A 72,089-nucleotide genomic window follows, 5' to 3' on the forward strand; every position below is an offset into this window, starting at 1 on the left:
TCTGGAGGGCTTTCATCATAAATGGATGTTGAATTTTGTCAAAGGCTTTCTCTGCATCTATTGAGATAATCATATGGTTTTTATCTTTCAATTTGTTAATGTGATGTATCACATTGATTGATTTGTAAATATTGAAGAATCCTTGTTTCCCTGGTATAAAGCCCACTTGGCCATGATGTATGATCTTCTTAATATGTTGTTGAATTCTGTTTGCTAGAATTTTGTTGAGGATTTTTGCATCTATAGTCATCAGTTATATTGGCTTGTAGTTTTCTTTTTTTCTGGCATCTTTGTCTGCTTTTGGTATTAGGGTGATGGTGACCTCATAGAATGAGTTTGGATGTTTACCTTCCCCTGCAATTTTCTGGAAGAGTTTGAGTAGGATAGGTGTTAGCTCTTCTCTAGATTTTTGGTAGAATTCAGCTGTGAAGCCATCTTGTTCTGGGCTTTTGTTTGCTGGAAGTTTTCTGATTACAGTTTCAAAATCCATGCTTGTGATGGGTCTGTTAAGATTTTCTATTTCTTCCTGGTTCAGTTTTGGCATGTTGTACTTTTCTAAAAATTTGTCCATTTCTTCCACGTTGTCCATTTTATTGGCATATAGTTGCTGATAGTAGTCTCTTATGATCCCTGTATTTCTGTGTTGTCTGTTGTGATTTCTCCATTTTCATTTCTAATTTGTTGATTTGATTCTTCTCCCTTTTTTTCTTGATGAGTCTGGCTAATGGTCTATCTATTTTATTTACCTTCTCAAAGAAACAGCTTTTAGCTTTGTTGATTTTGGCTATGATCTCCTTTGTTTCTTTTGCACTTTTTTTCTGCCCTAATTTTTATGATTTATTTCCTTCTACTAACCCTGCGGTTGTTCATTTCTTCTTTGTCTAGTTCCTTTAGGTGTAGAGTTAGGTATTTATTTGATTTCTCTGCTGTTTCTTGAGGTAAGCTTATATTGCTATGAACCTTCCCCTTAGCACTGCTTTTACTGAATCCCATAGGCTTTGGGTTGTTGGTTTTCATTTTCATTCATTTCTATGTATATTTTTATTTTTTTTTTTAATTTCTTCTGTGACTTGTTGGTTATTCAGAAGTGTGTTGTTTAGCCTCCATATGTTTGTATTTTTAATAGCTTTTTTTCATGTAGTTGACATCTAATCTTACCACATTGTGATCAGAAAAAAATGCTTGGGATGATTTCAATTTTTTTGAATTTACCAAAGCTAGATTTATGACCCAGGATGTGATCTATCCTAGAGAAGTTTCCGTGTGCACTTGAGAAAAGGGTGAAATGTCCTATAGATACCAATTAGGTCTAACTGGTCCATTATATCATTTTAAGTTTGTGTTTCCTTGCTAATTTTCTGTTTAGTTGATTACTTCTCTTTTTATATCCCAAACACTAGCATGCTGTACTTCCACTCTGCCTAGTTTTACTCTCTGACCAGGCGGGTTACCTAGAGCATTCTGATCAACTTGTTTTTATACCCGTTTCACCACTGGTTCTTGTGAGTGCAAGGGAGCGAAATTTTCCACCCCAAATTATGTCTCTTTGACATGAGGATTAATTCAAGCTGATAATTTTTAAGAAGCAGAAGACTTAGAAAGGTTTCCATTTTACCTCTCCCTTAGCTGCCTAAAAAAATTAGATTCCAGTCCTGTTTCTGGAATAGAGCTATTACCAGAGGTATCTGCCAAGTATATCTGCTAAAGTAGTAGAGGAAACTCTACAGGGCCTAGAGATCAGAGTCCTCTTTGTGTCCTGTTGTCTCTATACGGCTCAGGAAACATTTACTTACTTTTCTATCTTTATTTGAATTGCCTTCTTCCCCTCTGAAGTCCCAAACCACTATCTGCAACATTTTCTTTTGTCTTTAGCCAAAGATGATATTTAAGGTAAGGTCTTTGGCCGTTTCGGCAACTTATTTAGTTTAGTTTCCTGAGTCTCTCCCATGTATACATATTATTAAATTTTTGTTTGATTTTTCTCTTGTTAATCTATCTCATGTCAATTTAATTTTTAGACCAGCCAGAAAGACGTAGAGGAAAATTTCTTCCTTTGTGACATGAGCATTTGAAATGCAAAAATCATTAACACAGGGTCTAATATTTAACATGTTTCCATAAAATGTTGATTAAATATTTTAATCTCAAAGTAGACCAAAAGAAAAGTTGTTGAGATGCATATTCAGTGATGTTTTAAGTATGCTATAATCTGATAAAACAGGTGTAAGTCCTTTAAAAATAAATAGCTAAGTCTCATTTCTCCTGCTTTCCTTAAACTATTCATCCAGCAACATAGAAAAAGAAAAATATTCATATATTGGTAATCTACAGGTATAGTTTAGTGGCTTTCTATTAAATAATAAATATTCATTTATAGCATATTTTGAGTTTCAGAGTGATTATTTTGTTCTATTTGGTGCTGTTATAATGAAGGTAATGAATTTCATTTTCATTTTTGTGCTAGAATTCCATTAAAACATTTACTAAAATTAGGTAATTTTTAAACCATGGGAACTTAATTGCATTAATTATCCTTTCTTAACCTCAACTGTTTTATAATGAAACTAAATAATGGATGCAATAATGAAGCAAAGGACAAGTTGGATTTGCATATTTTATAAACATGCTCAGGAAGTAACTGTGCTATTTTGTTTGGAATGGTAGTTAGGTTAATCATGTGTTGATGAAAGACAGAGCCCAATTTCCTTGGGGGAGGAAAGGGCAAAGAAAGGTGATTTTGAAATGATGTCCTGGGGTCCTCCTCTGCTCTCATATGGGAGAGGAGAAAATAAAGTGTTCAGAAATATTTATATTTATATGGAAATTAATTATGTAACTTGAAGCAGTATTTTCATTGCCCCCCATGTGGGACATAAATATGACTCATTTATTGAGTGAAAATCTAGACTTAGAAAATCCTTTCAAGCCTTTAGCTCATGAAATGTTCTGAGCTTGCTTCATGATATAAAGATTATTATTAAAAAAAAAAAAAAGTGGAAGAGCCTGATGCATCTTTGCTCATTAGTTCCAGAAAGGCCCACTGCTCACTAGGCTGGTAGCCATCCTGCTCCAGTTGCTAGCTTCCACCTTCCCAGGTAAGTAGAATGTTTCCTTGGCTACTCTTCCTCATTTTCCTCTTACACACACACAACCAAGACTGCGCATCCCCGACAACTGTGATGTAAGTAGCATGGTGTGCTTTTGGATCAGTATTTCTCCAAATGATATTTTATTGGATGAAGAATCTATGAATAAAGAAACACTCTAATTTTTCTAGAAATTGTATTATTTTATATGCTACAGTAGTTCAACATCATAGAGATAACAAGGCCGGGGGGTGGTGGGGGGTGGTGGAGAAAATAAGCACCTGAGCAGAACAGAGTATACTTTATGAAAATCTGGCAGAAACTTGGAATTTAAGTGGACACTACTTTGCCTGCCTCAGAGTACATCATGCAAAATGCTGGGCTGGATGAATCACAAGCAGGAATCAAGATTGCTGGAAGAACAATAATATCAGATATGCAGATAGTACCACCCTAATGGCAGAAAGCAAAGAGGAACTAAAGAGCCTCTTCACAAGGGTGAAAGAGGAGAGTGAAAAAGCTGGCTTAAAACTCTAAATTCAAAAAACTAAGATCATGGAATCTGGTCCTATCACTCTATAGCAAATAGAAGGGAAAAAGTGAAAATAGTGACCGATTTTATTTTCCTAGGCTCCAAATTCCCAACAGACATTAACTGCAGCCATGAAATTAAAAGACACTTGCTCCTTGGAAGAAAAGTTATGACAAACCTAGACAGCACATTAAAAAAGCAGAGACATCACTTTGCCTACAAAGGAACATATAGTCAAAGCTATGGCTTTTCCAGTAGTCACATATGGATATAAGAGGTGGACTAGAAAGAAGGCTGAGCATCAGAGAAATTATCCTTTTCAATTGTGGTGCTGGTGGAGACTCTTCAGTGTCCTTTGGAAAACAAGGAGATCAATCAATCCAAAAGGAAATCAATCCTGAATATTCATTGGAAGGACTGATGCTGAAGCTGAAGCTCCAATACTTTGGCCACCTGATGCAAAGACTGACTCATTGGAAAAGACCCTGATGCTGGGAAAGATTGAGGGCAGGAGGAAAAGGGGCCAACCCAGGATGAGATAGTTGAATAGCACCATCAACTCAATGAACGTGAGTTTGACCAACCTCCAGGAGATAGTGAAAGACAGAAACCTGGTGTGCTGCAGTTCATGGAGTTACAAAGAGTCAGATATGACTTAGCAACTAAACAATGACAACAGCACAATTTGTTTATCTGAGAAGAGAAACTCTACATCATACCTGTGGATGAAATGAAAAACCAAAGTCAATCTTCTATTTCTGTTTACTGAAAGTTCTGATCTTATATTTGAGGAGGGAGCAAGAAAAAAATTATTCTTTCCAAATTTCACGTGGCCTATGAAAAATATTGTCAAGTAAGATAAATAACACTTCTGAAAAATGACACTGCTGACACTCAGTTTTCTTCTGAGTAGAAATCAGAAGAAAACTTCCAGGAACTGTTTGACATAATCCATAAAGTTTAAGAGGCATGACTGCTATTAAATAAAAGGAGGTTTTTATAAATAAACAGTTGAGGCAAAACATCAAATGAATGAGATAAGGAAGAATTGCTAAAAAATAATGCTATACACAAGTTAAAATTTGTGTTGTAGCAGGAAGCATCAGTTCTAAAAAGATGTATATCAGGTAAGTGTGTTAAAAACTCAAGGGCTAACTCAGAAGAATGGGACAAAATTAAATGCAAAAGGAGATGACTGATGTAGAGGATGGAAAACATCACAAAGTCAGCAAACAAGTAGTTCTCTTAAGGGAAAGAACAGAAGAATCAGAACACAAGCAATCAGAGAAAAGCACAATCAACATTTTCTGAAAATTGAAGTCTCTTTGTGTTCTAAATATGACTGATTAAAATACACCTATTGATAAATTTCTGAACTATAAGAAAAAAAGGGAATTTATTTCTTCATTGATTAATTCAGAAAAAAGGAAGTGGTTTCCCAAAAAGTATTCAAACTAGGCTGATTCCAAACCTTTTCACCATCATATAGAATATGAGCTGAGGAAAAAACATGCAAATAATGATGAGAAGATTGTGACCCAATTTTTAAAAATCTATGAAACCTATTTTTCACGAGCTAAGGCAGAAACTCGTCCTCAGACATGACATCTGGTATATGTATGTTGAGGTACATGAAGAGGTACCCTAACCCAGAAACAGAGAATTGAAAATTGCCTATCCCCTTAAAAAAGGACTAAACAGTAAAAATCTGTTTTAAAAGGCAAGAAACTAAATCATTTTTGTATTTGGTAAAAAATACTAAATAGAATATAATAAATATTTCTGAAAATCAGTAATAAATATTCTTTCCTTCAAAAGCACCCTACTGCCTCCATGAACATCACTGCTAATCAGTCACCTGCTGAGACCTTATAAAAACTCAGATTCCTACTCAACACAGTGTTTTGAGTCTTCATTATCGATTTATTAGAATTGGACTTAAAATAAAACTATGTGACTTCACAGGATTAAAGACTTGAACTTTTCAAGCTAGAGAATATAATCCAAAGGAGATTCTTTCTTAAAAGTTTCAATAAACAAGATCATCTAAAGATAACAAATAAACTGTGAAAAAAAACTTTTAGTTAAGACTGATTTATTGTGATGTATTCTTTATTGAGACTATAGCAAAGCATCCTCATGAATATGTAACAAGACCTGCTATAAACAGGAAATTACAAGGCTGGAGTACATGGGGACAGATTGGAAGGCAATATGCAAATCTGCAAAGATTATTGATGTCTACCAGTGACTGTATAGTTTGTCTTTTAATGAAAATTTTAATAATATATAAAGGAAGAGAAGGAAATACTGAATGATTTAGGATGGACCTTTAATTTTTATAACACTAATTTAGTATTAAATTTAATGTAATACCTGGCAGACTAAATAGCATTGATGACATGTGTTCTGATTCTACTTTCAATTCAGACAACACCATCAATTCTCTATTCCATGGAGCTTCTTCCCTTAAAAATTTATTCCAATGTGCCATGTTCTACTCTAATTCAAAACAATAAGATGTGTGACCAAATCACAGATTCTCAGTGGAATATAAAGTTACTGGAACTCTCACAATTTTTGCAACATTACTTATCTTTGGGCTATCAGTACATGTTTTAAAAGAAAAAAAAAAAGAATGAAATTAGTGGACTAGAATTATGTTTAATTGAATTTCGTTCATTTAAACATATTTTTTGCCAATTCAGATGCTAGTAATCTCAGATCCAATTATCTTACATATCTGTGTACCCATAACAGTCTAATGTCAAGTAAAAGGTCTAAACAAATGAACAAAAAAACCCAACGAATTTTGTGGAAAGGTAAAAATTAGAAAAGAGGATAAGTGATTAAGTCATCCAGTGATGACCAGGAAACTGGAAGATTCACTTTTCCTTCACCGTGAAGTTGCTCAGTCGTGTCCGACTCTTTGCGACCCCATGGACTGCAGCCCACCAGGTTCCTCTGTCCATGGTATTTTCCAGGCAAGAGTACTGGAGTGGGATGCCATTTCCTTCTCCAGGGTATCTTCCCGACCCAGGGATCGAACCCAGGTCTCCTACATTGTAGCCAGATGCTTTTACCGTCTGAGCCACCTATTTACACACAATTTAACCAACCAAATCAACCTAAAATTTCTCTTTATTTGACTGTCACAGTTTTTAAACCATAACTGGGAAACTTAGTTTACACTTGGATTAGAAAAACACTAGAAGCAGATGACTAATAGATGTGACTCTGGGTGTCACTGTTTGAGCAGAATTGGTCATAATGCCATCCACTATCACGCATGTAATAAGAGACTGAAAATCAAAGAATAAACCAGTTCCCCCAGGCAACTTTAAAATAAAGACATCTCTACTCCTTGGGTCTACTTTTGTCAATAATTCTGGGAAATGAATCCTACTTTATTGTTTAAATTTCAGTTCAGTTCACTCGCTCAGTCGTGTCCAACTCTTTGCGACCCTATGGAGTATTTAAATTTACCTTTCACAATTCTGCTTGTAAATACATTTAAAGGACAATATTAATTTCCAACTCATCTCAAAACAAATGCAATCTCTTGCTGTTGTTTTTCAGTTACTTGGTCCTGTCTTTTTTGCGACTCCGAGGACTGCAGCATGCCAGGCTTCCCGGTCCTTCACCATCTCCCAGAGCTTGCTCAAAATCATGTGCATTGAGTCGGTGATGCCATCCAACCATCTCATCCTCTGTTGTCCCCTTCTCCTCCCGCCTTCAATCTTTCCCAGAATCAGGTTTTTTCCAATGAGTCAGTCTTCGCATCAGGTGGTCAAAATACTGGAGTTTTAGCTTCAGCATCAGTCCTTCCAATGAATATTCAAGGTTGATTTCCTTTAGGACTGACTGGCTTGATCATGTTACTGTCCAAGGGACTCTCAAGAGTCTTCTCCAGCATCACAATTCGAAAGCATCAATTTTTTGGTGCTCAGCCTTCTTTATGGTTCAACTCTCACATCACAATCTCTTTGTTTTAGTCAAACTGTTTTAACTTCTATTGTGTTTGAGATATTTTTCACTTTTAAGTCTGTTACAGCAATTTGATATATCTATCTAAAATACCTGGCATTCAATGCAAACAAAAAGAAAAAATTTTGTGAGGTGTTCTGCATCTGTGAGGATGTATTCTGTGCAGGTTCAAGTTCATTCTCTGGACTCAATCCTTTGTCAGCCTCTAAGCTTTGCCTTTGTCTCTGGCTTTAAAATGGGGACTTATTTCTCTGTTTTATCTTCCCCAGACTTCCAAATGTTTTCAAAGATCCAGTTGCTTTCATTTTTCTCAGTGGCACCACAATAATAATTTTTGTTCCAGTTCAGTTCAGTTCAGTCCCTCAATCATGTTCAGCTCTTGCGACCCCATGAACCACAGCACGCCAGGCCTCCCTGTCCATCACAAACTCCCGGAGCCCACCCAAACCCATGTCCATTGAGTCGGTGATGCCATGCAACCATCTCATCCTGTTATCCCTTCTCTTCCTGCCCTCAATCTTTCCCAGCATCAGGATCTTTTCAAATGAGTCAGCTCTTCACATCAGGTGGCCAAAGTATTGGAGTTTCAGCTTCAACATCAGCCCATTAAGTAAACTTAGGTTATCTTTGCTTTGTTTAAAAAAAAAAACACACACACACACAAAACTTGTGTGTGTGTTGTGTGTGTATGTGCACACAGATTTAATTGTTGCTTCCATTTCTTCAACTACTATATCAAAGAATCACAAACAGGATAGAATTTTTAAGGAAAAGCCTTTTATAAATTTATAACATTTGAAAGAGTTTCATGGATTTGCCTGTGAAAAACATGAGTACACAAGGTAATTAACATAAAGATAAAAAGAGACCCTTTCAGGAAAAAGGAGGTAGCAACTATACCAGTGAGAGTATATTTGCTATGTTTGAATACAACTTAAGTTCAGCAGAAAGTTCCTAACCAATAAAGGTAAAAAAGGAAATCCAAAAAGTAATGGGAGAAATCTTAGTAGATGGGAGAAGAAAACAAGCTAACAACTCATATTTCCCAGGAATCAAAATTCTAAGAAGAATTCATTATTGTATGAATCGTTGTGAAAATGAACACTGAGTGATAGAAAATAGCTTTATCTGAAGTACTGAAAAGTAATCAGTGAATCTTTTTTCTTTTTAACTTCTAGGCAATCATGTATTTTTGAAGATTTACCTTCTCTATTATTTAGTAAAACTAGTTAAATTATCATTGTAATAATTGAAATAATTAAGGAAATCAAATTAATTTCTCCTTGAGCTATTTTAATTGCTATCTTCAGGAATTTATTCTAATGTTTTTTAAATATTAGGGGCCTTAGGCAGTGTATCATGAAATATTTATTATGATTAAGCTATAATGACTTTGCTGCTGTTGTCTTTTACTTTTGAAAGTAAAAAAGTCATAATATGTGTAAAAAGAAAATTAAAATGGCAGATTTTATATATCAAAAAAGAAAGCCACAATATAAAGCTTAAATTATATGAGCCCCAAAGTTACTTTTTTCTTGTGTATAATTTGCAACATTTTAAAATTTCTGAGCCCCAAATTAAATAATGAAGAAGACACAATATGAAACTCATGAAAATACACTTTTCAAATAAGTAGCTGAGAAGAAATCTCATTTTACATATCAGAAATGGAGTGACAAAGTAAATTACCAAAATTTAAATTTCAGACATTATACTGCTATTTGGTCTATGTTTTGTAAAAAGAAATTATTCTACCTAAAAAGCAGAATACACCAGCATGATTTTATTTTATAGACTCAGATAGATAGTTAAAGGCTACACATTTTAAGCTGCTTTTTAAATGAATTTGGTTGACATTTTAAAATTTTGAAATACAGTCACTAAATTTAGTTTTACTGTTCTGTTTTGGTAAATACAATATTCAAAGTTATTTCTTGTACTCCATATGCTAATAAAGTTTATATAGATAGATTTTGCTTATTTCACCTAAGAGATTCAAAAGTAATTCATGAGTTCTTCAATTTATTTTGACTTACATTGAGAGGAGTCTCTATGTTTAATAATTTTTTAATGAAGTAGAATTTGATCTCAGATTCATTAAACAAACATCTCAAGACTGGGATTCTCTTGTTCCAGCATAGTGTATACCTGAGCTTTAAACTTCTCAATCACTTAAATAAAAATGTATTTCCTTGTTTTTCATCCTTCCCCAAATTACAAACATCTATCAGTGAAAATTCTAAGGTTTGGGGCTTTTTAAAATCATAATCACTGTCATAAGTGTCTGTCACAGAGCAAGCACTCGGTGTTTACTGAGCAAATGAATGAATCACCAAATACCCATCTGCTATGTTCCAAGAACTATGCTTCATATATGGCCACTTGCAAACCTCACATATACATGTTTTGTTGTACATGTAAAAGGTTTCATTGTAACCTTGCAAGTTAGGAATTATAATCCTCATTTATAAAAAGGAAAGAGGTATGTGGAGGTTAATTCAAAATGAATATCATACAAATGGCCAACCGACACATGAAATGATGCTCAATATTGCTCATTATTAGAGAAATACAAATCAAAACTACAATGAGGTACATCTTACAACAGTCAGAATGGCCATCATCAAAAATCTACAAATAATAAATGCTGCAGAGGATATGGAGAAAAGGGAACTCTGCTGTACAGTTGATGGGAATGTAAATTGATACAGCTATTATGGAGAACAGCATGATGATTTCTTAAGAAATTAGGACTAAAACTACCATATGAGCCAGCAATCCCACTACTCGGCATATCCCCTGAGAAAATCATAATTCAAAAAGACACATGTAGCCCAACGTTCATTTGCAGCACTATTTACAATTGCCAGGGTATGGAAATAACCTAGATGTCCATTGACAGATGAATGGATAAAGAGCAGTGGTACATGTTATAATGGAATATTACTCAGCCATAAAAAAGGAACAAAATTGGGCCATTTGTAGTGATGTAGATGAACCTAGAGCCTATCATATAGAGTAAAATAAGTCAGAAAATGAAAACAAATATTTTATATTAACCATGTATAGGGGATCTAGAAAAATGGTACTGATGAATGTATTTGCAGGGCAGGAATAGAGATGCAGACATAGAGAAGAGACACAGTAGGGTAAAGACAAGGTGGGAAGAATTGAGAGCACAGTACTGACATATACACACTATCATGCATAAAATAGATAGCTAGTGGGAACATGCTGTATCAGACAGGGAGTTCAGCTTGGGGCTCTGTGATGATGTAGAGGGCTAGGATGAGGGTGGGGAGTGGGTAGGAGGCTCAAGAGGAAGGGGATATATGTATACCAATTGCTGATACACATTGTTGTACAGCAGAAAAACTAACATAACATTATAAATCAGTTCTCCTCCAATTAAAAAAGAATAAAAAGAGTATCATACAACTCAGAATGAAAGAACTCTATTTTTTCGTTTCAAATTTGAACATACTTCTACTAAGCCTATCAGAGTATTAAGGTACCTATGGCAATACTGTCATTAAAATAAGAATTCTGTCAAGTTCAAGGTACAATAATCAGAGTGCTGGAGAACAGAAAGAGAAGTGGACATGGCCTCTGTTCTCAGGAGTCTCTGATCCACTGAGAAGACAGCTATGGAAACAACAAAGGATGCTGTTATGATCGAAGCAAGATGGAGTGAGTGCGGACTGTAGTACAGGCTACTGCAGAGGCAGGAGCAAAGACAAAGTAACTTCCGACGGAAGGAACACAAAGGATCCTTCATGAATCAAGAAGCAGTGGAACTAGGTCTTGAAGAGTAAGTATAATTTGGCAGGTAACAATATTTTCAGTAGAGGGAATAGCAGGAACAAAAGTGAGGAAGTAGCAAGACACTGTGGGTTTACCCCTTGCACTTGCATTCATTCATTAGTAACTTCTTGACTGCTATAAACACTGGGCATACAGCAAGTTAGACAATGTCCCTGTCTAAAAGGGCTTATATTCTCAAGGTAAACAGAATAAAATATCAGATAAACAATTAAGTGAATGAAACTTTTCAGAGTAATAAGAATTTTGAGTGAATTTAAAGTGTTTTGGACTGAGTGGTCAGGAAAAGTTTAAAGTCAAAGAAATTTAATAGCATCTGCTAAAATCAGATTCTTATATTTGACCTTGCAATCTTTCCCTACACAAGAATAGTTGGTGAAAAATATTTATTATTAACAACAGCAACAAGAGCAAAACAGGCATGATTTAAGAAGTACCAACCACTATGAAACATTATACAGCTATTTTAAAGAACAAATTAGAGCTTTCTTTTATGGGTCTCAGGGGATAACCATGATACACTGCTCGAATAAAGACTAAGTTTAAAAATATGATCAGATTGAGGGAAAAGTCATTTGATTATATCAAGTGTTGTGAAGGTACAGGAAAAAGTACTTTTAAGTACTGTTGACACAGTATAAATTGGCAAATTTTACTACAGAGAATTTGACAGTATGGCTGTAGTTCATAGGGTCACAAAGATTTAGATACCACTTAACTACTGTACAACAATCAACATTAAGAATGCTCATATGTGGTATATTTCTCCATCTATTAGTGTCCTCTTTGATTTCTTTCACCAGTGTATTATAGTTTTCTATATATGGGTCTTGAGTTTCTTTAGGTAAATGTATTCCTAAGTATTTTATTCTTTTCATTGCAAAGGTGAATGGAATTGTTTCCTTAATTTCTTTTTCTACTTTCTCATTATTAGTGTATAGGAATGCACCGGATTGCTGTGTGTTGATTTTATATCCTGCAACTTTACTATATTCATTGATTAGCTCTAGTAATTTTCTGGTGGAGTCTTTAGGGTTTTCTATATAGAGGATCATGTCATCTGCAAACAGTGAAAGTTTTACTCCTTGTTTTCCATTTGGATTCCTTTTATTTCTTTTTCTGCTCTGATTGCTGTGGCCAAAACTTCCAGAACTATGTTGAATAGCAGCGGTGAATATACCATGTTTATGTATTGGAAGAATCAATATAGTGAAAATGAGTATACTACCCAAAGCAATCTACTGATTCAATGCAATCCCTATCAAGCTACCAGCGGTATTTTTCACAGAGCTAGAACAAATAATTTCATAATTTGTATGGAAATACGAAAAACCTCGAATTGCCAAAGCAATCTTAAGAAAGAAGAATGGAACTGGAGGAATCAACCTGCCTGACTTCAGGCTCTGCTACAAAGCCACAGTCATCAAGACAGTACAGTACTGGCACAAAGACAGAAATATAGATCAATGGAACAAAATAGAAAGCCCAGAGATAAATCCACACACCTATGGACACCTCATCTTTGACAAAGGAGGCAAGAATATACAATGGAGAAAAGACAATCTCTTTAACAAGTGGTGCTGGGAAAACTGATCAACCACCTGTAAAACAATGAGACTAGAACACTTTCTAACACCATACACAGAAATAAACTCAAATGGATTAAAGATTTAAATGTAGGACCAGAAACTATAAAACTCCTAGAGGAGAACATAGGCCAAACACTCTCCGACATAAATCACAGCAGGATCCTCTATGACCCACCTCCCAGAATACTGGAAATAAAAGCAAAAATAAACAAATGGGATCTAATTAAAATTAAAAGCATCTGCACAACAAAGGAAACTATAAGCAAGGTGAAAGACAGACTTATGAATGGGAGAAAATAATAGCAAATGAAGCAACTGACAAACAACTAATCTCAAAAATATACAAGCAACTTATGCAGCTCAATTCCAGAGAAATAAACGACCAAATCAAAAAATGGGCCAAACAACTAATTAGACTTTTCTCCAAAGAAGACATAGAGATGGCTAACAAACACATGAAAAGATGCTCAACATCACTCATTATCAGAGAAATGCAAATCAAGACCACAATGAGGTACCATTTCATGCCAGTCAGAATGGGTGCGATCCAAAAGTCTACAAGCAATAAATGCTGGAGAGGGTGTGGAGAAAAGGGAACCCTCTTACACTGTTGGTGGGAATGAAAACTAGTACAGCCACTATGGAGAACAGTGCGGAGATTCCTTAAAAAACTGGAAACTGAACTGCCTTATGACCCAGCGATCCCACTGCTGGGCATACACACCAAGGAAACCAGATATGAAAGAGACACGTGTACCCCAATGTTCATCGCAGCACTGTTTATAATAGCCAGGACACGGAAGCAACCTAGATGTCCATCAGCAGATGAATGGATAAGAAAGCTGTGGTACATATACAGAATGGAGTATTACTCAGCCATTAAAAAGAATACATTTGAATCAGTTCTAATGAGGTGGATGAAACTGGAGCCAATTATACAGCGTGAAGTAAGCCAGAAAGAAAAACACCAATACAGTATACTAGCACATATATATGGAATTTAAAAAGATGATAATGATAACCCTGTATGTGAGACAGCAGAAGAGACACAGATATATAGAACAGACTTTTGGTCTCTGTGGGAGAGGAAGAGGGTGGGATGATTTGGGAGAATGGCACTGAAACATGTATACTATCATGAAAGAAATGAATTGCCAGTCTAGATTCGATACAGGATACAGGATGCTTGGGGCTGGTGCACTGGGATGACCCAGAGAGATGATATAGGGAAAGAGGTGGGAGGGGGGTTCAGGATTGGGAACTCATGTACACCCATGGCAGATTCATGTCAATATATGGCAAAACCAATACAGTATTGTAAAGTAAAATAAAATAATCAATTAATTAATTAATTAATTTAAAAAGATGCTCATATAATTTGACCAAACATTTTTTTTAAATGAAACACTCTAAAAGGTTCTTCTATATTCTGAGTTTTAAGAACATTTAATCTATGGTTTCCATTATGTTTAAACATACTTTTCAAAAAATTTAATGTATTACTATATATGCCTACTGAACAGAGCAGGAAAGATTTTTTTCTTCCTCCTGTCTATTAATCCCCATTCAACTCTACTCCAGCTCCTGAGCAACTAACTCCTCTGTTGAGATCTTTGGGAATTTTAGGCCCAGGCTGTTATTTTTCAATGAAGCATAATTACATAAGCTTTTCTACAATCTTTCCTGGTTCATTTGTTCCCTGATCTATGTCCTCTTTCAATTCATTATTGTTTTGCCAGAGCACAAGCTTAAATACTTACTTTACAGAGGATCTGCAGATTAGTATGTTTCTGAGTCTTTGCATACTTGTAAATATCTTATTTTATACTCACACTTAAATGTTAATGTGGCTGGCTATAAGATTTTATTTTCAAAATCAATTTCCCTCAGAATTTGAAATTTTGCCCCACTTGGTATTTCTCATCACATATAATGCAAATGTAATTAACATTTTTTTCTTTGTAGACACTTGGAATCTTTCTTTTTCCTTTAATCTTGGTGTTCTCAAAATTTACCATTTTACATTTAGATTCCTTCATTCATTTGATAAATCTTGTCTGAGCACCTACTATGTGCCAAGCACTTGTTTAGTCTTCTAGGCATGTGACTGTGAACACAATAGGCAAATTATGTTTCTTTTATTTAATCCACTGTAGCTTGGTGGGCCCTTTTAAATTAGCATAGTAGTACACACTGAAAATGCTTAATAAATAATTTGCTTGGTTGTTTCTTCCATTCCACCTCTCTTATTTTTAAAATTTTTATTTTCTTTGGCCACATGGCATGTGGCATCTTAGTTCCCTGACCAGGGAACAAACCCATGCCTCCTGCACTGGAAGCACTTGATCTTAACCACTGGACCACTAAGGAAGTCCCTGCATTCTCTTTTTTGTATGCTTGAAATGTTTGGAAGACAAAAATATTATGCATTTTGGACCCATTTTCCATATAACAACTTTTTGTCATTTTTAATCTGTTTTTCCTCCATGGAGGAAAACCTTGACTTGTTAACTCGTTCTTTAGCTGTGTCTATTCTGCCTTTAAACCAACTAATATTTAAATTTCTACCAAGGAATTTATATTGGCGTAGATATTATTGTTGATTCATGTTGCTGTGTTATGTCTTTTTTTATTGAAGTATAATTGATTTACAATGTTATATTAGTTTCAGGTGTATAATAAAGTGATTCTTTATATATGTCATATATATGATATACATGTTCTTTTTCAGATTATATTCTATTATAGATTACTGTAAGATATTGAATATAGCTCCCTGTGCTACACAGCAGGTCCTAATTGTTTACCTATTTTCTATATAATAGGGTGCATATGTTAATCCCAAACTCCTAATTTATTCCTCCTTCCCTTTTCCCCTTTCACGGTCATAAATTTGTTTTCTAAGTCTATAAATCTATTCGTTTTGTAAATGAGTTCATTTATATCACATTTTTTTGGATTCCACATAAAAGTGATATCATATATTTGTTTTTCTTAGTCCGACTTAAAACAATTAGTATTACAATCTCTAGATCCATCCATGTTGCTATATATGCATTATTTCATTCTTTTTGTGGCTGAATAATATCCAGTGTGTATATACTACATCTTCTTTATTCATTCAGCTGCTGATGGGCACTTAGGTTGCTTTCATGTCTTGCCTACTGTAAATGGCCAAAGCCTTTGACTGTGTGGATCACAATAAACTGTGGAAAATTCTGAAAGAGGTGGGAATACCAGACCACCTGACCTGCCTCTTGAGAAATCTGTATGCAGGTCAGGAAGCAACAGTTAGAACTGAACATGGAACAACAGACTAGTTCCAAATAGGAAAAGGAGTATGTCAAGGCTGTATATTGTCACCCTGCTTATTTAACTTCTATGCAGAGTACATCATGAGAAATGCTGGACTGGAAGAAACACAAGCTGGAATCAAGATTTCTGGGAGTAATATCAATAACCTCAGATATGCAGATGACACCACCCTTATGGCAGAAAGTGAAGAGGAACTAAAAAGCCTCTTGATGAAAGTGAAAGAGGAGAGTGAAAAAGTAGGCTTAAAGCTCATCATTCAGAAAATGAAGATCATGGCATCTGGTCCCATCACTTCAAGGGAAATAGATGGGGAAACAGGAGAAACAGTGTCAGACTTTATTTTTTGGGGCTCCAAAATCACTGCAGATGGTGACTGCAGCCATGAAATTAAAAGATGCTTACTTCTTGGAAGAAAAGTTATGACCAATCTAGATAGTATATTCCAAAGCAGAGACATTACTTTGCCGACTAAGGTTTATCTAGTCAAGGCTATGGTTTTTCCTGTGGTCATGTATGGATGTGAGAGTTGGACTGTGAAGAAGGCTGAGCACTGAAGAATTGATGCTTTTGAACTGTGGTGTTGGAGAAGACTCTTGAGAGTCCCTTGGACTGCAAGGAGATCCAACCAGTCCATTCTGAAGGAGATCAACCCTGGGATTCCTTTGGAAGGAATAATGCTAAAGCTGAAACTCCAGTACTTTGGCCACCTCATGCGAAGAGTTGACTCATTGGAAAAGACTCTGATGCTGGGAGGGATTGGGGCAGGAGAAGGGGACGACCGAGGATGATATGGCTGGATGGCATCTCATACTCAATGGACATGAGTCGTAGTAATTCCGGGAGATGGTGATGGACAGGAAGGCCTGGCGTGCTGAGATTCATGGGGTCACAAAGAGTCAGACACGACTGAGCGACTGAACTGAACTGAACTGATGAACATTGGGCAAAACTACTAGAACTACTAGATAAATGAATTCAGTAAAGTAGTAGGATATAAACTTACCATACAGAAATCTGTTGCATTTCTTTACTGTAATAAAATGCAACAGATTTCAATGAAATATCAGAAAGAGAATGTAAAAAAAAAAAAAAGTATAAAATCACATCAAAAAATAAAATACCTAGAAAAAAACCTGACCAAAGAGGTGAAAGACTTACATACTGGGAACTATTAAACATTGATAAATAATTTTGAAGATGATTTAAAGAAATGGAATGATATCTCATGCTCTTGGACTAGAAGAATTAGTATGGTTAAAATGGCCGTACTACCAAAGCAATCCACAGATTTAATGCAATCATTATCAAAATACCCATGACATTTATCATAGAACTAGAACAAATTATCCTAAAATTTATATGGAACCACAAAAGACCCAGAATTGGTAAAGTGCCCCTGAGGGAAAAGAACAAAGCTGGAAGCACAACCATTCCAGACTTCAGACAACACTACAAAGCTACAGTAATTAAAACAGTATAGTATTGGCACAAAAGCAGACATATAAATCAATGGAACAGAACAGATAGCCCAGAAATAAACCCACATATCTACATTCAGTTAATCTATGATAAAGGAGGCAAACCTATATGATGGAGAAAAGACATTCTCTTCAACAAGTGGTGTTTGGAAATGTGGACAACTACATGTAAATCAATGAAACTGGAAAACTCCCTCACACCATACATGAAAATAAACTCTTAAGTGATTTAAATATCTAAATATAAGACATGACATCATAAAATTCCAAGAAGAGAACATAGGCAAAACATTTTTGGACATATCACAGCAAAATCTTCTTAGATCTGTCTCCAAGATAAAAAATAAACAAATGGGACCTAATCAAACTTAAAAGCTTTCAGACATCAAAAGAAACCATCAACAAAATGAAAAGATGACATATGGAATGGGAGAAAATATTTGCAAAAGATGCAACTGACAAGGGGTCAATATCCAAAATAAACAAACAGCTCATACAACTCAATATCAAAAAAACAAACAACTCAATCAAAAATGGGAACATCTCAATAGACATGTCTACAAAGAAGATATACAGATGGTGAACAGGCACATGAGAAGATACACAACACTGCTCATTATCAGAGAAGTGTAAATCAAAACCACCATTAGGTATCACCTAACACTGCTCAGAATGGTTATCACCCAAAAGTCTGCAAATGATAAATGCTGGAGAGGGGTGTGGAGAAAAGGGAACCCTCCTACCTTGTTGGTGGGAATGTAAATTAGTACAGCCACTATGGAGAACAGTCATGAGGGTTCCTTAAATTGAGGGGGGGAAAAGAAAACCTAAAAATAGAGTTACTATATGATCTTATAATCCCAGCTCTGGGCATATTTCTTCAGAATAGAAGAAAATTCTTCTTTATGTAATGATACATGGACCTCAGCATTAACTCGTTCTTTAGCTGTGTCTATTCAGCCTTGAAGATAACTAATGAGATCTTAAGATTTCTACCAAAATACTTACTTTGTATAAATACTGTTGCTGATTCATGTTGTTCTGTATGAATTAAATTCATCTGCTTTCTTTTTCCCCCATATCCTGAATTACAGTTTCATAAAACAGTTAAGATTATTTTAAAATTATCAATGATTTATAATTATCAAGACATTTGTTTTTCTTCTGATAACAGTCTTAAAAAATAGATATCATCTCTTCAATATCAATTATAGTTCCTTTATTATTATTTTTTTGTCTACTCAAATAACTAAATTTTCAGGGGTAAAGTAATCATCTTCTTTGTGAATGTGGTGACTCTCTTTCATAGTGACAGACCTTCTCATGCAATTCTTTATTGTCTATTCATCTTTGTATTTCAGAGTCACTGTTTGACCTGTTCCTTTGGGTGTTTGTAGGAAAAGAACAGGGCTTGTTTTGTAGGTGGCTTTGTAGCTATTCTTCTACTCTGACCTTATGCCCCTTCCAGGGGTCATTAACCATATGAGGGACTTCCTCTGTGGCCCACCGCCTACACTGATCCCTTTATGTTGACAGCAAACTGCTACTGTCCCCGCTAGCCCCTTTACAGATAAAAGGGGGAGCTTATTGGTTTTCCTCCTCAAAAAGAAATTACCCTATTATTCATCCCAATATTCAGAAGCCTGATTTGCTTCTCATATTCATTGACTTTAGGTTCCAGCTCCCTGGGAACCACTCCCACATCTGCAGTGACATTCTCCAGCTTTCTTTTGGGATGTGCCTTTTCATCAGAATTCTTTTTCCCCTTCTTTCTTTCTGTCATGAATTATTATTATTTTATAACATAATTAAGATTTTTAAAAATACCTCCAGCTATTTTAAGAAATTTGGGAAAGCACAAGCATATGTTGAGCCAACCATCTTTATCCACCTAATTTCTTTTCAGACTCCATTTAGTTAATTGAGCAAGGAAAATATTTTCTGGGGAAAAAAAATGATTACTTTTACCTAAAATACAAAGGTCAAAAGTACTATTTTTCATGGAATAATCATATAGATGGTAAGTAAGACAGGCCAGTTTTATTTTATTTTGTTTTCTCCTATGCTCATTATTAAACTGTTACCTCTTAGCTTCAGGTCCACTCTTGTATTCTTCACTTTTTGTGATTCTGGGAGGAGCGGGGAGGTTTTGCAAACCAATTCTCTTTCGCTAGTGGGATCAGTGTTAGGTTATGACAATAGGGGGCACTAGAGAGAGAGTAGACAGGATAAAGGAAAGACACTGTCCTTCTGGGTTATTTCCTGTTCCTGTTTTGATTCCTTTTACTCTCATTGCTATCCAACAAAGAGGCACCTTTGGCTGGTTATTCTAGTAGTATAGCTGATTTCAGTAGCACTTTCCCAGCACTGGCAGGACCCACGTCACTGTGGTTTCTCGCTGGCCCCAGATGCAGCCAGCTGGTACCCCCTCCATAAAGGTTGGGCTCCAACACTTGTGCAGCACATTTGTGCCTTTCCCGAGGCTCTAACACAGCTCGGCCCCACCCTCTCAGAAGTTTGAGCCCAAGCTCTGTGTGTCCCTCAGCCAAAATTTTAATTTTTGATAATTCTTAGCTGTTCCCTTAACTTTCTCAGCTGTAGGGACAGTCTGTGAAATCTTAGTGTTTGTTTTGCCAGATGTCCAATTCCTGGATAACCATGTTTTACATTAAATTCTCCTGTTAAAATTACTTTCATCACCTAAGTAGACTCTGAATAATATACTTCCCTACCTACCACTGCTGTTTTCAAATGCTCAGTGAGCCTTCTTACTGTTAAAATAACCACTGATTTCATTACATGTGAAAAATATTGTATACTATGTGATTAATTTTGAAACACTGAAAAATACATTTAAAGGAAAATGGACATGGTCCTCTCTCTCTCATAATTTCAAAGAAATGAGTTTGAAAAGGTAAACAAAAGCATTTCCATAAAATATTTCTCTTAAGTTTTTCTGAAGCCCCAAAGCATCAAACTCTATACTATATGTCTTTGGAAATCTTTTCATCACAGTAAATAAGAGTTATTTTTCTATCCTAAACTAGGAAAATATTAATGTCAAATGGATGGTATCAATTGAAGTATAATTGTTTTTATTATATTTCTTTAACTCTTGACCTATATTATAAATTTTCTTTTAAATAGGTAGCAAAAAGAGAGCAAAAACTGATTAGATATTTAACAGGTGTATGGTCAATGGATATGAACTTGGGCAAACTCTAGGAGATGGCGAGGGACAGGGAGGCCTGGTGGGTTGCAGTCTATGGGGTGGCAAAGAGTCAGACACAACATAGCGACTGAACAACAACAACGGGTTTCTGTTTTATTTTTGTTAAAAATCAATGGATACTAACTAGCTATTAGTAGTCTGAAAGATGGTAGGTGTGAAAACAGAGAAGACTTCAATGTGGATGAGGCCTGGCTTTTATCCTGATGCCAGATCAGCAGCTCAGTCTTAGTTTTAAGAATCAAAAACCCCAGATGATGAAACAACACAACATATACAAGACCTGGACTTTTCCATAGCTGACTCACCAAGAAGTACCAAATAATACAGATTAGGGGACTAGGCCCACCTGCCTCATGAAAAGTCTGGCTTTAACAATGTGTCACACATCCTTGGCAAACATGAGTATATGGACAAAAACCTTTTCCAAGGTAATCATAAAACTAAGTAAGGGACCTTGACTGTTAGTGCTGGTACCTTAAATATATCCAACTACTGATTGGCAAGCTGGGTATGGAGAAAAAGTGTAAGGAAATGACCATAACTCTGCCAAGATGATGATCTCACCACCAGCTTGGAGCTGCCAGGCCATTTCAGAGATTTCCCTAAAGAAGGACAGCACACGGCCTGGACAGAAAGTGCTCTGGAATGATGGTGAGGACCTTGTCTTCCTTTTTTATGGAAAAATAACTGGGTGACATATCCTGAAAGAATACTTTAAGAATTTATCTTTAAAGTACCTATCTCCTTTCCAATCAAGAACCAGATTTTCATTGTTGCTCAGATAAAAGTCAAGATTTTTTTAAACCTAAGATTTATTTAAGACCTAAAAGTGAACTTTCAGAAAACTGTCTCCCCCAAAATTATTCTTTGCCAAAAGTTCTTGAAAATGTAGACTTTGTAACATGTTTTAATTATAACTTCATTTTTATCACTGTCTTCTGAGAAAAACAAACCAAGGATATGAACCTCTGATCACTAATCTTACCATGGGCTGGAAAAGAGAATATATTATTCACTCAAGAAATATATTGATCACCTTTTACATAAGAGGCACTTATCTAAGCACTAGGTTAGCCTACCCAAGTCTTATAAAGACAAATACCACTTTCTGATTTTCATTCTCTTATATTATTTAAATAGCAACCATTTTCCTTTTCTTAGTGTTATGGTAGTTAGCTAGCAGGAGAAACAGACATGTAATGGTCAATAAAGAGCAAGTCACTATACTGAAAATAGTTGAAACACAGGCAGAGAGGAGCGTATAACTGAAGTAAACTCAGCTAAGTTTAACGTTTTCTTTCTCAATAAAATCACTGTGTTACACTAGAACTAAATGTACATGTTTTACTCACCCTTATTGTTTATATCCCACTCCATTCCTTAGATTCACTTATTCTTTTGCTGGAGTCCATCCTTTTGTAGTTCTCTCAGCAAGAATCTGTAAGAGATAAATTCTATTAGATGTTGTCCAAAACTATTTATGGGCTTCCATGGTGGCTCAGATGGTAAAGAGTCAGCCTTTATATGTAGGATATCTGGGTTCAATTGCTGGGTCAGGAAGATTGCCTGGAGAAGGAAATGGTAACCCACTCCAGTATTCTTGCCAGGGGAATCTTATGGGCAGAGAAGCCTGGCAGGATAAAGGTCATGGGGTCACAAAGTCAGACACAACTGAGCAACTAACACTAAAACTATTTCATCCTTACTTCTGAATGACAATTTTAGTGCTATACCATGCCTCAGGATGTGAATCATTTTCCCCTCAGCATTTAAAGTGTTTTATTCCACTGACTGCAAGCACACATTATCATACCCATATGGAAAAAAAAAAAAAAAAAAAAACTACTGCCCAATTGCACTCATCTCACATGCTAGTAAAGTAATGCTCAAAATCCTCCAAGTCAAGCTTCAACAGTAAGTGAACTGTAAAATTCCAGATGTTCAAGCTGGGTTTAGAAAAGGCAGAGGAACCAGATGTCAAATTGGCAATATCTGTTGGATCATAGAAAAAGCAAGAGAGTTCCAGAAAAATGTCTACTTCTGCTTTATTGACTATGCCAAAGCCGTTGACTGTGTGGATCACAACAAACTGTGGAAAACTCTTCAAGAGATGGGAATACCAGACCACCTGACCTGCTTCTGAGAAATCTGTATGCAGGTCAAGAAGCAACAGTTAGATCTGGACATGGAACAACAGACTGGTTCCAAATCAGGAAAGGAATACGTCAAGGCTGCATATTGTCACCCTGCTTATTTAACTTATATGCAGAATAAATCATGCAAAATGCGGGGCTGGATGAAGCACAAGCTGGAATCAAGATTTCTGGGAGAAATATCAGTAACCTCAAATATGCAGATGACACCACGCTTATGGTAGAAAGCGAAGAACTAAAAAGCCTCTTGATAAAAGTGAAAGAGGAGAGTGAAAAGGTTGGCTTAAAGCTCAACATTCAGAAAACTAATATCATGGCATCTGGTCCCATCACTTCATGGCAAATAGATGGGGAAACAATGGAAGCAGTGACATAATTTATTTTGGGGGGCTCCAGAATCACTGCAGTTGGTGACTGCAGCCATGAAGTTAAAAGACGCTTATTCTTTGGAAGAAAAGCTATGACCTATCTAGACAGCATATTCAAAAGCAGAGACATTACTTTGCCAACAAAGGTCTGTCTGACAGTCTAGGCTATGGTTTTTCCAGTAGTCATGTATAGATGTGAGAGCTGAACTATAAAGAAAGCTGAGCACTGAAGAATTGATGCTTTTAAACCGTGCTGTTGGAGAACAGGGTATTTGAACAGGGTGTTCTTGCTCTGTTCAAAGGAATATGGCTAGAGGGGCAACTAGAGGCAAAACCTAGGCCATGGGCTCCTCACCCAATCATGAAATTAATGGACAGTATGGACAGAAGGACGTGTTTTCTATTTCACCCAAAAGTGTCATACAGGGTGGTGATGTTGCTACACTGTATTTAGGACTGACTGAATTTTTATATCTAATATTTACAACTTAGGTCACTATCTGAGGATCTAAGTCTTTCTTTGACTCAGAAGACACTGTCTCATTTCTTAAAATCTAGCCTCTTTCCCATTGCCACATTTCTTATTTTTGGAACATATATTAGGTATATGTTAGAATTTCTCAATCTATTTTATGATTTAGGTCTTTAATTTCATTTTCACTTTTTTCTCAGACTTTCAGAGTTTTGCTCTGGTCTTCAACTGATTATCACTTTGATTATGTTCATCTATTAATTAAAACATGACAGTAATTTTCAATTCCAGAATCTCTAATTTGTTCTGTTTTGTTTTCCCTATCCTTGAGTCACATCTGTCTATAATTCATAATTACCTGTTCTTATTTTATAAATATTACTTATTCCTCTATTAGGCCTCCCAGGTGGTTCAAGTGGTAAAGAACCTGTCTGCCAAGACATGAGATGTAAGAGATACAGGGTCAATCCCCGAGTCTGGAAGATCTCCTGGAGAAGGTCACGGCCACCCACTCCAGTATTCTTGCCTGGAGAATCCCATGGACAGGGGTTGCACAGAGTCAGACATGACTGAAGCGACTTAGCATGCAAGCACATACGAATTCCTGTATCCCTTTTAAGATTTCAAAGATACTTGTTTTTAAAATCTGTTTTGGAAGATTGCCTTAATATATGTATTTCACTGAATGACAGTTCACCTGCTTATTGAGTTTATCAGCCATCTTTCATGAAGTTTTGTTTTCCTCTTCTTGGCTAAGACTCCTCTCTCCTTTTGCTCACTGTCATAGTGATGGAGCATCTAAATACTACATCTGAATACTAGAGCGGGTAGCCTTTCCCTTCTCCAGGGGATCCTCCCATCCCAGGGATCGAAGCCAGGTCTCCTGCATTGCAGGTGGAATCTTTACCAACTGAGCCACCAGGGAAGCTCCATATACTTCAAGTGTATGTTTAAAATATTTTCTAAATATTGTTAGATTGAGGAAGGTGGATAATACATCACTCAACAACACCATTTTAATCAGAATATAGATTTCTAATCTATTATTTGTTAGGCCAGGAGGTATGCCGGGGTCCAGCCCCGGTGGATCCAGGGAATTCGAAGGGTGGACGGCGTTGGCGTGGAAAAACTTGTTTATTTATTAATATAAGATTAGATTAAGAAACTATAGTGTAGTAGGAAGATTAAGTGGAGGAAGAGGGCTGAATAGCTTGGTTTACGCGGAAGACCAATAAAATTCCAGACAAGGAATTTGCACCATCTACGTTGGGCCACCGGTGCCCGCTTGAATATCTAAGGGTGCCTCGCCTTAAGCTCCCTTTCGAGCGGATCTTAATAACCAGGGCAAATAAGTAGACCTGGAGAGCCTCCGCGCCCCAGATGGAAATTCAGCCTGAAATTAAAGTAAAGAGCAGAGGGAAGAAAAGGGAGAGAAAAAGAGAGAGAGAGAGACACGGGGGGAGCCAGATTCCCAAGAAACCAGGCCGAGACCAGTCCGAGAGACTGGTCCGAGAATCTGGTCCGAGAATCTGGTCCCGTCCTTTATTGTTCAGAAGGCCTTTTATACTTTTGATAAAACATGGAGATCAATGGGTAACACAAAGTTATGCAGCATTAGCAGTCCAGACTCTTATCAAAACCAGGCTTTTCTCTCTGCATACCTAATTGTATACACAAGTCTTAGGTAATTTACATCATCTTCCAACCAAAAGGGCCAATTAACATTTTACAGCCTTTTTTCTGATAAGGGTTTGTCAACCACAAGACTTATTTGTGTTGATCTTCCCAAGGTCTGGTGCCACTCTCGGAAAGCACTAAATAAAGTTACATTCTTAGACAGCAAGGATACAGCAACTTATAACAAGTAGAGGGAGTGCAGTGATTTACAGCAAAAGAGAAGCAATTAACTCAAAAGTCTAGTGTTGCTAACATCAAAACTACTATGTATCTTTTTCTACATCCTGCTTACATTAACATCCTCCCAGGTGCCTAAAAGATAAAGAATATGGAGGTCTGGCAGCAATCCTTGAGTCAACAGTGAAAACCCTCTACCAATATAATTTTTACCTCTTTAGAAAAGGCTCTGTATCTTTAAGATGCTTCTAAGCTTTGTGCCTCCCGCGGTTGGGGGGCTGTAAGCAATTCACAAGCTGTAAGAGGTCTGGGGAACCTGTTAGGCAGGCTAGAGAGCTATCAGAGGGGTTTAACTGAAACATCCCTTTCAAATGCAGAAGACTAAAACCCTGAATTGACTTTTTCCCAGAGAATATCAGAAAAGTGGAAAAGCAGAGCACAAAAGCCGGCAGATTTTTGTTGGGGTACATGCTTAGGAATTTCCAGAGGGGTCCCTGAAGTCTGAGCACGCCTTGCGTATGTCAGCTTCCTTCCTCATGACCTTGTCACGGGCGGGATTCCTCACACTGGCTCCCGGCAGAGGTACTCAAAAATATTTATCTATTTTCAAAGCTAACATTTGGAAATTTTTTCTTAAAGACCAATGTTTCTAATTACACAGTTCAGAGATCGGCAAGCTGTGGCCTAATCCAAACTGCTACTTCATTTTTAAGGATCATCAGCTGGCAATTGTTTTCACATTTTTGAGGAATTATCAGAAAAAAAAATGTGCACTAAAGACCATATTTTACCCTTTACAGAAAATGTTTGCTGACCCTGATACAGTCTATCTTTGATGCCAACCCAATGATTTTGTTCCCCAATTGTTTTTTTAAAGACACAATTTAGAATTTTAGGTTCACAGGAAAATTGAATGGAAGGTACAGATATTTTTCATAGACTCCCCACCCCAAGAAATGCATGCTGCTGCTGCTGCTAAGTCACTTTAGTCATGTCCGACTCTGTGCGACCCTGTAGACGGCAGCCCACTAGGCTCCTCCATCCCTGGGATTCTCCAGGCAAGAACACTGGAGTGGGTTGCCATGTCCTTCTCCAATGCATGAAAATGAAAAGTGAAAGTGAAGTCACTCAGTCGTGTCTGACTTGCAGGGACCCCATGGCCTGCAGCCTACCAGGCTTCTCCATCCATGGAATTTTCCAGGCAAGAGTACTGGAGTGGGTGCCATTGCCTTCTTCCAACACATGCACAGTCTCCCTCAATATTAACATACTCACTGGAGTGGTGGGCAATAGTGATACGCATTCATTGTCACAGGATTATACAGAGTAGTTTCACTGCCCTAAAAATCTTCTGTGCTCTACCTATTCATTCCTCTCTTCCCACTGGGAACCACTGATCTTTTTACTGTTTCCATAGTTTTGCCTTTTCCAGAATGCCATATAGCTGGAATCCTACATTATGCAGCCTTTTCAGACTTGTTTATTTCACTTAGTAATATACCTTTAGGGTTCCTCCATTTCTTTTCATAGCTTGATAGTTAATTTATTTGTAGCACTGAATAATATTCTATTGTAAGAACCACAATTTATTTATCCATTCACTTTGGAAGGACCTCTAGGTAGCTTCAAAGTTTCAGCAATTGTAAAACTGCTCTGAACACCTGTGTGCAGGATTTTGTGTGGACATGTCTTCAGCTCCTTTGGGTAAATACCAAGGAGTGTAACTGCTGAATCACATGGTACAAGTATATTTAGTTTTCTGTAAGAAACCAACAAACTGTCTTCCAAAGTTGCTGCACTATTTTGCATTCCCACCAGCAGTGCATGAGAATTCTAGCTGCTCTATGTCCTCTTCAGATTCAGGTGTCCAGCTTTAGTTTCTGGATTTTGACCATTTAACAGATGTGAAATGGCATTTCATTGTTTTAATATGCATTTCCCTGATGACACATGATGTTGAATATTTTTTTTACATGCTTAGTTGACATCTGTTCCTTCTTTGGTAAAATATCTATTAAAGTCTTTGACCTTTTTAAAAGTCAGATTGTTGGATCTTATTGTTCAATTTTAATATACTTTGTATGTTATGGGAGGCTTCCCAGGTGGAACAGTGGTAAAAAAATCCACCTGCCAATGAAGGAAATCCAAGAGATTTGGGTTTGAAACCTGGGTTGGGAAGACCCCTTGAAGTAGGAAATGGCAGCCCACTCCAGTACTCTTGCCTGGAAAATTCCACGGACAGAGGAGCCTGGCAGCTACAGTCGAGAGGGTCACAGAGCATCAGACATGACTCACTAACTGAGCAGAGATATTTTAGATAATATTTGTTTATCAGACATGTCTTTTGCAGATACTTTCTCCTGGTTTTTGGCTTATCTTTTCATTCTCTTCATAGTGTCTTTCACAGAGCAGGAAAAAAAAAAATTCCAATGACATCCAATTTATCAATTCTTTATGAATTGTCCTTTGATATTATATCTAAAACTTAAGGTCACCTATATTTTCATATGTTATCTCTAGGATATTTATAGTTTTGCATTTACATTTAGGTCTATGATTCATTTTGAATTAATTTTGTTAGGGATGAAAGGACATATCTAGATTTATCTTTTGCCTGTGGATGTCCAACTGTTCTAGCACCTTTTGTTGAAAGACTGTCTTTTCTCCATTATATTACCTTTGCTCTTTTGTAAAAGATCAGTTGACTGAACTTACAGTGGGGGCTATTTCTGGGCTCTCTATTATGTTCAATTGATCTACTTGTCAATTCTTTCACCAATATCACATTTTCTCAATCACTGTAGCTTATAGGAAATTCTTGAAGCCAGGTAATGTCAATTCTCCAACTTTGATCTTTTCCTTCAATATTGTGTTGACTATTCTGGGTCTTTTACCTTTCTGTATAAGCTTTAGAGTCAGTTTGCCAATATTCATGAAATAATTTGTTGGTATTTTTATTAGAATTGCATTAAATCCAAAAATCAAGTTAGGAAGAAATGACATCTTCACAATACTGACTTTTCCCACCAATAAGCATTGATTCTTTCTTAATTTATTCTTTGATTTCTTTCATCAAAGTTTTTTAGTTTTCTTCATACAGATATTGCATATATTTTATTGTATTATTTCTAATTATACACATATAATGTATATTATAATATAATAATATAATAAAATGTAAAATATAATGGTTTCTAAATACTTATTTCTAAGTATTTAATATTGGGGGAGCTATATAGTATTTAGTTTTTAATTTCAAATTCTACTGTTCACTGCAGGTATACAGAAAAGCAATTTACTTTTGTATATCAACCTTGTATTCTACAACCTTGCTCATTAATTTAGGTGTTGTAAGTGGTTCTGGATAGTCTTTATTAAACTAAGGAAGTTTTCCTCTTTTCCGAGTTTAATCAGAAATTTATTATGAGTTGATGTTGGATATTGTCTAAGTTTGCTCTGCATCTATTGATACCATCTTAATGATTTTATTTAAAAAAATCTGGAGTGATGCTCAGGAATTTATCTTTTTCATTAGAACCTCAAATCATTCTGATTCCTCTGAGATACCCTGTCCTAAAGAGTTAATACATCATACTGGCTTTAGCACAGGTGGCTGCAACTGGCACACTAAGTGCAGGGGGCTGCGACTGGCGCACTAAGCACAGCCAAGAGGAGCTATCCCATGTCCAAGGTCAGGGGCCGAAGCTGGGAGGACCCCATGCCCAAAGGGCAGCGGCCAAGAGGAGTTACCCCACGTCCAAGGTCAGGGGCAGTGGCTGAGAGTGCTGGGCTGCAACAGTGCAGAAACAGCCGGGAGAGGCCAGGGGCAGTGGCTGGGAGGAGCAACCCTACGTCCAAGGAATGATGGAGCAGTGGCTACGCGGGCACAGGAGGGTCTAGAGGAGCTATCCCACATTGAAGGTCAGGATGGGTGTCAGTGAGGAGATACCCTTCCTCCAAGGTAAGGAGCAGTGGCTGTGCTTAGCTGGAGCAGCCGTGAAGAGATACCCCACGCCCAAGGTAAGAGAAACCCAAGTAAGATGGTAGGTGTTGTAAGAGGGCATCAGAGCACAGACACACTGAAACCATACTCACAGAAAACTAGTCGATCTAATCACACTAGGACCACAGCCTTGTCTAACTCATTGAAACTAAGCCATGCCCGCAGGGCAACCAAAGATGAGTGGGTCATGGTGGAGAGGTCTGACAGAAAGTGGTCCACTGGAGAAGGGAATGGCAAGCCACATCAGTATTCTTGCCTTGAGAACCCCACGAACAGTATGAAAAGGCAAAATGATAGGATACTGAAAGAGGAACTCCCCAGGTCAGTAGGTGCCCAACATGCTACTGAAGATCAGTGGAGAAATAACTCCAGAAAAAATGAAGGGATGGAGCCAAAGCAAAAACAATACCCAGTTGTGGATGTGACTGGTGATAGAAGCAAGGTCCCATGCTGTAAAGAGCAATATTGCATAGGAACCTGGAATGTCAGGTCCATGAATAGAGGCAAATTAGAAGTGGTCAAACAAGATGGCAAGAGTGAATGTCGACATTCTAGGAATCAGCAAACTAAAATGGACTGGAATGGGTGAATTTAACTCAGATGACCATTATATCTACTACTGCAGACAGGAATCCCTCAGAAAAAATGGAGTGGCCATCATGGTCAACCAAAGAGTCTGAAATGCAGTACTTGGATGCAGTCTCAAAAATGACAGAATGATCTCTGTTCATTTCCAAGGCAAACCATTCAATATCACAGTTATCCAAGTCTATGCCCCAACCAGTAATGCTGAAGAAGCTGAAGTTGAACGGTTCTATGAAGACCCACAAGACCTTTAAGAACTAACACCCAAAAAAAGATGTCCTTTTCATTATAGGGGACTGGAATGCAAAAGTAGGAAGTCAAGAAACACCTGGAGTAACAGGCAAATTTCGCCTTGGAATGCAGAATGAAGCAGGGCAAAGACTAATAGAGTTTTTCCAAGAAAATGCACTGGTCACAGCAAACACCCTCTTCCAACAACACAAGAGAAGACTCTACACATGGACATCACCAGATGGTCAACACCAAAATCAGATTGATTATATTCTTTGCAGCCAAAATGGAGAAGCTCTATACAGTCAACAAAAACAAGACCAGGAGCTGACTGTGGCTCAGTTCATGAACTCCTTATTACCAAATTCAGACTCAAATTGAAGAAAGTAGGGAAAACTGCTAGACCATTCAGATATGACCTAAATCAAATCCCTTATGATTATACAGTGGAAGTGAGAAATAGATTTAAGGGCCTAGATCTGATAGATAAAGTGCCTGATGAACTATGGAATAAGGTTCGTGACATTGTATAGGAGACAGGGATCAAGACCATCCCCATGGAAAAGAAATGCAAAAAAGCAAAATGGCTGTCTGGGGAGGCCTTACAAATAGCTGTGAAAGAAGAGAGGTGAAAAGCAAAGGAGAAAAGGAAAGATATAAGCATCTGAATGCAGAGTTCCAAAGAATAGCAAGAAGAGATAAGAAAGCCTTCTTCAGTGATCAATGCAAAGAAATCGATGAAAAGAACAAAATGGGAAAGACTAGAAATCTCTTCAAGAAAATTAGAGATACCAAGAACATTTCATGCAAAGATGGGCTCAATAAAGGACAGAAATGCTATGGACCTAACAGAAGCAGAAGATATTAAGAAGAGGTGGCAGGATACATGTACAAAAAAGATCTTCACAACCCGGATAATCACGATGGTGTAATCACCAATCGGGAGCCAGGCATCCTGGAATGTGAAGTCAAGTGGGCCTTAGAAAGCATCATTACGAACAAAGCTAGTGGAAGTGATGGAATTCCTGCTGAGCTATTTCAAATCCTGAAAGATGATGCTGTGAAAGTGCTGCACTCAGTATGCCAATAAATTTGGAAAACTCAGCAGTGGCCACAGGACTGGAAAAGGTCAGTTTTCATTCCAATCCCAAAGAAAGGCAATGCCAAAGAATGCTCAAACTACCGCACAATTGCACTCATCTCACATGCTAGTAAAGTAATGCTCAAAGTTCTCCAAGTCAGGTTTCAGCAATACGTGAAGCGTGAACTTCCTGATGTTCAAGCTGGATTTAGAAAAGGCAGAGGAACCAGAGATCAAATTTCCAACATCTGCTGGATCATGGAAAAAGCAAGAGAGTTCCAGAAAAACATCTATTTCTGCTTTATTGACTATGTCAAAGCCTTTGACTGTGTGGATCACAATAAACTGTGGAAAATTCTGAAAGAGCTGGGAATACCAGACCACCTGACCTACCTCTTGAGAAATCTGTATGCAGGTCAGGAGGCAACAGTTAGAACTGGACATGGAACAACAGACTGGTTCCAAATAGGAAAAGGAGTATGTCAAGGCTGCATATTGTCACCCTGCTTATTTAACTTCTATGCAAAGTATATCATGAGAAATGCTGGACTGGAAGAAACACAAGCTGGAATCAAGATTGCCGGGAGAAATATCAGTAACCACAGATATGCAGATGACACCACCCTGATGGCAGAAAGTGAAGAGGAACCAAAAAGCCTCTTGATGAAAGTGAAAGTGGAGAGTGAAAAAGTTGACTTAAAGCTCAACATTCAGAAAATGAAGATCATGGCATCCGGTCCCATCACTTCATGGAAAATAGTTGGGGAAACAGTGGAAACAGTGTCAGACTTTATCTTCTTGGGCTCCAAAATCACTGCAGATGGTGACTGCAGCCATGAAATTAAAAGACACTTACTCCTTGGAAGAAAAGTTATGATCAACCTAGATAGCATATTCAAAAGCAGAGATATTACTTTGCCAACTAATGTCCGTCTAGTCAAGGCTATGGTTTTTCCTGTGGTCATGTATGGATGTGAGAGTTGGGCTGTGAAGAAGGCTGAGCACTGAAGAATTGATGCTTTTGAACTGTGGTGTTGGAGAAGACTCTTGAGAGTCCCTTGGACTGCAAGGAGATCCAACCAGTCCATTCTGAAGGAGATCAGCCCTGGGATTTCTTTGGAAGAAATGATGCTAAAGCTGAAACTCCATTACTTTGGCCACCTCATGCGAAGAGTTGACTCATTGGCAAAGACTCTGATGCTGGGAGGGATTGGGGGCAGGAGGAGAAGGGGACGACCGAGGATGAGATGGCTGGATGGCATCACTGATTCGATGGACGTGAGTCTGACTGAACTCCGGGAGATGGTGATGGACAGGGAGGCCTGGCGTGCTGTGAATCAAGGGTTCACAAAGAGTTGGACATGAATGAGTGGCTGAACTGGCTTTAGGGACACTCAGAGATCTGCCAAATTAAACTTTCCCAAAGTGATTACAACTGAGTCTAATCAGTTGAGCATTGTCATGGATTACAGAGTCATGTGGTAATAGTCAAGAATTCCCTATATATAGGTGCTGTCTCTTTTCTTTGACCAAAACTAAGGAAATAAGTTACTGTTTTTCATTTTTTCTCACACTGTTGAAATTTTAAACTATATTATTTTCTTGGTATAGCAATAGTAGACTGAAGAGAGAAAGGGGAAGTTACTAGCCGAAACAAACGAGTCATTAAATGAAGAATTTTTGAAAACCACAGACAGGTGAATCCCAGTTGAAGTGAATCCATTAGACCTCACTTAACATTTCTTTCAATTCAATAACTAAGTTCTATATTAAAATTAAAAAGAACCAAAAGCTACATTTGCCCAGTTATAGTTTGGATAGCAACCTAGTTAATAAACATGTTTCCAATTCTAGATGTTGGAGCCCTGAAGCTTGCTTATTTCTTAGTCTAATTCTAGGCATTAAAAACTCCTGAAAAATTTCAGCCCAAACAGAAGTATTTCACGGCAAATTTACATCCCTTTTTTAACATAAAGGGGCAAGAAAGCTTTAAAAATTGCGTACAGAGCTAGTTTTCAAATATGTGAAGGCCATGGGTGACTTTTAGTTGGTGATGAGAAAACATCCTTAATGCCTTTCTCTTCTTGGAGGCAGAGTGGGGCATGAGGGTGGGTGGACAGGGTGTGTGTGTATCCTCTGGCTCCCAGGAACTAACTGTGCACAGACACAGGTGGAAGTTTTCATACGCAGAGAGTAGCTCAAGGAAGGAATGTAAAAGGAGGTCTCATAACAGTTTCCTGTCTGGGGCTCTAATCTGATTTGTTGATACAGATGTAGTGACAGCACCTGACTATTTTTCAAAGCCTGGAGACAGCATGATCCCTTCCTGTGTAAGTCTCAGTCTGCAATCATGCTGAAATTGTTTCGTGTTACAGAACGTAAGGAATACGTTTCATAGTGAAGAAAGAAAAGTAACTCTCCTTTGCTATTCTTTATCTAGCTAGAGATTTCTCTCTCACAGCTAAATATAAAGTATATTTTCCACTTAAAAAAAAATCACCCGTTAGAAATTTTATTTTTATTCATTGTGGCAGAGAAGATAAAAAGTACAAGTCTGTACTCCAGTAGAAATGAACTCTTAAATGATAGTTGCCTTGCTGGTTTCCTATACAACACAAACCGTGAACCTAGTTATTTAGAAAAACTGAAATATGTCATTAACTCTATCCAAGCTACACTCTTGGCAAAGCAAAACTGTCCTGTCACCAAACAAGGACTTTTCTCCTCCTTCTCAGGCTCTGGGTTATATGGAGGCAATAAGTAAGACTTCCCTCTGATCTTGGTTTCAAATGAAAAACAGGAGCCATGATGTCTGGTATTAGTCATTTGGAAATGATGATGCCACCTGTTTCTTGTTACCAAAATCACAGGCTATAATTTTTCCAGATAAACTCTGTGTGTGTGTTTCTGTTTGTTTTTGAGGTGTTAGTGGACTGCAAAGCTCTCAGGTGGAGCTTCACCTCATGCAAATGACAATTGGTGATTTTGGTACCATTAGTCCATTTTCATGATTCATCCTTGAAAGTAAGCATCTGAGGTGACAGAGCAACGAGCACCAAAAAAGCCTGCCCAGGTTGTGGTTGGTGTTGTCGCTTAGTCACTCAATGGTGTCCGACTCTTTGAGACACCAAAGACTGTAGCCCACTAGGCTCCTCTGTCCATGGAATTCTCCAGGCAAGAATACTGGAGTGGGTTGCCATTTCCTTCTCCAGGGCATCTTCCCAACTCAGGGATTGAACTCGTGTCTCCACGGTTACTGCACTGCTGGTTGATTCTTTGTCACTGCACCACCTGTGGGGAATCCCTCATCTCCTCTTCAAGCACCATTGCTACTAGTATTGGCCCTTACCTCTGTCCCTCTCTATTTCCTTTTAACCAAGTTCTAGTATCTGACCAACTCATTTGAGGCTTTGAAATAACCATGCATTGCCCCAGGCTTCCCTGGTGGCTCAGACGGTAAAGCGTCTGCCTGCAGACAGGGAGACCCAGGTTCAATCCCTCGGTTGGGAAGATCCCCTGGAGAAGGAAATGGCAACCCACTCCAGTACTCTTGCCTGGAAAATTCCGTGGACTGAGGAGCCTGATAGACTACAGTCCATGGGGTCGCAAAGAGTCGGACACGACTGAGCGACTTCACTTCTAATAGCAAGAGTGTAATAATCTCTCTGGCTGCAGCAGAACTTAGTTTCATTACAATGTGTTCATTATTTCTACTTTTTAAAAATTATCTAAGGCAGGGATCCCCAACCTCCAGGATCTAATGCCTGATGATCTGAAGTGGAGTTGATGTAATAGTAATAGAAATAAAGTTCACAATAAATGTAATGTGTTTGAATCATCCCAAAACCATCCCCCACCACCAGATCCATGGAAAAATTGTCTTCCATGAAACTGGTCCCTGCTGCCAAAAAGGATGGGGACCGCTGATATAAGGCAAGGATGAACAAACTATTGCCTGCAGGCCAAATCCAGGCCACCACCTATTTATGTAAACAGCTTTACTGGAACACAACCATGCTCATTCTTTATGCATTTTCCTAGAGCTGTTTTCTTGTGACAACAGCAGAGTTAAGTAATTGCAATAGAGACCATATGGTAAACAAAATTTAAAATATTTACTATGCCTTTATAAAAAATGTTCGCAGACTCCTGATTGAGGATACTGACACTATTTAGGGTTTTCTGTTACTTTCCAGGTCACCTTTTGACCACTCAGTTTTCTCATCTGTAAATTGGGGATAGAAATAGACCTCACTCACAGGAGTGTGAGGAAACTAGGTGCTGTATGGAAATATTCAGTAACTGTTAGTATTGTTGGGATTTGCTGTCGTACTTAAAGTTACCAATTTGAACTAGTTTTTGTGAATCAGTTCATGCAGAGAATAAAAGCTTTCAAATCTAAGTTCAATCCATAGAGCACAGGTTATTATTTATACTATATTAAGCAGTTATTATATCTTTTTAATTCTATGTATATCATAGAAATAATAAAAACTATCACAGAGGGTTGTCGTATCCCCTTCCAATGTCTCCCAATGTCCAACTAAAAAGATAGCAAAGTAAAAAGCCCAAATTCTACAAAGTCAGAGTGTCAGTGAAAACACAAAGCAAGTGAGAAATGCCAAGAACTATTAGCAAGCCAGAAAGCAGAACCTTAAGAGTGAACTGGTTAGAAAAAGCTGCAAGCTGAATGTGGACAGTGTGAAGAAGTGAAAGTCACTCAGTCCTGTCTCACTTTTTACGACCCCGTGGACTGTAGTCCCCAGGCTCCTCTGTCCATGGGATTCTCCAGGCAAGGATACTGGAGTGGGTTGCCATGCCCTTATCCAGGGGGTCTTCCTGACCCAGGAATCGAACAGGGGTCTACTGCATTGCAGGAGGATTCTTTACCAACTGGGCTACCGGGGAAGCCCCAAAAGTGTGCACAGTGGCAGGAGATAAAAAGAAGCCAAGCCACATACTGCAAGAACATTAAAGAACTGAGGAAAGGGAGGAACAAAGGATCTCAAAGATAGACGGTGTTTGTTCAAGAAGCAGTTAGGACAGTATTTTACCTCTCCTGTTCTGTCCTAAGACTGAAGTCTGGAACGACTGACCCAGAGGGACTCTGACCTCAGTATACAGCAGTGATGTTCAAAAGGAGAGGCTGTCTGCTGAAAACAGGGGGATTTAAGTACAAGTGTCCATGTACCTGGGAAGAGTCTCACTCTCCTTTCCTCCTTGGCTCTGAGAAACGTTGATGGCAGTCTTAGTTCCCTAGGAGGTGAGCAAAGAACTCTGTAGAGATACGTCCTGACTCATGAAACATAGCGGGTATAATTGCACATCGTTATGCTGCTGCGTGGCTCAGCAACCAACCAAACCTCCAGTGGGATTCCTAGTACCTTGTGCTCAAATAAGAACAAACAGCAAATGCCCAAAGATGTTGAAATAAAATGTCTCACACCAACACCACCAAGACAGACAAAAGTTAAAGAACATGGTAGAGACAACATCTCAAAGAAACAAAAAACCCAAAGCTACCAGAGAAGACTCAAAAACTATTCTTAATTAGTATCCTTGGTAAGAAAAGAAATACAATTATACCTATCAAAGACCCAGAATTAGCAAAATGCAAGCCTCCAAAACAATGAATAGCATACAAAGTGTTCATTGTGCATGTAAGAACAGCTCATGAGCTCAGAACTTTCAAAGTAAAAACTGATATAAAGCTCAGGGGGATGATGCCACAGAATTACTTACAATGTGAAAAAGAGGAAGTTGGGTATTACAATGGGTATCTCCAGGCAGCAGGGAGTTTGGTGAAAAGTCATTATCCTATGTCAACTTTAGGAAGGTGACTTAAGTTTCTTTTATGACTATCAGAGGCATTTACAAGAAATAGCCTAAGTTTCACTTATGTTCGTGAAACAAGCTAGATTTAGTTTTACTTACATGACTTAAATAGTATCATCTGGTCAGGGAATACTCAAGTCCCATCTCTGTTTTGTATTGATATTTAATTTTAGCACAACCAGTAAGATAAAACAGTATGCTATTAAGAAAAAAAGATATAGGTATGAAAATAATAGTACCTAGAAACTAAATATATGCTGAAAAAACATTTAAAAATTAAAAGAATACCAGCTATACTTTATTTCTTTCTTTTATTATTTTTTATTTTTTTAATTAATTTTTTTAATTTAATTTTAAAATCTTTAATTCTTACATGTGTTCCCAAACATGAACCCCCCTCCCACCTCCCTCCCCATAACATCTCTGTGGGTCATCCCCATGCACCAGCCCCAAGCATGCTGTATCCTGCGTCAGACATGGACTGGTGATTCAATTCTTACATGATAGTATACATGATAGAATGCCATTCTCCCAAATCATCCCACCCTCTCCCTCTCCCTCTGAGTCCAAAAGTCCGTTATACACCGCTGTGTCTTTTTTCCTGTCTTGCATACAGGGTCGTCATTGCTATCTTTCTAAATTCCATATATATATGTTAGTATACTGTATTGGTGTTTTTCTTTCTGGCTTACTTCACTCTGTATAATCGGCTTCAGTTTCACCCATCTCATCAGAACTGATTCAAATGAATTCTTTTTAACGGCTGAGTAATACTCCATTGTGTACATGTACCACAGCTTTCTTATCCATTCATCTGCTGATGGACATCTAGGTTGTTTCCATGTCCTGGCTATTATAAACAGTGCTGCGATGAACATTGGGGTACATGTGTCTCTTTCAATTCTGGTTTCCTCGGTGTGTATGCCCAGCAGTGGGATTGCTGGGTCATAAGGTAGTTCTATTTGCAATTTTTTAAGGAATCTCCACACTGTTCTCCATAGTGGCTGTACTAGTTTGCATTCCTACCAACAGTGAGGAGGGTTCCCTTTTCTCCACACCCTCTCCAGCATTTATTGCTTGCAGATTTTTGGATCGCAGCCATTTTGACTGGTGTGAAATGGTACCTCATTGTGGTTTTGATTTGCATTTCTCTGATAATGAGTGATGTTGAGCATCTTTTCATGTGTTTGTTAGCCATCCATATGTCTTCTTTGGAGAAATGTCTATTTAGTTCTTTGGCCCATTTTTTTATTGGGTCATTTATTTTTCTGGACTTGAGCTGCATAAGTTGCTTGTATATTTTTTGAGATTAGTTGTTTGTCAGTTGCTTCATTTGCTATTATTTTCTCCCATTCAGAAGGCTGTCTTTTCACCTTGCGTATATTTTCCTTTGTTGTGCAGAAGCTTTTAATTTTAATTAGATCCGATTTGTTTATTTTTGCTTTTATTTCCAGAATTCTGGGAGGTGGATCATAGAGGATCCTGCTGTGATTTATGTCGGAGAGTGTTTTGCCTATGTTCTCCTCTAGGAGTTTTATAGTTTCTGGTCTTACATTTAGATCTTTAATCCATTTTGAGTTTTAATAAAAATTTAAAAATCAAAAGAAATATTGGAAAATAAGATAACTTTTATAGGACAGAAAAAAGAATAATTATGAAAAATTTAAGGGAAGAATCAGAATTAGAAGATGAATTTAGAAAGATTCATTACCTGACTAGGTATCTGAGGAAAAAATAACAGATAATTGAGAGGAGGAAAATTCAAAGGAAATAATACTTGGAAATTTCCCAGAATGAAATGGAAGACCTATTAAATCCCTAGCAAGATGATTGAAGAAAGTCTTATGCTGAGACACAAGATGAAATTTCAGAACACCAAAGACAGGGGAAATCCTTGACACCCCTAATGAACATCAAGACCATCAGTGATAAGGAGACAGATGACCAAGGCTGATGTAAGATCATAACAACAGACTTCTCAACAACAGTTTATTGTTGCTATTTAGTCACTAAATTCTGTCCAAGTCTTTTGCAACCCCATGGACTACAGTCCACCAGGCTTCTGTGTCCACGGGATTTCCTAGGCAAGGATACTGGAGTGGGTTGCAGTTTTCTCCTCCAGGGGAGCTTCCCAACAGAGGAATGGAACTTATGTCTCCTGCTTGGCAGAGGGAGCCTTTACCACTGAGCAACCAACAATGCTGGAAGCTAAAAGGAAATGAAGACATGCTTCCATCATCTTGGAGGAAATGGATTTTTCACCAGAATTCTCTCCTTAGACAAACTGTCATCTAAATGCAAGGATAAAGACATTTCAGGAATTCAAATTTAAAAACACAAAACCAAAACAAACTTCCCCTAAGTTCTTTCTTGGCAATTTATTGGAGGACATGACACATAGAAAAAAAATAAAATAAAAAGAAACAATAAAAGAGGGTGATGTGCTTTCAGGAACACCCTGGGAAGAAGATAGGGGTTGCATAACAGATTTTAAATTTTCCTGAATTACCCCTAAAGAAAAATCCAATAGAATAAATGAAACAAAAGCTAACAGAATGGACAAAACCTACAACCAACCCCACAATGCATCTTCCAACATCAAGAAACATGAATGGGTGGGGAAGGATCACTGAAGTAATAAAACCTGAGTTTTATCAACAGCAATGTGGGATGAAACATACTGGAAAGTGAGGTGAGGTGGGAGAGACACGGAAATTTCTAATTGCCTTGAGAACCAGAAGCATGAAACACAAAATTTCTATTTGTTTCCTAGTCTAAAATTTGTTAATAACTTCCTCTCCCTCTTCCTCTTCCTTAGCATCTAATTTAAAGGAATATCTCTTTACTCTCAGGAATGCTTCAAAGGCAATTATTAGGCTTGTGCTACTTTTTCATACTTACCCACTTCTCTCCCATCATTAGTAAATCAGATTATCTACACTGTTAGAGCACCAGACTTTAAAAAAGCTACTATAATCCCATAACTTGAGAGCATTCGTGTAATTTACAAAGTCAAAAAGTTTTAAGGGACTTCTCTGGTAGTCTGGTGGCTAAGACTCTGAGCTCCCAATGCAGAGGACCTGGGTTCAATCCCTGGTCAGGCAACTAGATCTCACATGCTTCAATTAGGAGTTCAGAGGACACAACTAAAAGATCCTACATGTCACAACGAAGACTTAGCATGGTCAAATAAATATGTAATAAAATAAGTAAGTAATAAGACAAATATTTTTTCGAAGTTATAAAAAAAAAGTTTTAAGAGTGAAGGGGATCAAGTTAATTGGGCCAAAACAGAGGTATAAACTGGTCTATACCAGCAAACTGGATCATTCTATTTGTAACAACCATTTAGTCTTACTACTACAGGTGAATACATACTTAATACTTATTACCTGTCCTTACACTGATATTTTTCTACTTTGGCCTCCGGAAGGTCATTGTCTAGTACATTCTGCACAAAGAGTTCATGAGGGCAATATGCCTTGATTCTGAATGTTCATAGACTATTTAGCCTTGACACTTAAAATTCACATAGTCTGAAGGTGAAAAGTGATTCATATTTCCTGTTGGAAATTTTTATAACAGCTTTATTGAGATATCATTCACATTTAATGCAATTTACCCACTTAAAGTCAAAATTCAATGGTTGTTAGTACACTCCCAAGGTTGTTCACAATAAACTGTGGAAAATTCTTAAAGAGATGGAAACACCAGACCACCTGACATGCCTCCTGAGAAATCTGTATGCAGGTCAGGAAGCAACAGTTAGATCTGGACATGGAACAACAGACTGGTTCCAAATCAGGAAAGGAGTACAGCAAGGCTGTATATTGTCACCCTGCTTACTTAACTTATATGCAGAGTACATCATGAGAAGCGCTGGGCTGGAAGAAGCACAAGCTGGAATCAAGATTTCCGGGAGAAATATCAATAACCTCAGATATGCAGATGACACCACCCTTATGGCAGAAAGCAGAAAGTGCAAGAGGAGAGTGAAAGTTGGCTTAAAACACAACATTCAGAAAACTAAGATCACAGCATCTGGCCCCATCACTTCATGGCAAATAGATGGGGAAGCAATGGAAACAGTGACAGACTTTAAATTTTTGGGCTCCAAAATCACTGCAGATGGTGACTGCAGCCATGAAATTAGAAGACACTTACTCCTTGGAAGAAAAGTTATGACCAACCTAGACAGCATGTTAAAAAGCAGAGACATTACTTTGCCAACAAATGTCTGTTTAGTCAAAGGTTTGATTTTTCCAGTAGTCATGTATGGATGTGAGAGCTGAACTATAAAGAAAGCTGAGTGGTGAATAATTGGTGCTTTTGAACTGTGGTGTTGGAGAAGACTCTTGAGAGTCCCTTGGACTGCAAGGAGATCCAACCTGTCTATTCTAAAGGAAATCAGCCATGAATATTCTTTGGAAGGACTGATGCTGAAGCTGAAATTCCAATACTTTGGCCACTTGATGCAAAAAACTGACTCCTTGGAAATGACCCTGATGCTCTAAAAGATTGAAGGTGGGAGGATAAAGGGACGACAGAGGATGTGATGGCTGGATGGCATCACCAACTCAATGGACATGAGTTTGAGTAAACTCCGGGAGTTGGTGATGGACAGGGAGGCCTGGCATGCTGCAGTCCATGGGGTGGAAAAGAGTTAGATATGACTGAGTGACTGAACTGAACTGAATGCATTATGCAGTCTTTTGTAGCTGGTTTCATTTATTTAATACAATGTTACCAAGATTTAGCAATTTTATAGCAGTTATCAGTACTTCATTTCCTTTCATGGCTGAATAATAGTCTACTGTATATGCAGACTCAAGCAAAGTCAACATTTCAATGGAAAAAGAGTTGACAAAGTTTTAAAGAAATGGTTTGACTGAATTTTTTTTTCTCTATCAGCATTATAGTTGATATAGTTATATTAAGTATGATATATGTTTATTATATACTTAACAAGTAGAGAATATATTTAATGAGAAAATAAATTTAATGCAAGTAGAAAGTATTTTATAATTTAATAATTTTAATAAAAATTCAATAATTACTTAAATTAAAATCCTGAGTAGTTCATGAAACTAAGTACAAATATGATTATCAATATAGAGGAGAAATCAACCCTGTTCAATATCCAGGCTTATATACAAGTGGGAAGGAAAAAAAGTAAATTTCATGGATTTTTTTCCTATCTATATGGGAAATAGCATTCTCAATAAAGTCATCCTTTAGTGGGCCAATCACTATAACACCTTAAAATAACAGTTTTTTCAAAGCAAAGGGCCCTATCATTCAGTGAACAAAGCACTGAGTGGTTAGTTTTCTTAGTGAGAAATGGTTAAAATTCCTGAGGTCAAGTATGTGCTGGAGAAATAGTGCACATATCAGTTCTAGTCATCAAAGTATAAACTATCTACTCCCTGTGGTTCTCACTACCACTAGTAACTACATTTTTGTTTGATGGGTATTTAGAACCTTGTAAATCCACACACCTATGGACACTATCTTCGACAAAGGAGGCAAGAATATACAATGGAGTAAAGACAATCTCTTTAACAAGTGGTGCTGGGAAAACTGGTCAACCACTTGTAAAAGAATGAAACTAGATCACTTCCTAACACCACACACAAAAATAAACTCAAAATGGATTAAAGATCTAAACGTAAGACCAGAAACTATAAAACTCCTAGAGGAGAACATAGGCAAAACACTCTCTGTCATAAATCACAGCAGGATCCCCTATGATTCACCTCCTAGAACACTGGAAATAAAAGCAAAAATAAATAAACGGGATCTAATTAAAAATAAAAGCTTCTGCACAACAAAGGAAATTATAAGCAAGGTGAAAAGACAGCCTTCTGAATGGGAGAAAATAATAGCAAATGAAGCAACTGACAAACAACTAATCTCAAAAATATACAAGCAACTCATGCAGCTCAAGTCCACAAAAATACATGACCCAATCAAAAAATGGGCCAAAGAACTAAATAGACATTTCTCCAAAGAAGACGTATGGATGGCTAACAAACACATGAAAAGATGCTCAACATCACTCATTATCAGAGAAATGCAAATCAAAACCACAATGAGGTACCATTTCACACCAGTCAGAATGGCTGTGATTCAAAAGTCTACAAGCAATAAATGCTGGAGAGGATGTGGAGAAAAGGGAACCCTCTTATACTGTTGGTGGGAATGCAAACTAGTACAGCCACTATGGAGAACAGTGTGGAGATTCCTTAAAAAACTGGAAATAGAACTGCCTTATGACCCAGCAATCCCACTGCTGGGCATACACACCGAGGAAACAAGAATTGAAAGAGACACATGTACCCCAATGTTCATCGCAGCACTGTTTATAATAGCCAGGCCATGGAAACAACCTTGATGTCCATTAGCAGATGAATGGATAAGAAAGCTGTGGTATATATACACAATGTAGTATTACTCAGCCATTAAAAAGAATACATTTGAATCAGTTCTGATGAGATGGATGAAATTGGAGCTGATTATACAGAGTGAAGTAAGCCAGAAAGAAAAACACCAATACAGTGTACTAACACATATATATGGAATTTAGAAAGATGGTAATGATAACCCTGTATGCAAGACAGCAAAAGAGACACAAATGTATAGAATGGGCTTTTGGACTCTGAAGGAGAGGGAGAAGGTGGGATGATTTGGGAGAATGGCACTGAAATATGTATACTATCATGTAAGAAACGAGTCACCAGTCTAGGTTCAATACAGGACACAGGATGCTTGGGGCTGGTGCACGGGGATGATCCAGAGAGATGATATGGGGTGGGCGGTGAGAGGGGGGTTCAGGTTTGGGAACTCTTGTACACCCGTGGCAGATTCATGTCAGTGTATGGCAAAACCAATACAGTATTGTAAAGTAAAATAAAGTAAAAATAAAAATGAAAAATGAAAAAAAAATAAAATTACTGTAGCATTATACAGGTTTTTTTCCCCGCTTTGGTTATACGAATAGTAAAATTCACTCAAGTCAGTTATAGTAATACAGTATGCATGTGAAGAAAAACATTACACCATGCTTATTACTAGATGGAGACGAGCTCTGTATAGAGTTCAATTGATCTGTTTCAACACAAAAGATGCTTGCCCTTGAGGAGGTTTTAAGCTAAGTACTTCTTTGTAAGCCTGCCTACTCATGGACTCATTCAGGGAACTTTTAGAAACTATTGATATGTGAATTTCACTCTCAAAGAGACTCAGATTTCATTGGCCACCATCAGGACCTGAGCATCAGTTTTGTAAAAGATGCCAGGTCATTCCTATGGGTAGCCAGGGTTGAGATCTACTGTTCTAGAAAGATGGAGAGGCTGATCAATACACACTGGAACCATATAGTAGATCTGACCTTTGACATTGTCCTTGTATATTGAAAGAAGTTAGCACTGAATGGATGAAAAGTTGGAATTTTAAGGAATTATATTTCATCTCCTATACTTTCTATGAAGTTAAAGGTAAAATCTTCTACTGAGAGTGAAGACAGAAAGATTTAACAAAGAGATTGTTTATCCCAACAACTGGGAGGCAGTTGACCCATGTATATTTTCTGTAAGATTTGAGGACCCAGATGAAGTAAGAAACCTTGAATCTGTAGCAGCAATGATTTGTATCTGCGTCTGACTTTCTGTTGTAGATGGAGAGGAGTGTGTGTTTCATCCTGTCAACCTGTGAATTGCTCTCACCTTTGTTTCTACCTCTGAGTCCATGATGTGGTGGCAATAATGTTGATCTGTGCAGACTCGATAAGCGGTATAACAGTTCTGGAATGCAGTGCTAGTTCCAGCCCACTACCTAAGTCCCCATCATGGAATTTAATTCTGACATGCACTGCCTCTTCTTGGTTTCATACATCTTTAAAATACTTCTGACTGAGATGGGGCTTTTAATTAAACAACTGAATTTGATATCACTTTGATTCCTTAAGATAAGACATCTTCATTTTGTTCTAACATGTCTCTCAGCATGTAAACGTTGGGGCTGGGTAACCATTGTGTTGGGTAACACTGGAGAGATGACTATCACTTAAGAAAAGAGTCTAATGTTTTCTTTCCTAAACTGTCCTCAATAAATAAATATAAGAAGAGTCAATTTTCTGAAAGTCATCCGAAGAGAGAGACAGTGTATTAGGAGTGTTCCTGTTTGCCTTTCTTTCAAGGACAAGGAAAAACTCCTACAATAATTTTTAAAAGGTTGAGGGTGGGAGGGCAGACAATAATGTTTCCAAACACCATCTAAATTAAAAGGCTTAAGATGTTGAAAATCAAGTAACATACACCAACTGAGAATTCATAGATCGTTCACAAAGATAATGTAATACATTAGGTATGGATATAGAAAGTTGGCTGACAATTCATGGTTATGGAAAACATATGTGCAATGGCCAGAATCATGGGATTGTATCAAGTGATACATCATTTTCAGTTCTTCCTTTTACACATGAGGAGACCAAGTCCTAGGAAAGAAAGACCTTGTCCAAGACAGTTTATTCACCAACAAAAAAATTCCCTGGATAACAATTTTATCTACTGACACCATGAGGTGGTATGAAAGCAAAGAGCAAGACGTTCTCTGTAAGTTCAGAAAGCAATTGTTATGAGAGGTTTCCTCATAGTCCGGTGTTTTCTCTGTCACAGTACAAAGCAGGGACCAGTCACAAAACAGCAAGGAACAAAGACAGCTGTACCTTGCCTCAGCTCCCATCAAGAACGGCTAGCTATAGGATCCACTGTAGATGTCCACTAATTATGTGCCCAATAAAGTAAAAGTCTAAAAATAGAGAGGGATATAATAAATACATACTGGATCTGGATGGGCATTGGTGTGACATTCTAAGTGAGAAATATGGATCAAACAATTCAAAATTAGAAAGAGGAACTAAGATTTTTGCTGGCTAGTCAACAGATTTGGTTTGGCTGGAATGGAGACGCTCAGTTAAGAAATGACAGAAGATGACAGACACGAGACCTATATAAATTCTTGAGTCTGTGACCTCACTCTACTCTATGGGCAAAAGAGATTCACAAGAGTGTTGCACTGGTGGAAACCAGGATGAAGAATGATGGGGAGGGCTGCTCTGCTCATGTGGAGGACAGACTGGGGTCAGGAGGGGAGGCAGGGGACCAGAAAGGAGCTCCTGAGGCAGTGCTGTGAGAGTCGGGAAGGGCGAGGATGGTGAGGGTGGTAAGAGAAAGAAAAAGCTACTTGAGAGAAATTCACAGGACGACGTGGTCTTGAAAAAAACATGGAGTGGAAAGGAAGTAGAGGAAAGAGAGGTAGAAAGGTGATTTGAAGGATCCAGGCCTGTGCTAGTGAAGAAATTTGGTGTTGCAGACAGAAATGATGAATTTAAGATCTACTTCTGAAGGAAAAAGGGACTTCCCTGATGGCTCAGATGGTAAAGCGTCTGCCTGCAATACAGGAGACCCAGGTTTGATCCCTGGGTTGGGAAGATCTCCTGGAGAAGGAAATGGCAACCCACTCCAGTATTCCTGCCTGGAGAATCCCAGGGATGGACGAACCTGGTAGGCTACAGTCCATGTGGTCACAAAGAGTCAGACATAACTGAGCGACTTCACTTCACTTCACTTCTTCTGAAGGAAAAAATCTAAAATTTGTTTTAGACACATTGAAATAAGGTATATCTTAAAAATTCAAATGGAAATACTCAATGAAGGGGTGGAGATTAGAACTAATACTAGAAGACAGGACAAAGTCTTAAGAGCTGTAGATATGGAAGTTCATGGATTTGAAGCCCATACATGAAGTCACAGAAACATGTATCTTGGTTTGCACGCACATTTACAAATGTATTTTTGAAAAATAAAAGGATATATCTGTCTTTTTCATACCCTCCCCTATCTAATTTTAGTAGGAAGCAGATGTCTTTGGAAAGGACTGACTTAGGTAATTTTTTTTTTAAGGTTGTGATTTCTAATGCTATATACTCTTAGAGCAGTTTGGATCTGGACATTTTAAATTAGAAGTAAAATATTGAGAAACAAATACTATTTTTAAAACAGAGACAATTCTTAAGTGAATTATATTTATTCTTCATTTCATTAAGATTTAAATAAGTCACCGTAAGTGTGTTTTGGGGGGATTTCTTTCCCAAAAAATCTTCCGAAAGATCTTTAGTCGAGTGATACATTCTGCTTAATGTTCCATCTACATTTGTGATGATAATACCATTTTGTTTTCCTATACCTTCTACAGTGACGAAGGCTCATTCCTTTTAATTCATATTTCTACTCATTTTTATAGATTGTTTAATACTGCATAATAATTAGGCAATTAGGCCATAACCCAGTGCACTCTAAGCAGCATGGGAATGATCCAAAAAACACAAAATGGGGGGCGGTTCTAAGATGGCAGAGGAATAGGATGGGGAGACCACTTTCTCCCTCACAAATTCATTAAAAGAATATTTCAACGCTGAGCAAACTCCACAAAATAACTTCTGAATGCTGGCAGAGGACATCAGGCAACCAGAAAAGCAGATCATTGTCTTCAAAAACAGGTAGGAAAAAATATAAAAGATGAAAAAAGAGACAAAGGAGGTGGGGAGGAAGCTCCATCCCTGGAAGGGAATCTTAAGAAGAGAGGTTTCCAAACACCAGGAAACACTCTCCCTATCGAGTCTGTGGCGAGCCTTGGAAGCACAGAGGGCAACATAACAGGAAGGAAAAATAAATAAATAATTAAAACCAACAGATTACAAGCCCAACAGTAACTCCCCCAGCAAAAAAGCAGCGCAGACACCTGCATCCGCCACTAGCATGTGGGGGCAGGGCAGGGAGGCGCGGGAGGCGCAGGCTGCAGTGCTTCTTAAGAATCGGGCAGGAACGTCCCATGCATAACCAGAACGAACTAACTTGGGCTAGCAAATCAGACTGTGGGATAGCTACCACGCGAAAAGCTCAAACATAAGACACCACCTTGACTACACACAGAACAAAGGACGGAACAGAAATAGCTGGCTGCAGACCATCCCCCACCAGGGAAAGGCAGCCAGAGCCGTAAGGGCTGGAAGGGGGCAATTGCAGCCCCAGAGAGACTTTACCTGCCAAACTGCAAGCAGGCTTCTTTGCTAAGACTTCTGGGGGTTCTGGACAGTCACCATCCACCTCACAAGGGGCACCAGGTGTACACCCAGAAAACTGAGCAGCAGAGACAGGAAAGGCGATAAGTCACAGCAACCATGCTCACCAAACACCTGAGCTACTCGGACCTGGGAAGGGCACAAAATGCAGTCCCAACTGAATCTGCACCTCTGAGGGCTACATGAGTGCTAAACCTGAGCGGCTGAGACTGGGGAGGTGCATGCAGTCTAGGGCCGGCCTCAGATGTTTCCCAGCAGAGCAACATAGAGCCTGAGCGGTTTGTGTGCCACGAGCAGGGGCAGGCCCAGCGGGGCTGAGATACTGCAAACACATGACAGTGTTATTTGTTTGCAGCATCCCTCCCTCCCCACAGAGCGACTGAACAAGTGAGCCTAAAAAAAAAAAAAAAGTGTCCACCACTGCCCCCCCACCCCGTGTCAGGACGGAAATCAGACACTGAAGAGACCAGCAAACAGAAGAAGTTAAACAGAGGGAACTGCCTTGGAAGTGAACCCACACTGCCCACAACACCAGAGAAAGGGCCAGATATATCATTACTATTTTTACGATCATTTGTTGTTGTTGTTGTTGTTGATGATGATGTGTGGTTGTTTTTTCTTCTTTTTTCTTCTTTTTTTTTCTAACTTTTAAAAATTGTTAAGTCTTCTATTTCTCCTTTAATTTTTATTTCTATAACCTACTATTACTTTTCAAAAGAAAAGAACCCTGTTTTTTAAAGCAAACACCATATATAGTCTTTGTGTGGTTGTTGTAGTTGTTTAATAATTCTTGTGGCTTTTTTTTTTCTTTTTCTTCTTCTTCTTTTCTTTAATATTGTATTTTTGAAAAACCAACCTCTACTCTAGATATTTAATCTTTGCTTTTTGGTTTTTGTTGTCAATTTTGTACATTTAAAAACCTAAACCTCACTACCCAAGTCCAAGAAACCCAGAGAGTTCCAAATAGGGTAAACCCAAGGTGAAACACCCCAAGACACATATTAATCAAATTAACAAAGATCAAACACAAAGAACAAATATTAAAAGCAGCAAGGAAAAAACAACAAATAACACACAAGGGGATTCCCATAAGGATAACATCTGATCTTTCAATAGAAACGTTTCAGCCCAGGAGGGAATGGAAAGACATACTTAAAGTGATGAAAGAAAATAACCTACAGCCCAGATTACTGTACCCAGCAAGGATCTCATTCAAATATGAAGGAGAAATCAAAAGCTTTCCAGACAAGCAAAAGCTGAGAGAATTTAGCACCACCAAATCAGCTCTCCAACAAATGCTAAAGGATATTCTCTAGACAGGAAACACAAAAAGGGTGTATCAACCCGAACCCAAAACAATAAAGTAAATGGCAATGTGATCATACTTATCAATAATTACCTTAAACGTAAATGGGTTGAATGCCCCAACCAAAAGACAAAGACTGGCTGAACGGATACAAAAACAAGAACCCTATATACGCTGCTTACAAGAGACCCACCTCAAAACAAGGGACACATACAGACTGAAAGTGAAGGGCTGGAAAAAGATATTCCACCCAAATAGAGACCAAAAGAAAGCAGGAGTAGCAATACTCATATCCAATAAAATAGACTTTTAAACAAAGGCTGTGAAAAGAGACAAAGAAGGCCACTACATAATGATCAAAGGATCAATCCAAGAAGAAGCTATAACAATTATAAATATATATGCACCCAACATAGGAGCACCGCAATATGGAAGACAAATGCTAACAAGTATGAAAGGGAAAATTAACAATAACACAATAATAGTGGGAGACTTTAATACCCCACTCACACCTATGGACAGATCAACTACACAGAAAATTAACAAAGAAATGCAAACTTTAAATGATACAATAAACCAGTTAGACCTAATTGATATCTATAGGACATTTCACCCCAAAACAATGAATTTCACCTTTTTCTCAAGTGCTCACGGAACCTTCTCCAGGATAGATCACATCCTGGGCCATAAATCTAACCTTGATAAATTCAAAAAAGATCAAAATCATTCCAAGCATCTTTTCTGACCATAATGCATTAAGATTAGATCTCAAATACAGGAGAAAAACTATTAAAAATTCCAACATATGGAGGCTGAACAACATGCTTCTGAATAACCAACAAATCACAGAAGAAATCAAAACAGAAATCAAAATATGCATAGAAATGAATGAAAATGAAAACACAACAACCCAAAACCTGTGGGACACTATAAAAGCAGTGCTAAGAGGAAAGTTCATAGCAATACAGGCATACCTCAAGAAACAAGAAAAAAGTCAAATAAATAACCTAACTCTACACCTAAAGCAACTAGAAAAGGAAGAAACGGAAAACCCCAGAGTTAGTAGAAGGAAAGAAATCTTAAAAATTAGGGCAGAAATAAATGCTAAAGAAACAAAAGAGACCATAGCAAAAATCAACAAAGCCAAAAGCTGTTTTTTTGAAAGGATAAATAAAATTGACAAACCATTAGCCAGACTCATCAAGAAATCAAGGGAGAAAAATCAAATCAGCAAAATTAGAAATGAAAATGGAGAGATCACAACAGACAACACAGAAATCCAAAGGATCATAAGAGACTACTATCAGCAATTATATGCCAATAAAATGGACAACGTGGAAGAAATGGATAAATTCTTAGAAAAGTAAAACTTTCCAAAACTGAACCAGGAAGAAATAGAAAATCTTAACAGACCCATCACAAGCATGGAAATTGAAACTGTAATTAGAAATCTTCCAGCAAACAAAAGCCCAGGTCCAGACGGCTTCAAAGCTGAATTCTACCAAAAATCTAGAGAAGAGCTAACACCTATCCTACTCAAACTCTTCCAGAAAATTGCAGAGGAAATTAAGCTTCCAAACTCATTCTATGAGGCCACCATCACCCTAATACCAAAACCTGACAAAGATACCACAAAAAAAGAAAACTACAGGCCAATATCACTGATGAACATAGATGTAAAAATCCTTAACAAAATTCTAGCAATCAGAATCCAACAACACATTAAAAAGATCATACACCATGACCAAGTGGGCTTTATCCCAGGGATGCAAGGATTCTTCAATATCCGCAAATCGATCAATATAATTCACCACATTAACAAATTGAAAAATAAAAGCCATATGATTATCTCAATAGATGCAGAGAAGGCTTTTGACAAAATTCAACATCCATTTATGATAAAAACTCTCCAGAAAGCAGGCATAGAAGGAACATATCTCAACATAATAAAAGCTATATATGACAAACCCACAGCAAACATTATCCTCAATGGTGAAAAATTGAAAGCATTTCCCCTAAAGTCAGGAACAAGACAAGGGTGCCCACTTTCACCACTACTATTCAACATAGTTCTGGAAGTTTTGGCCACAGCAATCAGAGCAGAAAAAGAAATAAAAGGAATTCAAATTGGAAAACAAGAAGTAAAACTCTCACTGTTTGCAGATGACATGATCTTCTTCTACATAGAAAACCCTAAAGACTCCATCAGAAAATTACTAGAGCTAATCAATGAATATAGTAAAGTTGCAGGATATAAAATCAACACACAGAAATCCCTTGCATTCCTATACACTAATAATGAGAAAGTAGATAAAGAAATTAAGGAAACAATTCCATTCACCATTGCAATGAAAAGAATAAAATACTTAGGAACATATCTACCTAAAGAAACTAAAGACCTATATATAGAAAACTATAAAACACTGATGAAAGAAATCAAAGAGGACACTAATAGATGGAGAAATATACCATGTTCATGGATTGGAAGAATCAATATAGTGAAAATGAGTATACTACCAAAGCAGTCTACAGATTCAATGTAATCCCTATCAAGCTACCAGCAGTATTTTTCACAAAACTAGAACAAATAATTTCACAATTTGTATGGAAATACAAAAAACCTCGAATAGCCAAAGCAATCTTGAGAAAGAAGAATGGAACTGGAAGAATCAACTTGCCTAACTTCAGGCTCTACTACAAAGCCACAGTCATCAAGACAGTATGGTACTGGCACAAAGACAGAAATATAGATCAATGGAACAAAATAGAAAGCCTAGAGATAAATCCACACACATATGGACACCTTATCTTCAACAAAGGAGGCAAGAATATACAATGGAGTAAAGACAATCTCTTTAACAAGTGGTGCTGGGAAAACTGTAAAAGAATGAAACTAGATCACTTTCTAACACCACACACAAAAATAAACGCAAAATGGATTAAAGATCTAAACGTAAGACCAGAAACTATAAAACTCCTAGAGGAGAACATAGGCAATACAATCTCCCGCATAAATCACAGCAGGATCCCCTATGATCCACCTCCCAGAATTCTGGAAATAAAAGCAAAAATAAACAAATGGGATCTAATTAAAATTAAAAGCTTCTGCACAACAAAGAAAACTATAAGCAAGGTGAAAAGACAGACTTCTGAATGGGAGAAAATAATAGCAAATGAAGCAACTGACAAATAACTAATCTCAAAATATACAAGCAACTTATGCAGCTCAATTCCAGGAAAATAAACGACCAAATCAAAAAATGGGCCAAACAACTAAATAGACACCTCTCCAAAGAAGACATACAGATGGCTAACAAACACATGAAAAGATGGTCAACATCACTCATTATCAGAGAAATGCAAATCAAGACCACAATGAGGTACCACTTTACACCAGTCAGAATGGCTGTGATCCAAAAGTCTACAAGCAATATATGCTGGAGAGCGTGTGGGGGAAAGGGAACCCTCTTACACTGTTGGTGAGAATGCAAACTAGTACAACCACTATGGAGAACAGTGTGGAGATTCCTTTAAAAATTGCAAATGGAACTGCCTTATGACCCAGCAATCCCACTGCTGGGCATACACACCGAGGAAACCAGAATTGAAAGAGACACATGTACCCCAATGTTCATCGCAGCACTGTTTATAATAGCCAGGACATGGAAACAACCTAGATGTCCATCAGCAGATGAATGGATAAGAAAGCTTTGGTACATATACACAATGGAGTATTACTCAGCCATTAAAAAGAATACATTTGAATCAGTTCTAATGAGATGGATGAGACTGGAGCCGATTATACAGAGTGAAGTAAGCCAGAAAGAAAAACCCAATACAGTATACTAACACATATATATGGAATTTAGAAAGATGGCAATGATGGCCCTGTATGCCAGACAGCAAAAGAGACACAGATATGTAGAGAGGACTTTTGGACTCAGAGGGAGAGGGAGAGGGTGGGATGATTTGGGAGAATGGCATTGAAACATGTATACAATCATGTAAGAAACGAGTTGGCAGTCCATGTTCGATACAGGATACAGGATGATTGGGGCTGGTGCACGGGGATGATCCAGAGAGATGATATGGGGATGGAGGTGGGAGGGGGGTTCAGGTTTGGGAACTCATGTACACCCGTGGTGGATTCATGTCAATGTATGGCAAAACCAATACAGTATTGCAAAGTAAAACAAAAAAATACATAAATAATAAAAATAAAACACACACAAAATGAAGTTAATGTAACATAAAAATGACTGTGCAGTGTAGAAACAAATAAGATTACTGGTAAATAGTTCAGTGTCATGAGGAGCCTCTGCAAAGTCATTTAGCCAGTGTTTCCCACATTGTGTGATTTTAACCAGACTATTCTCAAATATGTTTAAAAATACATATATATATTTTTTAAAGAAAAGAACCTTACGTTTAAGTGCATGTCCTATGGGCTCTTTGTGTTACACACACAACCAAAACTCAGTCAGTTTTACCTCTACACAGTGTTTCACCAAAAGACAGGCGTGGCCTACTGAATTCTTTGACAGAAACTGTAGAATCCTTCCCTTCTTTTGCTTTCATTTTGGTTTACTTCATCCTATTATATCTCAGCCGGCTGGCCAGAGGCTATATCCTTCTCAGTTCTCCTCATTCTCAAAGAACTCAGTACAATGCTTTCAAACTGAGTCTTTTATGCAACACTGGCTTGAGGCGATGCCTACAAAATTTTGGAGTTTACACTAATAAGGAAAGAGCAGGTTATGCTATGATAACACATTGACCTCAAAATCTCAGGGGATTAACACAACAAAGTATACATCTTTCTCATTCTTCCTGTCTAAAACTGGTAAGCCCACAATGTGTTCCATGAAGCCACTCAGGGTTTAGGAGGCTCGGATATCAGATGACACTGCCATTTCAAAAAACGTACACTGTGAAAAGGAAGACAGAACGTGAAGAACTGTCGATCTTATTCTCACTTCTACTCACTTGGTAAAGTTGTCTAGGAAACCCAGGGGGAGAAAAAAAAACTGTTGGACACTAAGAACTGTCCTTTCACCCTGAGAAAGTACCTCTTTTAGAGGCAGCATCATGAGCACAGAAAATTACTAGGCTTGGTGACAAGAAACCGGTCTAATTTGGACAAGATAATTCCATTTTTCTGGGCTTTAACTTGCAAAACGAGAAATTTAGGGGAAGAGGAACATTAGGGTGTTAGAAACTCATGTCCTAACACAGAAAGCTCAAAGCTTTAGGTGGTAAGTTTCATCACATTGTAAGAATTTTCTCCCAATATTAAACAAGAGGTCTTAATACTAAAATAGATCTGTTGCTGTTCAGTCATCAAGTCATCTCCAATTTGTTGTGACCCCATGGACTATAGCATGCCAGGCTCCTCCACTGTCCCCTAGAGTTTACTCAAATTCACGATAGACATTAAATCCAAAGGGGTCAAAAAACTTGAAAGTCTCCTCCCTCCTTCCTTCACTGTCCAGAGCATTTTCCACCCAGCAAAACAGCCTTGCATGGTGGGGCAAAAATAGAATGGCTTTCCTTTACTATTAAATTGGAATTCCTCTGTTAAACAAGGATGCTTCCAGAGTTGAACCCAGTTGGAGGTAATAAATATCTCTTCCTCTTTGGATACATAATATCTGATATGATTTTAATATCAAACAAGATATATAAAATAAGGATTCTGCAAATTTGGGGGATGGAAACTGAGTATCATAAAACACTGGGAATGCACAATGACAAGATCGGATACAACTCTCAGAATAAGAAGGAAAGGGAGTTCCACTCATGCTATTTCACTTGGTAAGATTTCTAAGCTTCCTACCATATCTGCTACCATTATACAAATATGGGTAAGGTACTATATTATAAAATGATTGGACTTGATGGGAAAGATCTAGAAAATTGTTTTAATTTGGGGGTTTATAAAATATTTAAGAATACTTTTTCTCTGAAGCACAGTTATCTAGGTTGTTGCTTGACTCTCACAATATGGAGAAAGCCTGTGTCCAGTGAAGCCAATTTTATCATGCAATGATTTCTACCTTAAATTGAATTATACCAGGACTACAGGGGTCATGGCTACTAGGAGGGAATATAATCAGTAAGCTATTACAATTATAAAACTGTATACTGTGCTTACAGTAGGGGTAATACCTTAGCTCCAGGTAAGAAGCAGAGACCAATGTCAGATTTGGCCTGAAATTTAATGCCAGGTAACAAGTCACTGACAGAGGAGCCTGGCGGGCTACAGACCATGTGGTCGCAAAGAGTCGAGCACGACCAAGAGACTGAAAAACAACAACAAGAAGTCACTGCCCAAGCAAACCTAAGGACATGACGATCTGCCTGGATAAACGTCTAAGATTCTGTCCCCACAATGCCATGTGAGGAAGCGCACTGACTACAGTACACCTAAGTTTTATTGGAACCAGAACAGATACAGTGATTTTTACTGGATTCGAATTCAATGAAGCCATCTGTGTTCATGAATTAGCTAACAAATGGCAGATATACAGATTCCAAAGATAGGAAACAGTTTATTGACTAAACGTTCTACAATTTCATATTATTAATAGTGAAATGACCCTTATAAAATAATTAGTTAAATAAACCAAAAGTGGGGGAGGAAATATAAGCAAACAATATATATATATATCTCATTATATTTCAGAATCTTCAAAAAGAGGGGAGTGGACTTTGGGAAGGAAGGAGTGAGGAGTGGCAGACTCTCTCCCAAGGGAAACAACTTAACAGGTGCAAACTTTAAAAAAAAATCATTAATCGTTCATATTCTCTGGAAATTGCCCTAATGCATGTAACAAATGGATTCATTCAAGAAAATCATTAAGTCTCAGGAGGAAGAGTGAGAGTCTGTGGCATCTGACCCATCAGTTCAGTTCAATTGCTCAGTCATGTCCAGCTATTTGCAACCCCATGAATTGCAGCACGCCAGGCCTCCCTGTCCATCACCAACTCCCGGAGTTCACTCAGACTCACGTCCATCGAGTCCATGATGCCATCCAGCCATCTCATCCTCTGTCGTCCCCTTCTCCTCCTGCCCCCAATCCCTCCCAGCATCAGAGTCTTTGCCAATGAGTCAACTCTTTGCATGAGGTGGCCAAAGTACTGGAGATTCAGCTTAAGCATCATTCCTTCCAAAGAAATCCCAGGGCTGATCTTCAGAATGGACTTGGATCTCCTTGCAGTCCAAGGGACTCTCAAGAGTCTTCTCCAACACCACAATTCAAAAGCACCAATTCTCCGGTGCTCAGCTTTCTTTACAGTCCATCTCTCACATTCATACACGACTACTGGAAAAACCATAGCCTTGACTAAACGGACCTTAGTCAGCAAAGTAATGTCTCTGCTTTTGAATATGCTATCTAGGTTGGTCATAAATTTTCTTCCAAGGAGTAAGCATCTTTTAATTTCATGGCTGCAGTCACCATCTTCAGTGATTTTGGAGCCCCCCAAAATAAAGTCTGACACTGTTTCCACTCTTTCCCCATCTATTTCCCATGAAGTGATGGGACCGGATGCCATGATCTTCGTTTTCTGAATGTTGAGCTTTAAGTCAACTTTTTCACTCTCCACTTTCACTTTCATGAAGAGGCTTTTTAGCTCCTCTTCACTTTCTGCCATAAGGGTGGTGTCATCTGCATATCTGAGGTTATTGATATTACTCCCGGAAATCTTGATTCCAGCTTGTGTTTCTTCCAGTCCAGCGTTTCTCATGATCTACTCTGCATATAAGTTAAATAAGCAGGGTGACAATATACAGCCTTTACGTACTCCTTCTCCTATTTGGAACCAGTCTGTTGTTCCATGTCCAGTTCTAACTGTTGTTTCCTGACCTGCATACAGATTTCTCAAGAGGCAGGTCAGGTGGTCTGGTATTCCCATCTCTCTCAGAATTTTCCACAGTTTCTTGTGATCCACACAGTCAAAGGCTTTGGTATAGTCAATAAAGCAGAAATAGATGTTTTTCTGAAACTCTCTTGCTTTTTCCATGATCCAGCGGATGTTGGCAATTTGATCTCTGGTTCCTCTGCCTTTTCTAAAACCGGCTTGAACATCCAGAAGTTCACAGTTCACGTATTGCTGAAGCCTGACTTGGAGAACTTTGAGCATTACTTTACTAGCATGTGAGATGAGTGCAATTGTGTGGTAGTTTGAGCATTCTTTGGCATTGCCTTTCTTTGAGATTGAAATGAAAACTGACCTTTTCCAGTCCTGTGGCCACTGCTGAGTTTTCCAAATTTGCTGGCATATTGAGTGCAGCACTTTCACAGCATCATCTTTCAGGATTTGAAATAGCTCAAGTCAAGGCTATTTCCAGTAGTCATGTATGGATGTGAGAGTTGGACTGTGAAGAAGGCTGAACGCTGAAGAATTGATGCTTTTGAACTGTGGTGTTGGAGAAGACTCTTGAGAATCCCTTGGACTGCAAGGAGAGCCAACCAGTCCATTCTGAAGGAGATCAACCCTGGGATTTCTTTGGAAGGAATGATGCTTAAGCTGAATCTCCAGAACTTTGGCCACCTCATGCGAAGAGTCGAGTCATTGGCAAAGACTCTGATGCTGGGAGGGATTGGGGGCAGGAGGAGAAGGGGACGACAGAGGATGAGATGGCTGGATGGCATCATGGACTCGATGGACAAGAGTCTGAGTGAACTCTGGGAGTTGGTGATGGACAGGGAAGCCTGGCATGCTGCGATTCATGGGGTCGCAGAGTCGCAAAGAGTGAGACACGACTGAGCGACTGAACTGAACTGAACAACTGGAATTCCATTACCTCCACTAGCTTTGTTCATAATGATGCTTTCTAAGGCCCACTTGACTTCACATTCCAGGATATCTGGCTCTAGATGAGTGATCACACCATCGTGATTATACGGATTGTGAAGATCTGACCCATAACCCAGTCCATTACACCCATTTCCCCAGCTCCTGGGAAACTCTATCCCAGGCTTGTGCAGCCAAGGCAGGAGCCCTCTCTTCCTCCAGCTCCCACTTTGAAATCATAGTTTCACTACAGGAAAAGGAGGCTTCTGTATTTCTCATCTCCCCTTCCTGCAAGGCCCATTTTGCAAAAGCACTACTCCAGGCAAGTCCAAAACGACTGGGTCTGTATTCCCCCACCCAGTTACAACGTACAGTGCAGGAGACTTACATCCAGTGGTATAATCTGAGAATACTGGGCCCTGATCACCTTTGCCTCCACTCACTCATTGGATGGAAATTCCACACTGAAACACAAGGTGAAAAGAAGCAAAACCAACAGAACTGTAGGGGAAAATAAGCAATTCAACAATGATAGCTGGAGACTTTAATAGCCCAATAATAAGTAGAACAAACTGACAGAAGATTAATAGGAAACAGAAGACCTGAATAATTCTACAAACCAACTAGAACAAATCTCTCTAGAAAAACTCCACTGAACAGTAGAATATACCTTCTTCTCAAGCACACACAACATTCTCCAGAGTAGACAAAGTGCTAAGCCACAAAACAAATCAAAACGCATTTAAAACAACTGAAATAATAGAATTCATGTTTTCAGACCACAAAGGAATTCAATTAGAAATCAATTACTGAAGGAAACTTGGGAAATTGACAAATATCTGAAAGTTAAACACACTAATATCCTGCTGGTTAAAGAAGAGCAATAGAAAGGATTAGAAGATGGTGCCATGACAACTGTAGGCCAACAAGTTAGATAACTTAGATGAAACTGACAAATTCCTAGAAAGACACAAAACTACCAAAATTGACTCAAGAATAAACAGAAAATCTTAGTAGGCAAATCATGAATACAAAGATTGAATCAATCATTTACAAACTTCCCACAAAGTCCAGGCCCCAGCTGGCCCAATGGTGAATTCCATTCAGTTTTCAAAAAAGAATAAATACCAATCCTTTACAAACTCACACAAAAAGTAGAAGAGGAAGGGACATTTCCCAGCTCATTTTATGATACAAGTACTGCCCTGCTGGATAACACCACTGACTCAGTGGACATGGATTTGGGCAAACTCTGGGAGACAGTGAAGAACAGAGGAGCCTGGTGTGCTGCAGTCCATGGGGTCACAAAGAGTTGGACAGCATTTAGTGTCTGAACAACTGCCCTGCTGCAAAAGACAGGACAAGAAATGAAAACTGTAAAATAATGCCACTCAAGAGTACAGAAAAAAAGATCCTAAACAAAATTGAATTCCACAACATATCAAAAATGTTAGATACTAAGAGGGAATTACACCAGGAAGACTGGTTTAAAGTCTGAAAATCAATTAATACAATCACCATATTAATAGAATATTGGGGAAAATTGTATAATCATCATGACAGAGACATGAAAAGTACTTTGAAAAATCCAATAGTGCTTATAATAGAAGTGCCCAGCCATCTAGGAGTAGCTAAGTATCTACTTAACCTGATATAAGGTATCTACAAAAAACCTTCAGGTAATATTATATTTGGTGCTGGAGAAGACTCTTGAGAGTCCCCTGGATTGGCAAGAAGATCAAACCAGTATATTCTAAAGGAAATCCGTCCTGAATATTGATTGGAAGGACTGATGTTGAAGCTGAAGCTTCAATACTTTGACCACCTGATGTGAAGAACTGACTCATCAGAAAAGACCCTGATGCTGGACAAGACTAAAGGCAGGAACAAGAATGAAGGCAGGAGGAGAAGGGGATGACAGAGGATGAGATGGCTGGATGGCATCACTGACTCGATCGATGGACATGAGTTTGAGCAAGCTCCAGGAGTTGGTGATGGACAGGGAAGCCTGGCATGCTGCAGTCCATGGGGTTGCAAAGAGCCGGACACATCTCAGCGACTGAATGACAACAATATCATATTTAATGGTGAAAAAAATGAATGCTTTCGTTCCCTTAAGATCAAGAACAAGATAAGAATGTTTGCTCTCATCACTTCTGTTCTACATTGTACTAGAGGTTTTAGTTACACTAAATAACCAGCAAAAAGATATAAATGATATAGACTGAAAGGGATAGATGAATTATGTCTATTCATAGATGAAATGATCTTATACATAGAAAATCCTCAGGAATTAACAGAAACATTATTAAAACTAAGAAATTCAGCAAACCCTAGGGTAAATAAATTACAAAAACCCATTGAATTTTTATACACCAGCAGTAACACAAAAATAAAGAGAATTTCATTGATAATGGCAAAGAGAAAAAAAATACTTAGATGTGCATTCTACAAAAGAATTGCAAACATACATTAAAACTATAAAGTATTATTAAAATAAATTGAACAATTTCTAAATAAATGGAAAGACAGCTCACATGTTGGCATCCTCATCTGTAAAATGATGCAGTCACATTGGTAAATGATTTAGCAGTTCTTCAAGTGGTTAACAGAATGCCCATTTCACTCCCAGGTATCAACTCAAGAGAAATGAAAACATATGTTTATACAAAACTTGTACATGAATATTCATAGCAGTATCATTCACACAAACCAAAAAGTGATCATCAACAGATGAACGGATAAATAAAATGAGCTATATTCATATCATGAAACATTATTCAGCAATAAACAGGAATACAATACTGATACCAGCTATGACACAGATGAAACTTGAAAACATGCTAAATGAAACAAGCCAGTTGTGAAAGGTCTCAAATTGTCTGATTCCATTTAGATGGAATACCCAGAACAGACAAATCCATGGAGACTGAAACTACACTGGTGGTTGCCTCGAGCAGGAGGAGTGGGAAAAGGGTAGGAATGTGGAGTGATTGCTAATGGATATAAGTTTCTTTTAGAGGGGGTTGAAATACTGTGTGAAGGATGCACAATGCTGTGGATACACTAAAAACAATAAATTTTACACTTTAAATGGGTGAATGGTATAGCATGTGAATTATATCTCAATAAAGTTATTTAAGAAATATTTAAGAATAAAATCACACACATTGGTAGAGTAAATTCCTCCTTATTCTTCAAAATTTTCCTCACTTCCTTAGACCTTCACTTTTTCATATGACTTTTGAAATCATCTTTTCTGATTCCCTAAAAACTCCTTGAGGATTTGAGTTAGAAATGAAGTGAGCTCATGGATTTGGGAGAACAGAGATTTCACAATGTTGAGTCTGACTTTCATGAGCAGATTATATCCATATCCCCTCTTCATCATCTTTTTTCCAATTAAATATTTCATTTTTTCATGATGAACTTCTATAGTTTCATAAAGTTAACTTCTAGTTACTATTTTTTTTTACAATAATAAATAAAATTTTATTGTATGAATTCAATTTCAATCTGTTAGAGAATAGGGATTCTGTCAACTTTTATATATAGATCAATATATTTTATATATACATTCAATAAACTTTCTGTATTTTTTCAGTATTAAAAACTTAGTTGTGTGGCACCTTGAATGCTCTGTGTACACTGTTTAGACTGCAGTTGACACCAGGATTGTACTTTCTAATCTTTGTATATTTTTATCATTCTTATCTTTTGTTTTAAGACTTAGAATAAAATTTTTACACTGGCCTATTATTAATGATCCAGCATTCTGAGAAACAGGAATGTGTGTGGTATAAAGATAGTGTTTGCCTTCACTGTCTGTGGAAACATGCTGCAAGAAATAGCTCTGTGGCCATTTGCCTAGTTAATTGCTCTGATCTAAAAGGATCAAGAGGGCCAAATGGTTACAGGCTGGACTAGGTCTCTAGGTTAAACCCCTAAGGTGCCAAGAAGACTGAAGCCCTACTTCCCTAGGTACTTACATTGCAAATAATATAAATGCCAGACTTTGAACACATCTCTAGCTCTTAAAGCCCAGGCAGCAGCCATTTATCAGGCCCTTGGAAAGATGTATACACATTTCTAAATGTTAGGCTGAGAATCCAGGATCCTTTCTATCCCATCTCAAATAAATAAATGTATGCCTTCTCTTTCATAAGGGCATGGTGAATGGTATAGTATGTGAATTATATCTCAATAAAGTTATTTAAGAAATATTTAAGAATAAAATCACACACATTTGTAGAGTAAATTCCTCCTTATTCTTCAAAATTTTCCTCACTTCCTTAGACCTTCACTTTTTCATATGACTTTTGAAATCAGCTTTTCTGATTCCTCAAAAACTCTTGAGGGTTTGAGTTAGAAATGAAGTGAGCTCATGGGATTTGGAGAACAGAGATTTCACAATGCTGAGTCTGACTTTCATGAGCAGGTTATATCCATATCCCCTGGATATGGGGATATCCATATCCATATCCATATCCAGAGAGACACCTCTCCAGTATATAAAAAGATTAAACTCACTATTCTCCAACCCTCACCTAGTGTCAGACACTTTTGTAGATTTGTCCATTTGGCTTTTATTGCATTAAAACAAAGTAAGGCTTGAAATGAAGTGGTTAGGAGAGGCGATGTGGTTATTGTTTACTAAAGACAACTAATAATAACACACACACTCTCACTGAGAATGCCTCATAAGTCATACAGTACCAAATTAATAAACATGAATATTAACAACTCACCATATTAGATTTTTCTAATGTTAAACATTTCTGCCTTCCTGAGACAAACCCCAATCAATGATAATGTATCTAATTTTAAACACTTTTTAATGATGGGTGTATCACTTGAACTTCTGTATCAACATTCATATGGAGACTGTTGTGATTTTATTACCCTTTTCTACCAAGTTTGTTATTACTGTTTTAAAAGCTTAAAAACTGGGTAGGTAGTTAACTTCTTTCTTTGTGACAGCTTGTGTGAAATAAAAATAATTTGCCCTTAAATAAAAATTATAAGCCTTGAAGGATTATTTAATATATCCTGTAACACCATCTGATCCTGGTGTCTTAATGGGGTAGGGGGGAGGGCAACTGGTTCCAAATCTTTACTGCTTGATAGTTTATTTCTTCTCAAGCAAATATTTATAATTTCTAAATAAATTGTACATTTTACTTATGCTTTCAAAATTAAGTTTTATAGTAGGTCTTAAGGCTGTATTGATTATCTTTTGTTGACTTTCAACTTGAGCACACAAGCATCTCCTTGGCTATACGTTAACTTTTGTATCTTCTTTGCTTTTAAACTTAGATTATTGATTGATTAATTACACTTTATCCAGTATGAATAAAATTTCTTTTATCAGCTCAGTCTTTCATATTGACCACAAAACTGCACTTCATTTTCTTCTCTCAGTGGCTGTTTTTACCCTTTTCTCAGCTCTTTATTCTAATTTCTGATGGGTTAATTTGAGAATACACTTTTTTAAATACTATCAAATACAATCCAGCACTTTTTCATCTGGGATTATTGGGGGTTGCCATATTGTAGCCAAGTTCCCAGGACTAACTGATGACACCAAGTTGTGAGGCAAAAAAACACTTATAAACATGTACTTACTTAGTGTATTTGGTCATAGGACTAAATTATAATTTTCCACTAACAGATGGCATCTAAGATTGCAGATATTCCATAATTCCTTAGTCAAAGAAAGAGAAAGGAAACTGACATTTAAATTTTCTAGAAATTAAATAGTCAATAACATGAAAAATATAGAGAAATGAACAATATAAATCAGGCTGCTCTCATTCTGCTCTAAGGCTTTGGCCTCAGCTACAGAGTTCATCTCAATTATTAGTACAAAGAAATATTCAACTGTCTCCTTAATGTAGTCACCATTATATTTCAGCCTGTTCCCAACACAACTGTCTTCAACCAGGTCACACCAAATGTTTTACCCAAATCAGCTGATGAGCACCTCTTAGCATGATTCTTTGGCTTTGGCTCCCTCCTTGTCATTAGCCAAATTTCTTGAATTTTGAGTAATCATCCAACTTTTGCTAATGGATTAAATGCAAGTCCCATTTCCCTGCTGAATCAATCACTGTCTTATTTTATAAGGTTGCCAGATGGTCTACAATAATACTCACATATAAGAATGGGTAGAGTCTTACATTCAAAAAGTATTCTTAACATTTTTGGAAGAGGAGATTTAGACCAAGAAAGGTTAAAAAGCTTGCACTAGGGCACATGCATGTAGATAACATTAGAGCAGGCCTTGAACTTCATTCTACTTACTCCTAGTCCTGTGCATCCTCCACTCTTTCATGTTTTCCCCGCTTTCCTTTTTCCCATTTTTAACTCCAGCATCCTGAATCACCTAGAAGACAGTACAAGATGCTCATGAGAACTAAGAGCCATACTTATTCGTCATCCACCACCAACCTTTCTAAAAGGTGAAATAAAGGCTTATACTGCAGCATTTAAGTACTAAAAATGGTCTCACTAGACTAGTAGACTTATTGTTCCTTATAGTTAAAATTTTCTATTATAAACAAGTGAGATAAAATAACTGCTATTAAATAATGCACAGACATATATTATAAAAATAAAAACAAAAAACTCCTCAGATTTATTTGTCAATAAAATTACAAAATCAGTTCCAAAAAGAATCATTTTAAGGACAATCTGAAACCTCAGAAATTATGGTTAGTAGGGTAAGGAGAAAGGGATCAGATTTCTAATATCTGAGTAGTAATGGAGATAGGAAAATGGCAAGCATTTTCCATTGTTTATCTCAATTAATCTTTAAACAAAAGGGAATCACTAGAACTTCACTAGCTAGTTATTCCAATTTTTAAAACATCAGCACCTATTCTTAAATACAAGTATGCATTCTTAACCTTGTGGCCAAGGTAAATTTGATAAAAATATCACAGCACAGGGCCATATTATAATATTATTCTAAAGAAGGCTTCCCTGGTGGCTCACTGATAAAGAATTGCCAATGCATGGGACACAGGTTTGATCCTTGATCCAGGATGATGCCACATGCTGTGGTGCAACTAAGCCCATGTATCACAACTACTGAGTGCTCTAGAGCCCATGAGCAGCAACTACTGAGCCGACAAATTCCAACTACAGAACCCCACGTTCCTATAGCGTATGCTCTGCAAGAGAAACCACTATAATGAGAAACCCACATACTGCAACTAGAGAGCAGCCCTCACTTGCTGCAACTGGAGATGGTTCATGCATAGCAATGAAGATCCAGTGCAGCCATAAACAAATCTTAAAAAATAATTTTGTAAAGGGTAACTCATACTCAAAATTATAAACTTTTCTCAATAATTCTGAAATCATGGCATATAGTTTTTTCATGATTGCAGAATATGAAATCAAAAACTCAGTTTCAGAAACTTTTATTTCTATAGATATCTTTATATTTTGATCTGGATCACTTGCTTTAATTGCCCAATACTGTGAGAAGTTTACCAAGCTGATAACGCTTTGGGGTTTTACCAGTTAAGTCATTCCTTTTGAATTCATCACCAGTCAAAGCACTTCCAAATGCTCTTGGGCAGTCCTGATCATTTATAGTGTTTATTTATCAGCTAGGCATTGTACCCTAAGTTTTTTTGCAGTAAACACAAGCTTTTCACATTTCACCATCCACAGAACAAACTAAGACCTCTAAGTACTCAGAATGCTATAGATATAAGGGCAGAGATAAGGAAGTGAACAATGTGAACTAGTGGAAGAAACACTAGACTAAAAGCTACTAGATCATGTCTAAGATCTAAAGGAGAGATAAGAAAGCCTTCTTCAGTGATCAGTGCAAAGAAATAGAGGAGAGCAACAGAATGGGAAAGACTAGAGATCTCTTCAAGAAAATCAGAGACACCAAGGGAACATTTCATGCAAAGATGGACTCAATAAGGGACAGAAATGGTATGGACCTAACAGGAGCAGAAGATATTAAGAAGAGGTGGCAAGAATACACAGAAGAACAGTAAAAAAAAGATCTTCATGACCCAGATAATTATGATGGTTTGATCACTGACCTAGAGCCAGACATCCTGGAATGTGAAGTCAACTGGGCCTTAGGAAGCATCACTATTAACAAGCTAGTGGAGGTGATGGAATTCCAGCTGAGCTATTTCAAATCCTAAAATACAATGCTGTGAAAGTGCTGCACTCAATATGTCAGCAAATTTGGAAAATTCAGCAGCAGCCACAGTACTGGAAAAAGGTCAGTATTCATTCCAATCCCAAAGAAAGGCAATGCCAAAAAATTTTCACACTACTGCACAATTGCACTCATCTCACACACTACTAAAATAATGCTCAAGATTCTCCAAACCAGGCTTCAACAATATGTGAACCATGAACTTCCAGATGTTCAAGCTGGTTTTAGAAAAGACAGGGGAACCAGATATCAAATTGCCAACATTTGTTGGATCATCAAAAACCAAGAGAGTTCCAGAAAAACATCTATATCTTTGACTGTGTGGATCACAATAAACTGCGGAAAATTCTTCAAGAGACGGGAATACCAGACCACCTCACCTGCCTCTTGAGAAATCTGTATGCAGGTCAGGAAGCAACAGTTAGAACTGGAAATGAAACAAAATGCATGCATACTGAGTTGCTTCAGTCGTGTCCGACTCTGTGCGACCCCATAAATGGCAGCTCACCAGGCCCCTCTGTCCCTGAGATTCTCTAGGCAAGAATACCAGAGTGGGTTGCCATTTCCTTCTCCAATGCATCCATGCATGCTAAGTCGCTTTGGTCATGTCCGACTCTGTGCAACCCTATGGACAGCTGCCCACCAGGCTCCTCTGTCCACAGGATTCTCTAGGCAAGAATACTGGAGTGAGTTGTCATTTCCTTCTCCAATGGAACAACAGACTGGTTCCAAATAGTAAAAGGAGTACATCAAGGCTGTATCTTGATGTACTCAACTTATATGCAGAGTACATTTGATTTGTTTAACTTATATGCAGAGTATATGATGACAAAAGCTGGGCTGGATGAAGCACAAGCAAGAAATATCAATAACCTCAGATATGAAGATACCACCCTATGGCAGAAAGTGAAGAAGAACTAAAGAGCTTCTTGATGAAAGTCAAAGAGGAGAGTGAAAATGTTGGCTTAAAGCTCAACATTCATAAAACTAAGATCATGGCATCCGGTCCCATCACTTCATGGCAAATAGATGGGGAAACAGTGGAAACAGCATCAGACTTTATTTTGGGGGGCTCCAAAATCATTGCAGATGGTGACTGCAGCCATGAAATTAAAAGGCACTTGCTCCTTGGAAGAAACATTATGACCAACCTAGACAGCATGTTAAAAAGCCGAGATAATGTTTTGCCAACAAAGATCTGTCTAGTCAAGGTTATGGTCTTTCCAGTAGTCATATATGGATGTGAGAGTTGGACTATAAAGAAAGCTGAGCACTGAAGAATTGGTGATTTTGAACTGTGGTGTTGGAGAAGATTCTTGAGAGTCCCCTGGACTGCAAGGAGATCAGTCCATCCTAAAGGAGGTCAGTCCTGAGTGTTCATTGGAAGGACTGATGTTGAAACTGAATCTCCAAACTGTGGCCACCTCATGCGAAGAGTGGACTCATTGGAAAATACCCTGATGCTGGGAAACACTGAAGGCGGGAGGAGAACGGGCTGACAGTGGATGAGATTGTTGGACGGCATCACCAACTCAGTGGACATGAGTCTAAGTAAACTCTGGGAGTTAGTGATGGACAGGGAAGCGTGGCGTGCTGCAGTCCATGGGGTCACAAAGAGTCGGACTCGACTGAGCAACTGAACTGAACTGAAGACCTAACTATCATTATCAGGGTACGCGTCCTTGGGCATGCTACTTTATTTTTCTAGGACTTAATCTTTATATTAGAAAAGAAGGAAGGTTTAAAATAAATGGCCTGATCTTCCACCTTCAAAATTTGTAAAAAGAAGAGTAGTAAACTCAAAAAAGTAGAAGATAGTATCAGATATCAGAAGGATATCAGAACAACAAAATCAATGAAATTTAAAACAAGCAAACACAGAAATAGCTTAAAAACCTAAAAGTTAATGTTTTGAAAATATCACAAAATTTATAAACACCTAGGTAGTCTGATCAAGGAGGAAAAAGTAGTACACACAGATTATCAACAATAAGAATGAAAATGCAGTTGCAGCTATAGATTCCAGAGAAATAACAGGATAGTAAGAGAAAATTATGAACAATTTTATACAACAAATCCAAGTTAGATGAAAAGGACAAATTCTTATAAAACCAGAACTTAGTAAAAATGACAAAAGATGAAGCAGAAAAGATGAATATTTTTATATCCATTAAAAGAATTTAAAATTTACAACTATTCTATGAAGAAAACTTCTTGCAAAGTTATTTTATTGAATAATTTTGTCTAATATTTAGGGAAGGAATAATACTAATCTTACACAAACCCTGAAAAAGGGAAAAATAAACATTCCAAACTTATCTATGAAGGTAGCATAATTCTGATATTAAAAATGGTAAAGATATTCTGAAAAAAAATACAATTCAATAATATTCATAATCTTATGACAAGTTTTAGGTATATTTGTCAGTTGTCTAGATGTACATCAAAACAGTAATACATCAAATCAAGTAAAGTTTGTTCTAGATGTTGGAAAAACTAAAAAAATAAATCAATGTGATTCATTCTCTTAATATTATAAGGGAGGAAAAAAATGGCCATTTCAATATATGCAGAAAAATTTTTTTAACAAATTCAGCATACATTTATGAAAAAAATGCTCTCAACAAACCAAGAGAAAGAAAGTTCTCATTCTTATGAAGAATATCTGTGAAATAATTACAGCTAACATTATATTTAATGGTTAAGTATTTATGCTTTCTCCCTAAGTTATAAAACAAGGTAATAATGCCTACTTTCCAAATTTCTATTCAACATTGTACTAAAAGCTATAGACATTCAAATAAGGTAAGAAAAAGAAATAAGCATAACAATCAGAAACAAAGAAGTAATATTATCACTACATTCTGACAGTATAACATCCTATGTTCACATAGAACATTCTATAAAATTTAAAAACTACTAGAAATAAATAAGCTAGTTTAGCAAGGTTGGGAGATACATGGTTAATATAAATATCAACTGTCTAATCCTATGATAGCAGCTAACAATTGAAAATATGATTAGAAAAACATTTTTTACAATTGTGTAAAAACACATAAAATGTTTAAGTTTAAAAGAGAATATTAAAGTCATCTATACTTAAAACTATAAAATATTCCTGGAAGAAATTAAAGAAAAACTAAATAAAGAAACCTAATGCTAATGATTGGCAAGGTCAATATTGTTGCAACATAATTCCTCTCTGTAGAGCCAACGGAGTTTCATGATAATCTTGCAGTCATTTTTATGAAACTGAAGAGATGATTCTGAATTTTATATAGGAATATAAACAGCCATGAACTCATAGCATGTTTAAAATAAGAATAAAAAGAAACAAGTTGAAGGAGTTACACCACTTGATTCCTAGGGTTACTATAAAACTCGAGGAGTAAAGGGAGCTCAACAGACAAAATTAATAACTAGATCAATGTATTAATAATAAAAATAGAGACTCGAGGAGTAGACCCATACTTCTAAGGTCATTTGATTTAAATACGAGGCTAAAGTAACTCAATCAAGGAAACGAACGTTTTCAATAAACGTCCTAGAATAAATGGATAGTCATATTAAAATAACAACAGCAACAATAACATTTACTCCTGCCCTACTCACACACAAATTAATTTGTAGTGGGCCAGGGACCTAAACATAAAAGGTAAAAAACTAAAGGTTTTGGAAGAAAACACAGAATGGTATCTTTTAAACTTAGAGGTAAACAAAAATTTCTTAACTAGAAGGGAGAAAGCAATAATAATAAAAGAAAACATTGATGAATCATATTTTATCACAAGTAAAAATTTGGGCTTAAGAAAGGGTATCATTGGGAAAATGAAGAGAATTTACAAACCAGTAATAAAAAGATACACAATCTAACAAAAGGGAAATTAAATGAAAAGATTTCACAAAAGAAGATATATTAAGAGCCATTACACATTTGAAAATACTGCATATATCTATTCAGTAGGAAAATGCAAATTAAACTATAAGGAGATACCAGTACCTACAAAGCAAAATGAGTAAAATTAAAGACTCACAAAAATAAAATACTGGGAGGGAAGTGAATCACCTGAAACTTCTATACACATAACTACTTCAGAGAAACATTTGGCAGTTTCAAAAAAATAATAATAATACAGTAAAAATAAAAAGTAAATACATACCTAATCTCCAACCAAGAAGTTTGAGAACTAGATATCCATCCAAAATAATAGAAAAACATACGTCAGAGATGGGTCTGAGGTTTATTCTCTTGCCTCCGTGCTTCAATGCTTTGTCAATCAGTTCTTTTTCCACTGCAAACCTTGACCGGCATCTCAGCGTTTGGCTCACTGAGCACTGGGTAAATGGACAAGATTGGGCCAGCTGTGCTCTTCTCAGATAATCTGACCTCAGATAACACATATTGAGAAACCTTACTCTGGTTGTACCGCATCAAATGCAGTACTTGGATGCAGTCTCAAATACGACAGAATGATCTCTGTTCGTTTCTAAGGCAAACCATTCAATATCACGGTAATCCAAGTCTATGCCCCAACCAGTAATGCTGAAGAAGCTGAAGTTGAATGGTTCTATGAAGACCTACAAGACCTTCTAGAACTAACACGCAAAAATCATGTCCTTTTCATTATAGGGGACTGGAATGCAAAAGTAGGAAGTCAAGAAACACCTGGAGTAACAGGCAAATTTGGCCTTGGGGTACAGAATGAAGCAGGGCCAAGGCTAACAGAGTTCTCCCAAGAGAATGCTCTGTTCATAGCAAACACCCTCTTCCAATAACACAAGAGAAGACTCTACACATGGACATCACCAGATGTTTGACAACACCAAAATCAGATTGATTGATTATATTATTTGCAGCCAAAGATGGAGAAGCTCTATACAGTCAGCAAAAACAAGACTGGGAGCTGAGTGTGGCTCAGATCATGAACTCCTTATTGCCAAATTCGACTTAAATTGAAGAAAGTGGGGAAAACCACTAGATCATTCAGGTATGACCTAAATCAAATCCCTTATGACTATACAGTGGA

This window comes from Capricornis sumatraensis, chromosome 2 (assembly GCF_032405125.1).
Source record: "Capricornis sumatraensis isolate serow.1 chromosome 2, serow.2, whole genome shotgun sequence".
NCBI classification, from domain to species: Eukaryota; Metazoa; Chordata; class Mammalia; order Artiodactyla; family Bovidae; genus Capricornis; species Capricornis sumatraensis.